Source organism: Talpa occidentalis, unplaced genomic scaffold (genome assembly GCF_014898055.3).
Source record: "Talpa occidentalis isolate TD23 unplaced genomic scaffold, MPIMG_talOcc4v2.1 talOcc4.9, whole genome shotgun sequence".
In the NCBI taxonomy this organism is placed as follows: Eukaryota; Metazoa; Chordata; class Mammalia; order Eulipotyphla; family Talpidae; genus Talpa; species Talpa occidentalis.
This window is the reverse complement of record NW_023605305.1, coordinates 82,600,303-82,658,904: the sequence shown is the minus strand read 5'-3', so window position 1 is coordinate 82,658,904 and position 58,602 is coordinate 82,600,303. Positions and strand designations below refer to the sequence as shown.

At 43.3% G+C, this 58,602-nt stretch overlaps 2 protein-coding genes and 1 pseudogene across 3 annotated transcripts in view; all 3 read left to right on the top strand.

The window, feature by feature from the left end:
* The first annotated feature begins 891 nt into the window (after positions 1 to 891).
* HAVCR2 (hepatitis A virus cellular receptor 2) lies at positions 892 to 18,135 on the top strand. Its single transcript, XM_037499515.2, has 7 exons — positions 892 to 946; positions 1,844 to 2,179; positions 3,029 to 3,094; positions 8,402 to 8,457; positions 10,757 to 10,880; positions 13,384 to 13,420; positions 16,106 to 18,135. The coding sequence occupies exons 1-7, from the start codon at positions 892 to 894 to the stop codon at positions 16,281 to 16,283; spliced, it is 852 nt and encodes a 283-aa protein (XP_037355412.1). The 3' UTR covers positions 16,284 to 18,135.
* Positions 18,136 to 25,233: 7,098 nt separating this feature from the next.
* Positions 25,234 to 27,140, top strand: LOC119236873 (transcriptional coactivator YAP1-like; annotated as a pseudogene).
* Positions 27,141 to 34,088: 6,948 nt separating this feature from the next.
* HAVCR1 (hepatitis A virus cellular receptor 1) overlaps positions 34,089 to 58,602 on the top strand; it is a 24,630-nt gene continuing 116 nt past the window's right edge. Inside the window, exons 1-8 of one of the 2 annotated variants that reach the window (XM_037498765.2) lie at positions 34,089 to 34,216; positions 37,569 to 37,907; positions 42,673 to 42,756; positions 45,606 to 45,707; positions 48,786 to 48,841; positions 53,564 to 53,675; positions 54,679 to 54,715; positions 58,558 to 58,602. The exon at positions 58,558 to 58,602 is cut by the window's right edge and continues 116 nt beyond it. In XM_037498765.2, coding sequence (XP_037354662.1) covers positions 34,171 to 34,216; positions 37,569 to 37,907; positions 42,673 to 42,756; positions 45,606 to 45,707; positions 48,786 to 48,841; positions 53,564 to 53,675; positions 54,679 to 54,715; positions 58,558 to 58,602 — 821 coding nt within the window. In that variant the 5' untranslated portion in view covers positions 34,089 to 34,170. The remainder of the gene's footprint in view (positions 34,217 to 37,568; positions 37,908 to 42,672; positions 42,757 to 45,605; positions 45,708 to 48,785; positions 48,842 to 53,563; positions 53,676 to 54,678; positions 54,716 to 58,557) is intronic. The other variant, XM_037498766.2, reaches the window with a different exon arrangement.

Below are 58,602 nucleotides of genomic sequence, written 5' to 3'. Positions count from 1 at the left end.
CACTGTCCCAGGGCTGTGAGTCTGAGCTGTTTCATTGGTGACCAAATATGACTAGAACTCCAGACTTTCTCACAATTCATATCTGAAGCCCCTGGGGTACGAAAGCAGGGGCAACTGGTGACTGAGGTGAATCCAAATGGGGAGCCCCTGACTCCATCTCTTAGGGGAGCGAAGCCTCCCAGTATGTCTTTTCCAAGCAAATGGTGACAGTTCTGATGAGAGTCTGAATATTAGGGCAGTAAAGAACAGTGCTTATACCCCCTGGCACAGTCTCCTCACTTTGTAAATTGTGTAAGTGAGAAGCTGAGGTCCAGCCAGCTGACCCACAGACCCAACTGAGTGGAGCAAAGATCTAAGCTCATGATCGGAGAAAAGACCTACACGGAACGCTCCTGGGGCTGTGCTCCAGCCCCACAGCCAGTGCCCAGCACATAGTGGGCGCTTCATGAACACTGGTCAAGTGAAGGACCCATTGACAGACTTCACTTCAGGGATGCGTGGAGGACGCGTTCCTTCCTGCTGGCGGCTGGCCCTGCACCCTTCTCTCTGGAGCTGCCATGGGCTCTCTCTACTCTCACGAAGCAGCACCTTCTTCCTCTGAAGCGCTGCTTCCTCTTTGTCTATGCTAGCAGGAAAAATAGCAGAACTCTCACAGGATGTGTGTGGTGTAGCATGACTGAGAACTAGGATTTCCTTCATATGACTGTCAACCTGGCGGCTTAGGTGGAGGCATCACTGGTCGTCAGGCATCAGGCTGGGAACTCAGGGCGTGGGGCATTCCTTCAGGGATTGTGCAGTGGAGGCACCAGCCCAGGCAGCACCCAATTCAACTGGAGGATTAACAGGGTATCTCCTCACAGCCGGTCTTCTGACACTTCTCCCTCCTGACCCATGTGCTCACACCTCAACTGGGAGTGTGGCCCGCTGTTGCTGTTACTACTTACAAGTAAGTACAAACTTGAATCTGTGTGAGTGGAGAGTGTGAGAAAAAGACATGAGGACAGTGATGTAACAGTAAAGGTTTCCAAGCCACCTAATGTCATGGGTAAATAACTCGTGACCTGTCCAGAATGCACATGTAAACTGCAAGGAGAAGAGAAATGTACACACTCACCTGTGTGTGAGTGTGTGTGGGGGTGGTGGTGGAAGGGGTTTGGGGGGGAGGGGTGTGGGATGCCAGTGCCCTGGCGAGGGGCCTGGACCATGGGAAAGAGCCAAGATGGGGAGGAGAGCTCCATTTTGCCTTTTACCTTGCTCAGAGTTCTACCAGGCACATATCCCTTTGCAAAGGCAATTCATTCCATGCCTCAGAATGGCCTGGGAGTGATGTCAATATACCAGCTGCTTATTCAGCTGTGCCTCTGGCTTTCAAAGAGAAAGCGAGACTGTACGAGAATGGCAAGTGTCCTCGGTGGACCCACAGACAAGTAACCCGGATGGAGCAATGTTTTCTGGTTGTCGGCTCCATCAGCCACCTCTCCTGGGCTCCCAGGGCCTGCCATTCTCTCCTGGCACTGGTTTTCAAAGTGCAGTTCTGAGATCAGCCATACCCACAAATCCTGGGAACTTGTTAGCAAGAACAATTCTTAGGTTCCACCCCAGACCTGCTGAATCAGGGCCCCCAGGCCTGGAGCCCAGCCCCTGCGTCTGAAGCAGGCTACCTGTGATCCTGAGCCCTCACACCTGGGAACAATTGCCCTTGGGATTCCTCTCCCACTCCCCACCCCTCAGCGCTTGGCAGGTGTCTCCTCCTCCCTCTCAAGGCCTGGCTTGCATTTCTCAGGGATGCATCCTCCACCTAGCACCCATGACCAGGTATTGCTCTCCTTCCTTCTTCATGCAGGTGCTCTGGAAGGGCTGCAGATCATTGTGGAGGAGGGGAAGGATGCTTCCCTGCCCTGTGACTATTCTTCCTACGGGGGCCAGGTCCCTATGTGCTGGGGCAAGGGAGCTTGTCCCTTGACCCAGTGTCAAAGTCGGGTGCTCAGCACGGATGGAACAATTATAAACTATCAAACATCTAGCAGATACCAGCTGAAGGGGAATCTTCAGCGTGGAGATGTGTCCTTGACCATAGAGAAAGTGACCTGGGATGATGAAGGGACCTACTGCTGCCGGATCCAGTTCCCAGGCCCACTGAATGATAAAAAAATTAACTTGGATTTGGTCATCAAAAAAGGTGAGTGGACCTGGGCCTCCCACTTAGTTCTCGTCAGGAGCAAGAATCACCTGCATCATATTAAATATACTGAGCTGTCTCCCCTCCGACCGCCCCAATTACAGTGCTGCGGGTTGGATGGAACCAGGACCTAGAGTTAAACAGGCAGCTTCAGCAATGGCCAGCCATTTGAATCCCCTTCTTCTACTTTAAAACTCGTTGATTGGATCTATAGGGTGGGCGGGAAGGCCTTGTATTGTGCTCATAAGAATCTCCTGGGGAGCTTTTCCACCTGCAGATGCTTGGGAGAGAGCGTCTGAGCCCTGGATTTGATAAAGTCTCCTCCAGGTGATTCTCCCCGACTTGCAGGCAGGTACAGGCTTGAGAACCAGTGGACTGTGTGTGTGTGTGTGTGTGTATGTGTGTATTTGTATGTGAGTGTGTGAGCATTTGTGTGTGGGGGGGGGGTGGCGCGTGTCCTTGCATGTTTGAAGACCATAGAGCATATTCTTTGTGGCTGATGGAACTCAGTTCAAATCCAACTGTGCCTCTTACTGGTTGGTAACCTCAGGCAGGTTATTTAACTTGATGACCTCTTAAGAAAATATAATACCACCTACCACTAGGCTGCTGGAAGAACTTTCTGAGCTATCTTATGCAAAGCCCTGAAGGTGGCCCTTCATGTGGCTGTAGGTTCTAAGCCAGACATTTTCAGTGAGGGTAGCCTCTCTAGGAGGTGCCCAGGTGGGTTGGGAAGTTGAGGAAGTGTTTCTCTTCCTTGTGTTGAGTTGGTGTTTTAGCTGCTGAAGCTAGGATTGGGGGGCTCTCTGCTCTGAGACACACTCATACTCTATTGACTTCTGACTTTAGCCAAGGTCACCCCTGCCCCGACACCAACCTTGCTGGGGATGCCCACCACCCGAGGATGCCACTCAGGTAAGGACATGTGGGGGAGAGTCAGGGAGGGGGTTGCCAGGAGCCCGTTTCTGAATTCAGAGGATTTCGAGCATAGGAAAAAGGTGAGAAACACAGTTTTGGGGTGGAGGCATGACTGTTTGAATTCCTGAGATGGTGTCTGAGGTAAGGGAGGGGGTGAAGACAAACCTATACTGGGAAAAAGGGGCTTTCCCTGGGGGGCTCCTGGATGAGTCACCAATGGCCTGGGCCTGGCCTTTCACTTCTCTTCATCTCCCCTGCACTGACTTCCTCTTCTGTCCAATGGGAGGGCTTAGATATTTTTGGACTTTATGACCCAGAAAAATTCCTGATGCTCCCCCTAAAAAAATATTTTTGACAAATACATATTTTGCCAAAAAGGATAAGAAAATTCCTACCTATAATTGCCATCATTGCTTTAAAAAGACAGTCTTTGGGCCTCCCTGGTGGCGGAGCGGTTGAGCGCTGGGTTGCGAAGCTGCCCGCAACCTCTGCAACGCCGGTTTGATCCCCGGCCACTGGGCCAGGGTCCCACATGGTGCACAGACCTCTCCTGCCGCCCACTGCTCCCCTCAGCAGTGTACTTCGTCAGTCTGCCTGCTCTGCTCTCCCCTCTGGTTCTGGTGAATTCTCTCACCCTCCCGCGCTTCTGACTGTACCCAGTGCTTGTATAAATAAATAAATCTTTAAAAAAAATAAAAAGGACAGTCTTTTAAGTAGACTTAATCTTATGAAAACTTTACCCCATTGTCATTATTTTCTGATTTACTTGAAGACTGGTGATATTTTTGTTAAGAATTGTCCCTTTTGGTGTGGGCATATGTGATGTCTAGAATCCCTTTGTAGTGCCAGCAAGGCACAGAGCAGGTTCTCGATGGATCCGGGCAGACGGGTAAAGGAGAGTCCTGGAGCCCTCAGTGGCTTTTTCAGGCTTTTAATGATCTTTCTACACCATTTCTAGTGAGACCACCAGGCAGGCAGGGAGACTGGGGGCCAGGAGGCTGGCAGCCCTCCTAGTCCCTGGCTAATCTTTACTCTTCCTGGGCTCTCTGGCATTTGAATTCTCTCCTGGTCTCTACTGCTCTCTGCTGCTCTCTGCTGCACGGTCCTCTGGTGTCATGCTGGGGTCTCTCAGCTCAGCTGTGCCCACTCACACATGCCCACACCATACTCCAGGCACGTGTGTAAGACCAGGGGTGTCGATCACTGATGCTGATTGTGGGGAGGGCAGAGAAACTTGATCACTTCCATTTACCCTACACCTTCTAACTGGAATCCAGTCCCTCAGCTTTCTCAGATTCTGATATCTGAAGGAGCAGCCAAATTCTTCATGTAATTCAGCAAGGACTTTTCCATGCTGCTTGTGAAGAGAAGATAGGGTTGAAAGAGCAGACCCTGGGTCAGATTGATCAAGGAGATTAACCTTAAATATTTCCTCACAGAGTCCTGGTCTCCTTTCTCCTTTCTGAACTGTCCAGAGCTTAGTCTTTAGTTCTCTAAAATGAGTTTAGTAATAGCTAAGTCCCAGAGCCTGATATCATGAATCTCATCATTCCCACCTGATGGGATTTTATTGGGCAAGATTGCCTATGGTGTTAACTCAGTGTCTGAATATAGTAGCTACTCCAAACATGTTCACTATTGTTATTAATTTTATCAGTAAGATTTGGAGGCTGAATAAGATTGTTGTTTAGAATCTCAGAGACAAGAAGACTGGGTTCTCCGGGAAGCTTTCACATTGGCGTTGCGGTCTTAGTAAAGTTGCCCAGGGTTAGGGACATTCCATTTCTCTCCTCTTTAATGAGGTGATGCCAGAATCTACATCTTGAGCTGGTGGTAAAGAGAGAATGGGATAGTGTTTGCAATTGCCCAGCTCAGCACCTGCTCCACAGAAAGCACAAAACTGAATCATCACTGTAGTTGTGAACTGGTTGGATATTGTTGTGTGATTGGTTACCAACCAATTATGCAGTTAGTGAGGAAACTCAATATGGTGGGAAGAGATGATCACCCATCCACATTGTGGGCAAATCAAGTCATCCCAGATATCTGTTGGATGCCATAATTCCATTTAGAGAATCCTACAACCTACACCTAGGAGGGGCTCCAGGAGTGACTGAGTTCCACAAGCCTGTCTTGTGCTCCATGTCTCCTGACAACAAGGTTACCTGCGGGTGGAAATCCCTCATGCACACATTTCCCTGTCTGGGTAGCTTGCTTCCTTGTGAGCTGGGCACTGCCTTAGAGCTTTTTCTACCCAGACCAGCTGTCTCCTCCCCTTTGAATTTTACTTCTTAGTTCCTTTCCTCTAGGACAACAAGCATGGGACCATCTCTTGAATATAGGCACAGAACCTACAATCTGAGCTTTTCAAAAGCCCAAGCAAATAGGCAAGTAAGGAGATATAGTATCCAAGATAGAAAAATGAAATGAGAAATTAAAATTACTGATATTTATACTATTTCTACAATATCTAACATGTTGATCAGTTACATGTAAGTCAAGTCATAGGTAGTTATGTACATATGTATTTTATTTTTATTTTATTTTTTTAAAAGATTTATTTATTTATGCATACAAGAGCTGGGGTACAGGCCAGGCATGCAGGGGTTGAGAGGATTCACCAGAGACAGAGTGGGAGGCAGACTGATTAAAATACACTGCTGAGGGGAGCAGTGGGCAAGACAGGAGAGGTCTGCTGTGCCATGGGGGTTTCTCTCTGGCTTGTTGGGGATCGAACTCAGGCTGCAGAGGCTGCAGATTGCTTCATAGTGCGGTGCTTAACCCCTTGCGCCACCAGGGAGGCCCAACATGTGTCTTTTAAAGTGGAAGGTGGTTAGATTTAACCTGTTAGTAAAAGTACACTGGAGTCTCAACAAATTAAAGTTTAAGGATTGGGTCCCTGTGATCCCTCAGTTTTAGAGGTAGAGTTGATGCGAATCTCAGGTTTGCAAATTAAGAGCTGTGTGATCTTGGGTTAAAAGTACCTTTCTGAGACTCTGTTTCTTTTTCTGAAAAATGGGAAAATAATATTCCCTAATGATTGTAGTGAAAATTAAAAGATTGTACATGTTAAGTGCTAAATACCATGTCTGGCACATAATGTGGACTAGGTGGTAACTATTGAATTTGTACACTTTTAAGACCATCACATCTACCCCCCTGCCCAGCTAAGTCTTGGGTTTTCTAGGAAAAAACACTGCAACTTCCTCCAGCTGTCCTCACACCCTGCCCCTCTCACACACATCCTCCTGATGGCTGTCTCTGAAAATAGTAACCTTTTAGTGTTCCATTTTATTGTTCATTTTCACTGGATAATGAATTAAAAAAAGTCATCAGTCTTACCATTTACACCAAGAAAAATAACTCCTTGGAAGCAGAAACTGGACTTAACATTCAAAGATCTTGTGTGTGATTGAGCTTCATGTTCCACCATTTCCACCAATGTTTTTATACTTCAACTTCCTTTTGGGAGATGAGGAACAAAGGGAAGTGGAAGATAAGTTTTCTTTCCTAAAAAAAAAAAAATTCCAGGCTGTTTTTATAACATTAAAATCATAGTCTGTTAAACCAGTGTTAAAAAGTTCAGGCGTTGGGGGCTTCCGGAAAGTGACTTGACAGAGAAGAAACACCAGCACCTCTGACTCAGCCAGAAGAATGAGTAGGCATGTTCAGTTCCCCCAAAGCTCACAGTCTGTTGCAGTTTAGAATGTGTTGTCTCTGAGATCAGGGCCTGTACCCATCTTGCTCACTGCTTGGTCCCTTGCCTGGTATAAAGAATGTGATATGTTCATCCACTGAATTGGGCCCCTGAGAAAATAAGCAAGTGAGTGAAAAGGAAACAATTAACAGCTGGGCGGAGACGAGGCTGGCCCGAAGATTGTTGAAGGTAGCTGGTAAAGAGTCTGCTTAAAGCCACAGGACTTGGAAGGTCGTAATTGAAAGGTCATGATGCACTAAACTGTGTGACCCACGGAACGTCAATACACTTCTTAACACTCAGCCTTTTCATCTGTGTGATCAACTAAAATAACTCCTTTAGGGCAGTTATTTTGCACACTGAACTTAAAGTACTTAAAGAGTTAGCACTGTGCCTGCTCCTGATGAATTGTAGATATTGTTATCATTTTCATTTTTAGGCAGTCAAACTCCATCTCCCTCTTATTGAGTAAATGTTAAACTCATTCAAGAAAATGAACTTTTGTTATCTCTGCAAGTTTAATTACAATGGAATGCCTACCTGAGTGCTACATTGTTAGAATTCTGGAAAATCCTGTGGATGTAGCAAAACACATATATTCGGCACAAGTCTCCATTTCATAAAACAAAAGTAGTTTGGTTCATTATTTTTCATTGAAAAAAATGTGGTCATTTAATTTTTTTTTTTAAGATTTATTTACTTATGCATACAAGAGCTGGGGTGCAGGCCAGAGATGTGGTGGTTGAGAGGATTCATCAGAGAGAGAGTGGGGAGCAGAACAAGTGGATTTACTGAAATACACTGCTGAGGGGAGCAGCAGGAGAGATAGGAGAGGTCTGCTGTGCCATGTGGGTCACTCCCTGGCTGGGGTTTGAACTCGTGCTGCAGTGGCTGTGGATAGCTTCATAGTGCTGCGTCTTAACCCCTTGCACTACCAGGGAGGCCCCCCAAAATGTGGTCTTTTTAAGGTTGGCTTGTTGGGCTCATTTTGCTGGTCTCCCTGTTAATGATTGTGAAGAGATTAGAGTAGAATTAATTTCAACTAGGTTTATGGGCATCTTTCATATTTTACTTTTCAGGTATAGAATTGAATTTATGGCCATGCTAAAATTACATCTAGATCTAGACTTGTTATTTCACTGCCCAACAGATAGGAAATCAGGCATACAGTGCTCCAAATTCCATTGAAAATCTTTCTTGTAACCATATTAATCAATATTTATTTTTTAATTGTATTATTTTTATTGAGTTAACATTGGTTTATAACACTGTGCATGACTTAGGGGCACAGGCTCACACCTCTGTGCATGCTACCACACCACACCTAACACTAAGGCACCATAATCTTCCACCTTAGCCTCCTCTACCTTCTCCTCGGTGCTCCCCATCCTCCTCCTTCCACTTCTGCAGCCTCAGTTCTCCAATCAGATTTCAAGGGTTTGTTTGGGTTTTGAGGTTGTTTTTTTTTTTAAACTCAGATAAAACATATTTAACCATTCTGAATTGTATGGGGGAATATAAAAATAAAATTTAATATTTAAAAAAAAAAAAAAAAAAAAAAAAAAAACATATTTAACCATTCTGTTGGCTATTTTTCCTCTTTGTAGCAGAAACCCAGAACCAGACCCAGGCGACCCTTCATGATGAAAATCAAACAGTAACAGTAAGTTTCCAGCCAACATTGTGTTTATCTTTTTTTTATTATTTTTTAAAAGATTTATTTATTTATACAAGCACTGGGTACAGTCAGAAGCGCAGGAGGATGAGAGATTTCACCAGAGCCAGAGTGGGGAACAGAACAGGCAGACCGACGAAGTACACTGCTGAGGGGAGCAGTGGGCGGCAGGAGAGGTCTGTGCGCCATGTGGGACCCTCGCCCAGAGGCTGGGGATTGAACCGGCGCTGCAGAGGCTGCAGGCAGCTTCGCAGCCCAGCACTCAACTGCTGCGCCACTAGGGGAGGCCCCAACATTGTGTTTAGATCAGAGTGGAGCAAGGCTTTCATCTTCCTCCTTGCTCTTCCTTGGGGAAAATGCCTTCTCCTCCCATAGCTTCAGTGCCACCTAGCGTGACAGTGCCACCTTGTTGCCTGTAGTGCGCAGCCTGGTGCACCAGCCCCTGGCACATCACCAGTGCAGGAAACTGACAGGAAGCCATAAGCATTTGCCTCTCTCCTCAGAGATCACCACCTCATCCCTTGGGGAGGCCTCAACACCCCTCCACCTCCCCAGAGTATGTGTCTTCTTTCTTTTGTCACTCTGATGAGAAAGAGTGTTTTGATTAAGTTTATTGATGTGTGTGAAGATACTCACTGGGGATATTCTAAGCCATGAATTTATATATATAGATATAAATGAAGCACTAGTCCCACTAAGCATGATGTTAGTGTCCTCCACCTTCTCAGCGGAGAAGGGAAGCATCCTGGGAAGCAAGCTGACAGCTCTGCCTTCAGCCTTCTCTACGGCATCTTCAGCCATTGAACCTCCTGTCTGCATCTTCACATTTTGTGTCTGTTGCTTCGTCTTTGTGATTAGTGAGTGCCCTGGCAGTGCCCCTGTGCCCCAATACTGGCTGCACATTAGCATGCCTGTATATGGCACCTGAAGTAAATGCTGGATGAAGAAATGAAAATTTAATTTCCTTGATATTTTAGTTCTATTTTTTAAATGTTTTTTTTTTTCATTGAGGTTAACATTTGTTTACAACATTGTATAGGTTCACCCCTCCTTGGGTAGATGCACGTTGTCATACCACACCTACCACCAAAGTCTGCCCCTCCGCGCCCACCAGTCCTCCAGCATTGAGCCCCCTGCTTTGCTTCCACCTTCCCCCGCCCCCAGCCTCAATTCTAACATCACTTTTTAAGGGTTTGTTTTGGTTCAGTTTGACTGTTCCTTTCCTTTTCTTTCTCTATATTCTGTCTTAGTTTCCAAATTGTTTATTGTTTTTCAAGGGGGAACATGGATGGAAATTATAGAAGCAGAAGGATTTTCTGTGTGACTCTCAGTGATTAGAAAATCCTACTAATTAGAAGCACAGCAGTGGTAGCTGCCAGGAGCAGTTGTCATGTACCAGCCCCGGTACCAGGCACTCTCTATATTTTTGTCCTTTAGTTTTTCTGATAATTCTATAATAGGACACAGCTCTTGGGGATGGAGCTGGGATCTGAACACAGGAAGGTCTGCCAGCAGCATCCTGGCTCTGAAATCTGAAATTTTCTACGAAAATCCAGGTTTCATTGCCAGATGCTGAATTTAGACCCCTATGAAATTACCTGGACCCCCAGGGGATCTTGAATAATAAGCAAGTCTCCCCTCTAAAGTCCATTTTTGTTTGGGGGGGGGTGCTTAAGAGCAGTGTCTTCTTGACCCAGCACGGAGGGCAAATTTCCCTCTCCAGTTGACTGCAGATTTTTTTTTTTTAAAGATTTATTTATTTATGCATAAAAGAGCTGGGGAGCAGGCCAGAGATGCAGGGGTGAGAGCATTCACTAGAGATAGAGTGGGGACCAGAACAGGCAGATGTACTGAAATACACTGCTTGAGGGAGCAGCGGGCAAGACAGGAGAGGTCTGCTGCGCCATGTGGATCACCTCCCTGCCTGGGGATCAAACTTGTGCTGCAGTGGCTGAGGACGCTTCATAGTGCTGTGTCTTAACCCTTTGCGCCACCAGGGAGGCCCCTGACTGCAGAGATTAAGCTCATCCCCTTCTTTTTTAAAATTCCATCTCTATTTATTTTTAACTGAGGTAATATTGGGTACCCCTATCAGTTATTACACCACAGTGCAAGTGTACCACTACCTTTAGGTGGTTGAGGCTCTTCAAGTAGGGAGCAATGGTGTGTGGTTACAAAGTCCTACCTCCTGTGATTCTAAGGAGGATGGTCCCCAATGCCCGTGGCCAGGATGGCTGAGCCCAGAGTGGCTCTGGCCTCTTACTCAAATCTCTTTTCGTTTCCACAGCAAAATTATTCATTGGCTGCTGAGGTCGGCCCCACTGGCTCCAGGATGAGCGTCATCTATGTGGGAGCAGGGGTGTCTGCTGGGATGCTTCTGCTCCTTATCTTTGGTGTTATGATTTTCAAATGTAAGTAGGTTGATGTTGCTCTCTCTTTCCTTTCTGATAAGGAACTATTCATGTAGGAACCACATCAGATAGAACTGTTGATATCAGGCAAAAAGCTTTTGATAGCAGATAAAAATCCATTATCCCTAAGGGTAATTAGACTAAATACTTTACAATGACTTTTATTTGGTGCTTCCCAAGTGACAGGCAGGCACTGGTGATTTCTAAGGTGGGCAGGTGCATGTCTGTGGTAAGATCCCCACCGGACAGCGAGGGAGAGACAGACGCATTGTGAGAAACCACTTCCAAGGTTTCCCAATAACAAGTGGCAAAGCTGGAATTCAGATCCAGGCAAGCTGATTCCAGTTTCTGTTCTCTTCATTAAGAAAACAAAACTATTTAATTCCGGAATATGCCCAGGTCTATAAGGAAACACAAAGAAGAAACTCAGTTCCTTCTGGGCATTTTTTCTATCTGATTTGTTTCTCAGGCTAACGCCCGAGGGAGGGCCCACAAGATGAGCCGGATTGCAACCTTTGTATTGCTCTGAGACACTCACCATACACTTCTTTCCCTGTTACTTACCTTTATTTTTAAAAAAAATAATTAAAGTGTGATTAATGCTCAATAACTGGTTCTTTGAAGTGTGTTTAACTTGATAGCTAATTACACCTGGAAACCATCAGCACTATCTAGGCGAAACTCCCCATTACCCCAAAGCTCACTCTTGTCATATAGTTGTAGTTTATAGTTGTCATCTCTTCTCTTGAGGGCAGAAGCTAATTCCCAGTACCTAGCACTTTTCTCACTAATGTGCATCAGGGGACTACCCACCCCAGGTTTGCCCAGGATTGAACAGGGCTCCTAAAACATGAGCATTCCAGTGCAAAAACAGAGTGACTGTCCAGGGAAAACTGGGCTGGATGAGTCACACTAGCCATGTGGCTTGAAGCAGCCATGTGGTTTCTATGCACTAAATCTTCATAACTACTTCCACAAGGACTGCTTAACTCATTTGCCCACAGGGTTTGAAGCCAGGGCTGACTTGCCTGTCACCATAATGTTATCCTGTCATTATCAGTAAATAACCTCTTCCCAGAAAGAAAAAACCCCACCCACACTTACCTGGTTTACCAAGAGATTGCAGTGGAGGCTGAGAATTGAGCACCATAAATAAGCAGTCTTAGGGAAAAAAAAAAAAAAAAAAAGAATTGAGCATCTGAACTGGAAGTTCAGCCCTGGCTTCAGTCTTTCAGCAATACTCAACCAAGTTGATTCTCATTTATTCTAGAACTCGTTCCTTGTCTTGGCTTCTGAAGCACCACTCTCCCTCTTCATTTGGCTATTCCTTTTCTGTCACTTTTGTTATTCCTTCTTCTGCCTACTTTTAGATACTGAGGTTCCTCGGGCAGGCCCTCCCCACCTCTCTGCAACCTCTAGGTGTGACCTATATTCCCATAGACTTAAATGTCATCTCTGATTTCTCCCTAGATCTAGGACTATTGGGGCTGATTGTCGAGCTGTCTAATGGTGATATCCATGTAAACATCTCCCCATTTAACATGTTCAAGATGGAGCTCTGGGTTGAATATTCCATTCTCAGAATCTCAGTCCCCTCCATAGTCTTTACCACATCCATCTGATTACTTAATCTTTGCATCTGCTTTCTTCCCTCCACACCCAGTCCAACTTCAGTCCCTGCAAAGCCTGTCTCCAAAATATATCTAGAATCTATCAATTAATCAGCATTTCTTTCAGTAAGGTGGTAACCTTACTCTGAGATATCATCATCTCTACTCCTTAGTTTTTATACCTGCTTTGAATCGATTCTCCACATAGCTAGAGTGGTCTTAAAACTCAATCAGGTCAGCTTTCTGTCCTTCTATGACGTTTATAGATCAAACTCTTAATGATGTGACTTAGAAGTGTCTGTGGGATCCCACCCCAGCCTAAGGCTCAGACCTTGTCTTGATCACTTTATTATTCTGGCCCTTTTGTCAGTTTCAGATGCTTCCCACAATTGTTACCCAGAAGTTCTTTGAAGTGGATCCTCCCCGGCTCCTCACTTGGCTGACTCATTCTTTCCTTTCAGAACTGAGATTTTGCCTGACTAACTTCTCTGTTATCTTTTCCAGTTCATTGTTGGGTTCCTTTATATCAATCACAATTTGAAATGATTATTTTTTCCTATTTATTAGTTTATTAGTTTTTAAATACCCTCCTTACTATAACACCGCTTTCTGAAACCAGGACTCATAATTTCCCTTTGCATTCCAAGGATTAGCTCACTCCAGACACACAGGAGATGCTCTGTGTGTTTGTTAAATATGAAGAAATGTACCTTTATTACTGTCTAGTATAGTTCCTGTAAAAAACTTACATACATGTCAGTAGTTTGAATTAATTCAACCAAAGGGGATATCAGAATGCCCTAAATCATCCTTGCCTCCAGTGAGTCCATTTTATTTCTTATTTATTTTATGTAAACGGTTTTAAATTGACTTTTCTTCTACCTTTTGCCTAGGTTATTCTCATAGGAAAGAGAAGTTACAGAATTCAAGGTAAGAATAATGGGCAGGTAGGGGAACGTGGGACTCTAGGAGGTCTCTACTCTAGTGTGTCCTGGCTCTAAGGCAGCCTGCCCTGAGACTTTGGGATTTAACCTTGTGCTTCTTTTGCTTTAGGCCTAGATTTAGCAAATGAAAATTCCACTTGAAGCTCAGTTTATCTCTTTAGCATCTGTCCTCCTAAAGTGAAGGTATACAGTTTGTCTTCCCATTGATAGGAAATGCTTATTCATTTCTAGAGGAATGGATTTTTTGTTTTCAGAAAGCTGGTTCTTTCACTAATTGAGCACCTCCTATCTCTAGACTATGGCCTGGAAATGGGGTCACAGAAGTGAACAAGAAACTCAGAGCCTTATCTTTGATTGGTAGAATCATCTAGGACACTTAGATTGTTGCCAGCTCCAGAGCAAATCGGTCAGAATCTTAAGGGATGAGGCCTAAGTGAAGGCATTTTCCCCAAAGTTTTCCAGGAGATACTAATATACAAACAGGCTTGAGTACCACTGTTTTACTCTGTCTCAGTCTTTGCTTTCATTCCTAACTACACAAGCACACACGCACCTCTTCCATATAGACAAAGTTTATATAATTTTTACTAGATTTTAGTGATATTTGGCATATGGGTAAAATGCAATATGCATCAAGAAAAAATGACTCTGTGCATTGAGTATGATCTAAGCAACTAATAATTTTAGACTAAGTATAGCCAGTATAATTATGAAGACAAGCATCTGTAGTAAAAAAGTCTAATAAGGTCAAATAGAATATTGTATTAGTACATCTAGACCAGTATTCCTTTTTAGGCCTAACACTTGAAATGTGATCTTTGTCTCAATATGTGGTAGATATACATAATGGAATATTACTCAGCCATCTAAAAAGATAAATTCATGCTACTTGCAGCAACATTGATGGAGCCAGAAGGGATTATGCTAAATAGAGTAAGTCAGAAGGAGAATGATGAATATAGGATGCTGTCACTTATATGTGGACATATAGAGAAACCAAACATAAGGGTCAAAGACAAACGTTACAACCAATTCTTGAAAGCTGACCATAGAACTGAGGCATTCATAGGAGGAGGGGAAGGTGTAGAGGAGAAATTGGAGGGCGGAAGAGACAATGGACTATGGTAGAGGACTATGGGTGCTTTGATGGTAGGAAAGCTATGGTGACCATACCTTAGGGGAGAAATCCTAAACACTAACAAGATTTTTTTTTAAAGATTTATTTATTTACACAAGAACTGGGGCACAGTCAGAGGTTCAGGAGGGTGAGAGAATTCACCAGAGACAGAGTGGGGAACAGAACAGGCAGACAGACCAAAGACACTGCTGAAGGGAGCAGCGGGTGAGGCAGGAGAGGTCTGCCACACCATGTGGGAATCTCCCTGGCCAGCTAGGAATTGAACCGGCACTGCAGAGGCTGCGGACAGCTTCACAGCGCTGCACTCAACCCACTGTGCCACCGGGGAGGCCGAACACTAAGAAGATTTTGACACTAACAGTGGTACTTCAATAACAATAAATAAAGTTTAAAAAATAAGATTCAAGAGAAAATAAAGAGAAATTGTGATTGTTTTCATAGGTATGCATTTACATACATTAATACATTATTTGTGAAATTATTTGATTAATTTCATCTCTTCCTATAAAGGTAAGCTCTAGAGAAAGCTAGGAACTTGTCTACCACATTAACAACTATATGCCTGAACCCTGTGCCTGATGCTTTGCAGGCACTAAATAAATATTTGATGATTGAATAAATGTTCCTAACAGTAACCTGTGAGCTAGAGCACTTTAAATCCCATTTTACAGAGGAGAAGCTGGAGTCACAAAGTGTATTCACATGTACCCTGCATGGAGTGTTGTGTCTTGTACATGGCTGTAGCTCCTGCTGCATAGACCAGAGTGGAACACATTAATATTGCTTGAATGAATGAATGAAAAACACAAAGCTCGTCTTACCCAAGGTCATAAGCCTGGTAAGCAATGGAGACAATTCTGATTGGATCCATAACACATTCCTTCCTTTTTCTTTTGGAAATTGTTCAAACCACTTCAGTGTTGCAATAATGGTACAGGGACCACAGAGCCTTCATCTGAACAATTCATTTCACATTTTGACACATTTACCTTATGTTTCTGTATTTATAGGCCCCATATCTTGTCTGCACCATTTGTAAGCACATTTCAGACATCTGCACACATCACCTAAGCACTTTGGTTCATGCCTCCCTATAACACAATGCCATTTTTTTTCCATAAGAAAATTAAGACTGGGCCTTCCCTGGTGGTGCAAGGGTTTGAGTGTCACACTGTGAGGCTGTCCGCAACTTCTGCAGTGTGAGTTCGATCCTGGCTGGCGGGCGAGAATCCCACATGGTGAAGCAGACCTCTCCTGTCTCACCTGCTGCTCCCTCAGCAGTGTATTTCATCAGTCTGCCTGTTCTGAATCTTCTCACCTCCCCACCCCGTGCCTCTGGCCTGTACGCCAGTTCTTATATAAATAAATAAATCTTAAAAAAAAAAGAAAATTAAGATAAATTTTCCACTGTATTGTTCCCCAAATTATCATATTGCTGTTTTATGTTTTTCCCTAGTCTTCAACAAGCCTGTTCCCCTAACCCTGCCTTGTCCTGGAATTGCTTAACTCAAGGGCAATCTTCTGTTCCCACAGCCTGGTTACTTCAGTCAACATAGCCCCCTCAGGGTTAGCCAACATGGCAGCACAGGGATGTCGCTCGGAGGAGAACATCTACGTCATCGAGGAGAACTACGTCATCGAGGAGAACGCATACGAAATGGAGGATCCCTATGCATATTACTGCTCTGTCATCCCCGAGCAGCCATCCTGACCTTTCATCACCCTCGACTCCAGAGGCTTCTTTTTTGAGCTTGGTGCTGTCTCCTTTGAAAGCCATGAAGTGTCTGCTGGCTGTTCCTGGAAGATCTGTCCCATCACTACCAAGCCTGAATGGCCCATTTTCTGATGCTAGTTAGCTCACAGTGTATTGAACTGGAACCCACTGACTTAGGTACAATGGTACCTCCAGATCCCAGTGGACAGAACTATTCATCTCAGTTATTGTCAGGGTGCTCATATGGGTAGGAATTCTAATATGGGGGTCTCTGGAATGGCTGTAAAATCAGTCCTTGGTGACCCTGAAGCTCCTGAAAATAGAGGGAAATGATGTGCCAATACATGGCTATGTCTCTTTTTGGTACAGAAAGGCCAAAGAAGTCACAGATTTTCAAAGAGATCTGTGATCCATGAAGGGTCAAGCAACTACTGGAGTAGGACTAGAAGGTTCTAGAAAGTTCCCTCTGAATATCCAGGTTTACTCTTCTTTGAATGTTGGCTTCCCTGCAGTGAGTGCCCCTGCACTCCTTTGCCTCAGTTATGGGGAGACCACGTGAGAGACTACTGTGTGTAGGAGGCGCTGGAAAAAGGGAAGTATGCTCAGTTTGTGTGGCCAGGTTCTGCTTGGGGTGCTTTGAAAGGGAAATGTCTCTGACCAACTTCTCCATTCATGAGCTGGATTTTCCATAGAAGAGAAGCAGTGACTCGGATGTGGATTCTGTTTCCTTGTGGAAAGCAGCAATTCCGAGATCTGTTCCTATCAGCATCAGATCCTTGATGGGAAGACAGTAGTCAGCTGTTGCTACCTCTCCAGGGCCTGGCCCAGCTCTCAGACATAATAGAAATTCACTAAGTATCTTTGGAGTGAAAAAATTAAATCATCAGAAATGTACTTTCTTGAGGGACTTTTCTACGTTGGGTTCTGACAGATCCTGGCTGTATAGCCTTGCTTCTTGGAAAACTCACAAATCCCCCCAGCTCCCATCTGCTCTGCTCCAGGCTTTGTGTTCTCAGCATCCTCTCTCAGCACAGCCCTGGGGAGTTGTTACTCTTGTCTGTCTCCCTCTTCAGCACATAAAGAATGATACACAATATGGTCTTGTTGCTGCCTGAAACTCCAGTGCTCCCCAGGTGATGGCTGAACTCGATGCTGCAAGTAAAAGATGCTGGTCACCCAGGATGCTGGCAGTCTGCTTGTTTCTGGGTCTTTCCTGCAGTCTTGTTGTGTGAATTATGGTGTTTGGCAGCATCTAGACAGTTTGGGGAAACACTGAGGTATGTAAGGGAGATCATTTTGCAAAATTATAGGCAGTGCTCTCAGGCAAGCTGTAAAATTAATCATAAGTATTTTAAAGTTAAGAATTTCTAAAGGGAAGGGACTTCAGAACATATTTGGACCAGGTTAGTGGTTTCCCCCAATTCTCCCCTAAAAAGATATTCTACAAATCTCTTTAAACGAGGGTGTGTATACGGGTGCGGTGAAAGTAGTGATTTGGTAAGGCTTTTCCCATTGGTAGTTGGAAGAAGTGGTTACGGTGGTACATTGGCACACGAGTGCAGTTAAAAAGAGTTTGGTGCTTTCTTCCTGGAGTTGCTTTACCAGTTCAACAAATATTTATTATGCTTATTATATGCCAGGCATGCTCTGGTGTTGAGACCATAGAAAGAGACCAAACAAATACACTTCTGACCCCACAGAACTGGCACTGGATCTGACAGGAAGGAGCTTCCTTCAATGAATAGTTACTGGCATTTAATTTGAGCTCTGACACTGTCCTAGCTCCTAGAAATACATTAGACGAAGGAGAAGATCCCTAGCCTCATAGAACTTGCCTTATATGTCAGAAAAGAATAATTTATTGCTCACTCAGAAGAAAAAAATTCAGAATAGTATAATATAGTTGATGCTATTTTTTTCCCCCACTTTATACAGTCTTGGAAGAATGTTCCCAAGTGAATATGGCTACTCCATGGGGCAAATGGTCCCGGGCCAGCCTGTCACTTGTTCCTTTTATGTGATTCTCTAATTGTTTAGATTACTTTCTCTATTTTTTAATAATAAAAACATTAGCTTCTGCATTACAGTTATGTTTCCAGCCTGCCCTCCTTATCAGAGGAAGATAGGAAGACTTGGAGGGGTTAAGTTCAAGGTGAAGGCTCAAACGTACAGGTACCAAATTGGAACTGGACCCAGTTTTCACTCTGGGGCACACTCCACATTATTTAAAATGGGGACAGTGGCACAGAAAAAAAAAGCTGAAAAGTTACTGCAAAGAGTCCAGGAAATGACAAGCAGTAAGAGACCCATAGACTGAAAAAAATGGGGGGGAGTGTTTCCTGATCTTTTTAGATTGGAAAAGTAAGTTGTTACCATCTTTTATCTATCAGTCACTCTTAAATTTAGAAATTCCAAGCATTTAAACTTTTATTCATGGATATTGAGGTGTCCTCTCAGGCCCATTCCCCTTTAAATTTGGTTCTCATTTAACTTTATTTTTAAAAAAGATTTATTTATGCATACAAATCTGGGGTACAGGCCAGAGATGCGGGGGGTGATGGGATCCACCAGAGACAGAGTGGGAAACAGAACAGGCAGATCACCCAAAATACACTGTGGAGGGGAGCAGCTGGTGACACAAGAGAGGTCTGCTTCCTCATGTGGGATGCTCCCTGGGTAGCCGGGGATCGAACTCGTGCCGCAGAGGCTGGGGATTGCTTCATAGTGCAGTGCTTAATCCCTTGCGCCACCAGGGAGGCCCTCATTTAACTTTAAATTAAAAAAAAAAAAATGTTAGTGTTATATCCAGATGTCTATGGAGAAAGTCTGGATCCTTCTGGAGATAAATGGAGAGGCCCTAAAGCTGAAAATTTTAAGATTTTCTGTTATTCTTTCCTGGGACTCAAATGGGGAGAGGGGAGATTCAGGGCAGGTGGGACCATTGCTGGAAGCTTCCCCCGTTTTGGGAGGACTCTGAAATGTAAGTTTCAGGCTTGTCCAGCCTCCACAGCTTTTTCTCAGTCATGTTGGTGGCAATTTAAAGGTCATTCATTCTAAGTCACTCACTCATAGCCATGACTTTTTTTCTGTGATTTCTGTTTGAATTCCTCTGCTTAGGGTATGACACTCTTTTTCTAGAGAAAGTAATAAGATTAAAAAAATGGTTATTTAAGCTATTCCTGTGTGATGGTTGTGGTGGGACATCTGTTTAAATATGCACATTATTTTAAGATAAATTCGCTATCCTTTGTCAGGTCTACATTTTGTACTTTTTCATTCTTCTTAAACTTTGTTCCTGTGATGCAGAAATATTTTACATTCCAATGCAGTGTGTATCTTTGATCAGCTCTGAAATCTCTATATAGCTACATCTAATCTGTTTTCATTTTATCTCATATTTTAACTTGCCATTATGACTCAGTACACTGAATTTTCTTCTTGATCCAAACACATGTGTTGAACCACTGTATAAATGTAGGCGTCATACATTTGTTATGCTAATAACATAGATTGCTTGATTTCCTTTTTTTTAAAGTTTTATTTATTTATCCATACAAGAACTGGGGTACAGGCCAGAAGTGTCGGGGGATGGGGATGAGAGGATCCACAAGAGACAGAGTGGGGAACAGAATAGGCAGACTGACCGATGTACACTGCTGAGGGGAGTAGTGGGCGAGACAGGAGAGGTCTGCTGCGCCTGGCTGACCAGGGGTTAAATTTGTGCTGTAGAAGCAGCGGATTGCTTTGTAGTGCTGAAGCTTAACCCCTTGCGCTACTAGGGAAGCCATGATATATTTCTTTATCCCAAGGTTCACCACAAGATCTTAGCAAACATCTCTTGACCTTAGTATTCGCTAAATCTAAGAGCTGAAGTAAGGAATCCACGGAGATGGGGCTTTCTGATCTCCAGTTGCAAAATTCTCAGAGAATTGGTGTTTTTCCTCATTCTCACCAGCCACTTTCCCTTTTTTTTTTTTTTTAAAGATTTATTTATTTATTTATACAAGCACTGGGTACAGTCAGAAGCACGGGAGGGTGAGAGAATTCACCAGAGCCAGAACAGGGAACAGAACAGGCAGACTGACGAAATACACTGCTCAGGGGAGCAGCGGGCTTGGCAGGAGAGGTCTGTGGTGCCATGTGGGACCCTCACCTTTGTCAGGGGATGGAACCTGCGCTGCAGAGGCTGCAGGCAGCTTTGCAGCCCAGTGCTCAACTGCAGCGCCACCAGGGGAGGCCCTCACATTCCCATTTTAACAAACATTCTTAATAAACCCAGCCAGACAACTTCTTATCATCCTGGAAGGAGAGAGTGATCTGAATTGCTGGTACTTCAGGTAATAACTAAGAAAATGCACAGTGAACAATCCTAGCTGCTTGTTTCCAGCAAACGTGTTTATGGGGACTCTGAGTGGGACAAGTCAGTCTGGAGCCAGTCACCTTAGAGTGTGCTGAGATGAAGGTGTAGGGGATGTTTCTTCTTAAATTGTTTCCCTTCTTGTTGTTTTCTTTGTACTTCTGATTTTGAAGTAATTTTGAGCTTTACAGAAAAGTAACAACATTACAGAGAGGTCCTGTATTCATATTTCCTCCAATGCAAACAGCTGTCAGAACCCTAGGGCATTTGTCAAAACCAAGAAATGAACATTAGCACAATGCTAGTAAATAAACTACTGATGTTGCCTGGATTTCCTAATGTGCATTTAAAAATTAAATGCTTTTGGAAGACTATAATATAGTTTAGGTTGAAGCTCTAAGTCCCTATTCCCTGTCCCCATCACACCTTCTGCCCAGTCCGACTCTCCAGAGCAGTCAGGCTCTCTGCTTTCCCCTGCTAGCGGGGCACTGTCCAGTAGAGAGCACTGTCCAGCTGCAAAGGCCATTTTAAATTTTCTACTAGTCACATGCATAACAGTAAAAGGAAACAGGGAAAATTAACTTCAGCCATGCAATTTTAACTCGATATGAAACGTTAAAAGTATTATTGTCATGTAGCATGAATGTAAATCTCATTAATCAGTTTACTGTTTTTTTTTTTGGTCATTGTAAATATCTAAAATCCAGTGAGTATTTTACATTTAGATCAAATCTCTATTCTGAGTAAGTCCCCTTTTTAATTAGGTGGTCAATAGCCGTGGGTGGCTAGTGGCTACAATATCAACCACCAAAAAGCAGAGGCTGTGGTTTAAAGTTCTCTACTCTCTCAGAACACACACACACACACACACACACACACACACAGTAACTTGCCTTTCCCACCACCACTTACAAGTGGTCATTGGTCCATGTTAGAATATATACAACAACAGCCTATATTTTGATAGCTATGTGTACTCTGTTAGAACAAATGTGCATAATTTGTTAAGTCCCTTTCCAATACATAGATAACTTATTCTTTATACAAAAATCTATGCATTTTTTTTAGAACTCTAGGGGTGGAATTGCTATGACAGAGGACATGATTATGTTTAAAATATAATGACTAGAACAATGTTTTTAAACAAATCTGCCTGTAAACATATTATTAAGTATATATCATCTTTCTCAAGGCAGTCTTTTAGACAATTATTCTGGCACTGAAAAGAATTTGTTTTTGTCTTTTGAAATTTGACTTAACCAATTTTAACTAAAATATATCAGCCCAATGACTCTCATAGGGCTTGTTCTTTCATAGTCAGTTATTTACTCACATATTCCTTTTTTTCCTCTCACTATACCTTCCATCCATCTACCATTAACCCATCCACCCATTCCACCCACCCACCCACTTATTCCTCCCTCCATCCATTCAACTATCCATCCTTGTATCCATTTAACTATCCAAACCATCCGTCTGTCTGTCAGTCCGTCCGTCCTAACTGGCATCTCCTATTCCTCTTTTGCTCTCTGATAGTCCATTCTATTCACACAGCATCATAAGTATTTTCTTTTTGTCTTTTTAAATAATCAGTCAGATTCAAGTGCTCTGTTATTTAAGACCTTTCAACAACTTCTTACCTGAATGGATTTCTGTTGACCTCACTAACATCTCATTCTCATTTCAGCCACATTGGTTTCCTCTCTGCTTCTAGAACAAACCAAGTTCTTTCTGCATCCAGCATCTTTTCAATGGAGCAGTTTCCCTCCATTTGCAACATTTTTTTTCTCCTCCTGTCTGCAGTCTCCCCTGCGGTGTCATCTAAGGGTTCCCCCTAACCACCTCCTTGAAAGTACAAATCTGCTCATCTCAAGTTGTTAATTTCCTGTATTTCTTTCATAGTCTATTCAAATCTGAAATTCTCCCTTGTTTACACCTTGTGGCTTGCACTCACTGCCCCCCTCAATTAGCTAGTAAGCATCGTTCATCTCTCTCTCTTTTTTTTTTTTTAGATTTATTTATTTATACAAGAGCCAGGGTACAGGTCAGATGTGTGGGAGGGTGAGAGGATTCACCAGAGACAGCAGTGAACAGAACAGGCAGACTGACTGAAATACACTGCTGAGGGGAGCAGCGGGTGGGACAGGAGAGGTCTGCCCTGCCATGTGGGTATCTCTGCGGCCAGCGGAGATTGAACTGGCACTGCAGAGGCTTCGGACAGCTTTACAGTGCTGCGCTTAACCACCTGCGACACCAGGAAGACCCAGCATCATTCATCTCCTCTCCCAGGGGCCAAATGTAATGCTTAACCCTTCATGGGTACTAAACACGTATTTGTAGACTGATTGGATGGATGAATCTATGGCTACTATATCAAAAACTCAAGCCCCAGCCCAGTTCCACAGACAAAAAAATTCATGTTCTCCCTTCAAGGAAGTCAGAATCCAGCAAGGCAGCCTGATACCCAAGCATGTGATTCTAATAAGAGGCAGCATTAGCACACCTGTGTACTCAATCCTGAGTACAGGATGCATTTTTTGGTGATGTCTTTAATTTTTTTCCCCTGGTACAATATCCTTTTCTTTACTACTTGCTTTATAAATCCTAAGTGACTCTCACAGAATCCAAATAGCCTGGTACACAGCAGGCACTCAATAACTGTTAATTGGGTGAAGTCATGAATTGACCAAGGTAACAGATTCTAACAGCAGATCCCAATAAATATATAGTGCTGGATATAATTTCTACTTTGTGGGAAAACAAGTGCTTGACAGTATAAGTGCTTGTGTATTTGTGGAAGCATTGCTGCATAGACTACCCATCTCTCTAGGTGCCTGGGGATGTTTGAATCTAGTGTTAAGCAAATCAGTTGGCCTTCTCTGTCTGAGATAAAGAAAAGTGTAGTTGTGATTAGACTGAAAAATACAATATGTGAATGTAAATTCCTGCGTTTGTAAGACCCTGTCTTTTTGGGACTTGCTTTTTAAAATTTGTTTTGTATACAGTACATAGTCAGTGTGCATTGGTTCACTGTGAATTGTTCTGACAATACATAAATAGCCTTAGACTGAGAGTCTGACTTCATCCTGCTCCCCTAAATGAGAGAGTCCAGATTCTGTTGGGTGAGTATCTCTGCACCCCATTCCCTCCACATTTCTATAGCGTTGCCTGCGTGTATACAGAGGTTGCATTTTGTCTTACTGCTTTCACAAAAAGGGGCTCCTATAAAATTAATTATCTCATGATTTTTTTCTCCTAATATTTCTTAGAAACACTTTCATGTGAGTGTCCCCGTAAGAGGGGTGTCTGTGTCCTCTGTCATGTATGTCCTCACAAGCAGGTTTTTTTTTTTTTTTTTTGGTCAGGGTTTGAAGTGCCAAAGCCCACCCACCACAGTGCTTGCACAGGGCTTCAACAGAGCTCAGCATTTTTTTGTATACTTGGGCTAGCACAGGCAGTTCAGCCTGGTCCTACAATGGCCTTGATTTGGGAGATAACTGAGTTCCTGAGTAAACTGTCTCGACTTTCACTTGAAAGAGCTCAGTGCTGTTAAGTCTCTTGAACACACCCATCTTCCTTAAAGCAAACATGAAAAGTGTTTTACAACCGTGTGGTAATGCATGCTGGCTCAAAGTGAAGGTTTTAATTCAAAACCGCATCTGTGATGCTGTGGATGGTTTTAACTAGCCAGCAGTGTTTGTGGGCCTAGGGGGAAAATTCCTCCATGGCGCCCTCTGGAGGTGGGGCTGAGAGATCAGCTCACACCCTCTTCTGCCATCTTAGTCCACACCACTTCTGTACCTGATCAGTGGGTCAGTAGGCTTGTTGTCAACCTCTGAAAGAAGTTTATAGACTCTATTGAGCTCAGTGTGGCTTTCCTTCCATGTAATTCAAAGTGATGTGTTGTTTTCCTAAACTTCCAAGGGCAGAGACTGTAGGCTTATTTTCTTGGCTTAGGATGGCCCACTGCTTAGCATAAGGATAGGAAATATCTGGTGGAACCATGTTGGTTGAGGGACAACAGTGAAGTCGGAAAACCTGGCTTTCACTTCTGCATCCACCCTGAGTGTGTTCTGTGGATCTTGCATTCTTCCTCTTTTTGGTGTGCAAATTGTTCATCTAACATGGACGGGGAGAAGGGGTGGGGGGTGATGTTCTAAGCAGGTGCGGGGCCTTCAGTCTCAGAGTCTATAACTTCAGACTTAGAGTCTCATCTAAATGCAAGTTCTGTGCCAAACCTTCCACCAGCAGCCTCCCCAGAGAACAAGCAGGTTTCCAGCCCACTAGGCTCTCCCAATAATCCACTCAGTTAGTAAATGGATTAAAGCTCAGTGCAAAGATTGGCAGACAGAAGTTTGACTTTGAAAGATAGTTCCTGTGTCAAGGCGTGGCAACAAGATAAAAGAATAGAATTCTGGGAGAGTTGTCTGGCCATAAAAACTTCTGGGAGAAGAATCCTGTAGGCAGCAAGGTCCTGGAAAACTGCCTCCTAAGTCATTGGTGAGTACTGTCCTCTGGGGTCTTGCACAGAGGGGAATGCCATCCCTTTGCTCTCTGGGTTTTCTCAATATTGTATGGGGTAATAGGACAATGATTGAGCCTATAGAAGTTGGGGAAATTAACAGAGTTCTTAAGGATTTCTTAGAAGATAGATTGTCATTAAAACGGAACTATGGAGAGGAAAAAGTCAGAGGGAGAGGAGAGAGGCAGCTGGCAAAGGGCACAGGCCAGAACGTTTTCCTGAGTCTGATGGCCCGAAGTCTCAGCCATCAGACACCGGATCGGGGCTTGGGACAAGGCTGGCCACTCTGCCGGGATTGCGCGGGGCGGCTGTGGACACCAAGTGGATGCTCGGTTAGATGCGGAGCAGGATGCGATGGGATACCGCAAAGCAGACAGGACTTGAAGCAAGGGCAGGATGCGATGCTGGCTACAGCAGCAACTCACCACCTTCCTGCCACCCCTGACTGCAAGGAGAGAGCCACTCCCTCCAGACAGGAGGCCCCTGTCGCCTGCGCTGGCACTGCTCGGGTGCACTTCCGCCGGGGTGGGTGGAAACCGTGGGTGCCTGGCAGCAGCCACTGTCTTAGCCAGCCACCCAGGGCACAGGAGCCCTGCCCCTGACGCTGCCCCCAGGGCCAGGGCCCTCCTTCCGGGGTCCAGGACCACTGCACTTCGGCTCCCAGGCAGCGTTGTGGGCCACCTACCCACACTTCCCTCCAGACCCTGCATGACTAGGGCCTGAGAGGCAGGATCTGGCGTTGCCGTTCAATACTGGCCCAACCCCCAAGGTCACCAGCACGCATGCTTCAGAGGGTGCCCATGCCACTGCAGAAGCTGCTGGACTCCTTCTCAAACGTATAGACCAAGACCCTCCACGGACAAGCCAGGACTGGCTCAGACACTGCAGGAGCCCTGACTCTGCAGCAAGTCCATGCCAGTGCTTTACTCTCCAGCTTCCTGCAGGTGGGCACCTTGTCTCCCGCGACCCAGACCTCCACCAGAGTGGTCTCTGTCCCAGCAGCTGCACGTACCACTCAGCTCCTCCATCAGTCTTGTTTTGAGATATCTGATGAGGTACTTCTGCTGGTCAAGCTAGGAGGTGGCAGAGACATTTGGTCAGAGATACTTATTAAATCATACCCATCAGGTAACACGTGGCAGGACCCAGATGAATATCTCACCCCCAACCAGACCCCCAGTACAGCAGAATATAATGAACTTGGCAACAGGTCTTACTGATGTCTCTATCCTGAGGGGCATATGCCATGACTAAGGATGGAAATATTGACTATATGAACTGTAAGAACGAGACCACCTGTTTACTAGACCGAAGACTTGACCCTTGTTTTGCTATGAACCAGAGAATCAGCCAGAGCCCTCCCATGAAGCAGTTTTTCCACACACCCCACCCCACCCCCAGCCCACAGGGAGGTGTGATGGGTGGCATTAGCTCCAACAAGCAGCTGTAGGTGTGGCTGAAGCAGCTACAGATGGAGAAAGAGACTAAAACTAAAGCAACACAGACTAGCAATCCCAACACAGCAAATTCTCCAAAATGTCAGTAGTGAGCTCTTACCATCAACACTGGAGCAGGGTGGTCAGATGCAAAATCCAATATCAGTTTCTGGGTTGTCTCAGGAGCTCTTGAGAGCAACGATGATGACCAGTAGGTCCAACCTGCTTCAGAACCTACTACTCTAGTGATGAAAGCTTGGACAGTGGGCTGAGCACACACAGCTAGAGTGTCCCTTGAAGCCCAAGTGGGTTGTTAAACAGTGCGGATACAATCAACCAAGCACCCTTCCCTCAAGACAGAATTGTTTTCCAGACTACCCTGAAGCCAATCCTGAGACAGACATGGACCTTGGAACCCTGGAGGACAGGATTCGATGCCTAGTCTGTAGGAAGCTTTGAGTTTAGACATGCTTGGTGACGTGGAGCCAGTTTTGCCTGCCACCAGGGTAGATAGAGAAAGCTTTCTTCCATGGCTATAGAGCCCCAGGTAGACTGTTTTCTGATCTGTGAGGCATCTGAGGAGATGAGGCATGTAAATCTGAAGTTTCCAAATAAACCAGTTAAAATATTCTGGCTAATACAGAAAAAGATGAACAAATGTTTAGCAAGATTCTTTTCTTTTTTCAATTTTTATTTTATTTATTTATTTATTTATTTATTTTTTAAATTTTCTAGAGGCATGTCTTATTTATTTATTTGTTTGTTTGTTTGTTTGGTTTATACAAGCACTGGGTACAGTCAGAAGCGCGGGAGGGTGAGAGAATTCACCAGAGCCAGAGCGGGGAGCAGAGCAGGCAGAAGGACCCAAGTACACTGCTGAGGGCAGCAGCAGGTGGCAGGAGAGGTCTGCGCGCCATGTGGGACCCTCCTCTGGTGGCCGGGGAGCAGCCAGGGATCGAACCGGCGCCACAGAGGCCGCAGGCAGCTTCGCAAACCAGCGCTCAACCACTGTGCCACCAGGGAGGCCCTTCAATTTTTATTTTAATTTTTGGGATTACATTTTTCTCTTCCATATGTGCACATATTCCATTCACCTGTACTAATATCCCACATGCCATCCCCTCCTTTCCCCCATTCCCTCTGGTAACCATTATATTCTTTCGCTGAGTGCAAGATTTAGTTCTACTGTATTTTGCCTGTGTATTTTTTTTTTGTTATTTATAGTCCAAAGATGAAACCATCTGATATCTGTCTTTCACTTTTTTAGGTATTTCACTTAAGATAATCATCCTGAGGTCCATCCATTTTGTCTCAAATGCCACTCTCATCTTTTTTCACAGTTGTGTAATATTCCATTGAATATATATTCCACACTTTATTCCTCTGCTGAAAGGCACTTAGGTTGGTTCCATGACTTGGCAATTGTGGACAGTGCTGCTATGTACATGGGTGGGGATAAATATTTTTGTACTAACATTTTCATATTATTAGGATAAATACCTAATAGAGGCATTGCTGAAACATACAAGTTTTCATTTTTGTTTAATAAGAAATCATCATACTGTTTTTCACAGGGGCTGCACCAACTTATAGTCTCACCAAAAGTGGATGAGGGTCCTTTTTACCATAATCTCACCAACATTGTTGATTCCATTCTTTTTTTATTTGGACTATTCTCACATGGATGAGGTGTGTCTCAAAGTGTTTTTTTTTTTTTTAAAGATTTATTAATTTATGGGGTACAAGCCAGAGGTGTGGGGGGTGAGAGGACTCACCAGAGACAGAGTGGGGAACAGAGTAGGCGGGCTGACTGAAATACGCTGCTGAGGGGAGCCGCGGGCGAAGCAGGAGAGATCTGCCTCGCCATGTGGGTTTCTCCCTGGCTGGCTGGGGATTGAACTCATGCTGCAGAGGCTGCAGATTGCTTCATAATGCAGTGCTAAACCCCTTGCACTACCAGGGAGGTCCTCAAAGTGGTTTTGATTTGTATTTCTGTTATAAGTGATACTGAACAATTTTTTATGTATCTGTAGGCCATCTGAGTGTCATCTTTAGAAAAGTGTCTTCTTTTAGGCACTTTTCCCATTTTTTTTGGATTGGGTTGTTTGTTTATTTTTGTTGTTGTTGGATTGTATAAGAACTTTGTAAATTTTGGAGATGTATGATGTACAAATTTTTTTTTTCATTCTGTAGTTTGCTTTTTTGTTTTTGTGATCGTTTCTTTTGATATACAAAGCTTTCTGGTGGCAAGATTTTTTCAAACACTGTTTTGCTTTCCCTTGTCCATTGTGGCTGTTAATATATTGCTGACCTTTTTCACAGTTCGCTTTGAAGAATCAAAAAAGCCCTTTTTTCGTTTGTTTCTTTGGCTATTATAACTAGAGGCAGGAGGAGGTGGGTCTGTTTGGATAATGGATAGCCTTCCTTTTACCCAGTTAGGTGGTCACCGGTCATTGTAGCCACACGCAGTCTTGGAAGTCCAATGCCTCATGTAACAGCATTTAGTTTGTTCAAACAGTTGTTTCTTCAGCTGCTTCTGACCTTTGGTAAAACATGACTTGCTAGTCTGACAATCCAAAAATGATGTATCTGTTATTAGATTCTGACTAGAAGAGACAGGTGAAACCAAGACTGAAGACTGTTTGACTTTCAGTGTGGATTTTTTCCTTCCTGTACTCTCATTAGTGACATAGTGGCCTTGCTTTTATGTAAAGTATGAAACAATTTGCATAGAAAGATATTGTTGCTACACACTCTAGTATATTGCTTTTGGTGGATTTTATTGTGTAGGCTTGTTTTGGGATGACTAGGTTTGTTGACCCCCACTCCCAACCTAAGCAAGTTACCATTGTTGTTGCCGCGGACCAACCTGTTTGTAGTAGTAGCGGGAAGATTATTGTAGTTTCTTTGGTAAAATCTATATTCCTGACTTCTTTTTAACGATCATGCTCAGCGAAATAAGCCAGAAAGAAAAAGAAAAATACCGGATGGTCTCACTCACAGCAGGAATCTAGAAAACCTAAATAAGGGACCAGGAAAAAGAATAACTATAAGAAAGAAAAAAAACAATATCAACGAACAACTACGAACCAGAGACATGCTATGGGAGGGGGGGGGCAGGGAAAGGTGGATTGGAGTCAAATAAGGGGGCTGCAATTTTATGGGGAATATAAAAATAAAATTATAATAAAAAGATTTATTTATTTATGCATACAAGAATTGGGGTGTAAGCCAGAGGTGAAGTTGGTGAGAGGACTCACCAGAGAGAGTAGGGAACAGAACAGGCAGATGTACTGAAGTACACTGCTGAGGGGAGCAGCAGGCAAGGTAGGAGAGGTCAGCTCCCTGGCTGGGGATTGAACTCCTGCTGCAGTGGCTGGCAACAGCGCTTTATTTAACCGCTGCACCACCAGGGAGGCCCAGAATGTATCTCTTTTTGTTTCTCTCCCTTGCAATTATTTTAAAATGGTAGTTTTGAATGCATGTGTTTAGAATACAGGATCTGTGGTTTATATTTCATAGGTAGCTTAAATCTGGCTGCTTGAGATAGGTCAGTATCCTAAAAAGGGCTATTGTTATGGATAGTGCCTAGAGAAGTGCTGTGTGCCCCCTAGATTACCCCCTGAGCTGGAAAGACACAAACAAGAAATGGCATTTTCCCTTTGTTACCTTGGATTAATGTTCAGTCCTGATGGGAACTTGGTGAGTAGGTTCATGATGGAAGTAAGCTTTAGAGAGTGGGTTTACCTTTCTTTAGCTTTGGAAGTTTACCTTCACCTTAGTTTCGGAAGTAAATTCTAAAATCTTAGTTCTCATTGGTAATGAACACATGGAAGACTAGGTTGGGAAAAATTAACAGTCATGGGTTTTTATGTCTGAGTTGTTTAGCTTCTCCTGGGCAATGTCAGCAGGAAGGATACTGGGGAAGCCATAACATACCCAAATATACCTCCTTACCCCAGACCTCTCTTCTGACTCCACCAGTCTCCACCTGGTAGAGACATCACAAACTCAACTTGGGCAACATCCGGAGTGTCTCATCCCAAACCCATCTCATTGTTGGCACCTTCAGCCCTTCCGGTTGACTTAGATGGAGTCATCTTTAGTCTCCTCCTCCTCAAAAGCTTCAGGAAACCCTGTTTGCTCTTCTTTCTAAGCAGCTGAAGCTGGAGCTCTGGGTGGTGATTGAGTACCTCTACTGCTACTCCTCTGCCCTGCTCTCCTGAAATACGGCAGCTGTCTCCCTGCAGATCTGCCTGCTTGTCAACCTAGAAGCCACAGTGTCCCTTCTCAAAGGTGTGCCTTACCCTGTTACCCTTATGTATGTGCAGGGGTACAATTTTCATGGGGAGAAAGTGACTGGAAATTCACATTTGGTGCCTTTTAAGCCTTATCCTTTAACTGGAATGCATCCTTTAAGGGATAACAAAGTTGACTCTAAAAAGAAGTGGTTCATGGAGGTTGTGCAGCTCAAATTTAAAAACATCTGTGCTGTTTGGGATCTTGGAGGGCACAGTGGGGTCTCTCATGGATGATCAAGGACCGTAAGAAGAGTCCATCCAATGGAACATGCAATTAGTGGACATAGTGGTTTCTGTCCCTGCCTTGACTCTTGTTCATTACTTCATGTCTTTGCTCTCTTCCTCTAGCTGTGAACTTCCCATGTCAATTTTTTATGGATTTCCTCTTATTTCCTCCCACCCTTTTAGTCAAATAATAGTCTCTCCCATGCCTCTGTGCTCTGAGTTTATTCAATCACCACCACTGGGTCTCTGTCAATGATTCAGGGGCAGAGCAGAGAATGAAAGCATGGAGCTCAGCCTCAAAGAGGTTATGCTCTAGCCTGGTCCAAGACAGTAGCTTGTGTGACCATATAAATATTTTTTTAAAATTTATGTATTTGTGCATACAAGAACTGGGGTGCAGCCAAAGGTGCAGGGGGTGAGAGGATTCGCCAGAGACAGAGCGGGGAACAGAACAGGCAGAATGACTGAAATACACTGCTGAGGGGAGCAGTGGGCAAGACAGGAGAAGTTTGCTGTGTCATGTGGGTAGCTCCCTGCCTGGGGATTGAACTCCTGTCACAGTGGCTGGCAATAGCTTGATAGTGCTATGTCTTTAAGCCTTGCGCCACCAGGGAGGGCCCCCATTTATATTTAAGTTAAAGCAAAGTAAGTGAAAAAAATAAAATTCTTCAGTCATCCTAGCTGCATTTCAAGGATCCACATAACACACCCTTGTAGAAAAACTGCAATCACAGACCATTTTAGCAGGTAGTACTGTGCAAGAGGAAAGAGATGGACACCATGCCACAGATATATGCACACATGCACAAACACACGCAAATTTATGTATGTATACACACAAGGGTAATAAAAGCTGTGTAGGGCCTCCCCTGGTGGCGCAGTGGTTGAGCGCTGGGCTGCAAAGCTGCCCGCAGCCTCTGCAGTGCTGGTTCAATCCCCGGCTGCCAGAAAGGGTCCCATATGGCGCAACAGACCTCTCCTGCCATGCCCGCTGCTCCCCTCAGCAGTGTACTTCATCAGTCTTCCTGTTCTGCTCTCTGCTCTGACTCTGGTGAATTCTCTCTCCCTCCCGCACTTCTGACTGTACCCAGTGCTTGTATAAATAAATAAATAGATCTTAAAAAAAAAAAGCTGTGTAGAGAACTGGAATCCAATGACACAGAGTGACTGGTGGGATGGTCAGCTAGGACAGGAAGACTATCTGAGAAGATGGCCTGTCAGCATGGATCAGAATTAAAAGGAGAAATCTGAAAGTGTGGGTGTGGTGGGGACACCAATTTGAAGCATCAGGATTTGTGGGCCTTTTCTGAATGCAGAGGCAGCTGGCGTAGGGGGTTTGCATTTTGGGGTGTGTGTGCCAAGCCCTCACCATAGCATGCCCAGGACACCACCCCCCATGATGCTTGTCATGGGGCTACAAAAGGCTACAGATAGACCTTTCCCCCACCCCCACCACTGCCCAGGAGGAAGTGACTGAGTTTTGGAGAGGGTAGTTAATGAAGCACCTGACAGGCTTCCACAGTTTGTGGCTTAATGATTAAGAGAAGAAGTCAGAAGAACTGGTTTGGAGTCTAAGCTCACTTCACCCCTCAAGCTCAACTTCTTCCTCCCTGAAGGGGTACTGACAGTGCTGACCCAGGTTCTGTGAGGACTAAACCATGTGGGTTCTTGGTACCAAGTCAGCTATGTCGTCAATTCCCCCACACTGGGAGAGGATTTGTGATGCGTATTTAAGTTCCCTTTGTGAATGTCTCCACGGCCCTTTTGCTTGTTATAATGATCTGGGAGAGAGACAGTGAATATTTTTAGTGACATTTTACGAATGGGGACATCAAAGCTTAGAGGCATGTGTAAGTCCCAGGAATACCCAGCTACAAATGTAGCAGAGCTGCGACGTGAACCCATCTCCTTTTTTTTTTTTTTTTAAAGATTTATTTATTTATGCATACAAGAACTGTGGTACAGACCAGAGAAGCCAGAGGGTGAGAGAAATTCATCAGAGGCAGAGTGGGGAACAAAACAGGCGGAATGACTGAAATACACTGCTGAGGGGAGCAGCGGGCAAGATAGGAGAGGTCTGCCGTGCCATATGGGTAGCTCCCTGGCCGGCTGGAGATCGAATTCGTGTTCCAGAGGCTGCAGGTAGCTTCACAGTGCTGTGCTTAACAGCTTGCGCCACCAGCGAGGCCCTGAACACATCTTCTGATGTCACTGGGGAAGCCAGGGTCTTAGTCACTGCTTCCTGTAGCAGATCAGAAAACAATGATTCACTCACACTCACACTTTTGCTGCATTTTTGCTAATAGTAAGCTTGGCTCTATGATGGAAGTGGGGGATTGGCCATTGTGGCCACCAAGCAGGAACTAGCTGACCCCAATACAGGTCAGCTGGTTGCCATCTCAGAGGCCCAGGGTAACTCTGCCCCTGGAGGTGGGTCTCTCTCTCTCTCTCTTTTTTTTTTTAAAGATTTATTTATTTATTTGTACAAGCACTGGGTACAGTCAGAAGCACGGGAGGGTGAGAGAATTCACCAGAGCCAGAGCGGGGAACAGGACAGGCAGACTGATGAAATACACTGCTGAGGGGAACAGCGGGCGTGGCAGGAGAGGTCTGTCAAGCCATGTGGGACCCTCTCCGGTGGCCGGGCATCGAACCGGTGCTGCAGAGGCTGTGGGCAGCATCGCAGCCCAGCGCTCCACCGTTGCGCCACCAGGGGAGGCCCTGGAAGTGGGTCTTTGCTGGAGTAGCCCCCTCTGAGCCTGCCCCTGGTTTCCTGGCTGTTTGCTCCCTGCATCAGCACCAGGACTTATCTCGGGATAGGGGGCTGCCTGCCAGGATGGGCTGCCTGTGTGTGGCTGGGGCCACAGGAGTCAAAAGGGGCCCGAAGCCATGTGCACAGTCTCCTCCCCAGAGAGCAGGCCCATGTGATTCCCCTACTCAGGCTGAAAGGAGAAGTGGCAATCTGAGAACAGGGCCGGCTCCTTACCTTCTGCCGGGACCACACAGATTCATCTGCTTTCTCTTTGCTTAGGTCAGTGCCGTCATGCATCTGCAGGTAACCATTGCCAGCCTTCTACTCCTGCTGACAGGTAAGTGAATAGGTAGGCTGGGGCTAGAAGCCCCAGGGATGTGGGGGGAAGGCTGGGGGGAGGGCGGGGCTGGGGTCTGCTGGGACTTGGCTAGAAGTTCAGTGCATGAGTAAAGAAAATGAAGTCTTACCCCAAAGAATTTGCCTCAACACTGAGTCACAAAATCCAGGGCAAGTGAAGGAGGCCTGACATGGAGCCGTGTCACCTACTACCATTGTGTTTCCAAAGAAAAGGGGTGGTGGATATTGTGCAAGCAAGTCTCAGAGATAGAAACAGTTGTCAGCAGAGGGTGGGAGGGGGGATGAGAAATGGTCAGGCAAAAAGGGTTTGCTTGGATCATTTTGTGCGTTTTGATGGATTGATTTTTATTCATGTACAAGTATTTCTTTTTAAAAAAGATGTATTTTAATTCAAAACATTTTATGATATGGGTGCAGGGAAGGGAATGTAGGCATTGACTTGTTCCAAAATTTATAAAGAACTTATTCTTTATTTAAAATTTAAATTCTTTATTCTTTATTTAAAATTTCTGGACATGGGATTATGGAGGGGAATTGATTTTTTATTATATTCCACAAGTTGATTTTTATAACTAGCATAAATTATATTGGTAATCTAAAAATGGTATTAGGTGAAATGAAATAAAAGAGAGAAACCAAGCAAAGGGTGAGACAAAGACAAAGTTTGAAGCCAGCCCTTGAAGGTGACCATAGATCTGAGGCATCCAGAAGGGGGGAGGGATGGGAAGGTAGGAGGAGCACAATGGACCATATGGGAGGACTCTGGGTGCTTTATGGGGATGGTGGGTGACTACAACTAAGAGGGGGGATCCTATATGTCCAAAATGCTAACAAAGTTGTTGTAAACCAATTGTACTTCAGTTTAAAAATATAAGATTAGGAAGAAACATCATGAACAAAAGGATTTCAGTGGAAAAAATGTTTTGTTTTAATTAAAAAAAAAACTTACACTGAGCTTTCTTTTCATTAATGAACTGTAAGAATTCTTTATGCTGGCCCTTGCTAACTCTTTTTCAAATACAGACGCAAGTTCTTTGTCAGCTCTATGGTTTGCTGTCATTTCCTCTCAGTTCATAGCTTGTGGTTGTTTTTATTATATCCTTGTTGCTTAAATACCTATTTGTTGATGATTTTTCATTCTTTTTTCTTTATTAATATGTACATTTAGAACTAAAATTTAGTGTGCAAAGACTGAGTTATCTGCATTTCACAAACTTTGAAATGCAGCATTTGAATTAAGTGTCCGTTCTTAAGTATTTATCATTTCTACTACTTAATTTGATACATGAGTTGTTTAAAACTAGATTCTCCAATTGCCAAACACGGGGCATTTTTTTTTAGAAAAAGTTTATTTCTTTATTTTTTTTTAAATGATTGGTTAGATTTTTTTTTTTTAAGATTTATTTATTTTATTTATACAAGCACTGGGTACAATCAGAAGCGCGGGAGAGTGAGAATTCACCAGAGCCAGAGCAGGGAGCAGAGCAGGCAGAAGGACTGAAGTACACTGCTGAGGGGAGCAACGGGTGGCAGGAGAGGTCTGCGCGCCATGTGGGACCCTCCTCAGGTGGCCGGGGATTGAACAGGCACTGCAGAGGCTGAGGGCAGCTTTGCAACCCAGTGCTCAACCGCTGTACCACCGGGGAGGCCTGAAAAAGTTTATTTCTATTTTATGTAACAAGGCATTTTATTTCCAGAACATCTCCCAAACTTATAGCTGCATTCAAGTATGAGTAGTTTGTTAGTTAAGAGAAATCTCAGATTTCTGTTAAGTGCTATCTTTTCCACACTTGACAACATATTTTTAGAACCTTCACCCAGAGAAGAGTAGTTTTTATTTGAAAACTTTTTTGTGTTTAATTGAGGCAACATTGTTTATAACAGTGTCTGTGATTCAGAAGTATAGGATGGCGCCTCTTCATATGTCTGTTACTACACCCACCAACAAGGCACCCACACTCCTCCACCATCGTCCATTGGACCCCTCTCCCCTTCACTTGCCCTACTCCCCGTTTGCTTCAGTTCTATAGTCAGATATCTAGTCAGATATCAAGTGTTATTGTTTTGTTTTTATCTGACCCCTTGTTTTTCTAGACTCCACATATAAGTGAAATCATTGGTATTTGTCTTTCTCTTTCTGACTTATTTCACTTAGCATCATCACCTCCAGGGCAAGATTTCCCTTTTTTTTTTTTTTTTTTTTTTGTAGCTGATGCTACCATTGTGTGTATGTGCCACGTTATCTTAAATCTGCTCCTCTGTCCTTGGACACTTAAGTTGTTTCCATCCCTTGGCTATTGTGAATACTGCTGCAGTGAAAGAGGGTGCCTATATTCCTTTAAGTTAGTGCTTTTGCTTTTTGGGGGTGATACCTACAAGAGGAGCTGCTGGATCATATTCTAAGAGGCATAACTTAGTACTCGTGGATGTTCTTCCTTTCTGTTGGCTCTCCTGGGTAAGTGGACCTTGTTCAGTGTGGGCTGTCACAGGTTAGGAGAAAGGATTGTTACTTGGATTTTTTTTGAACTGACCCTAAAGCCCATGATAAACCTCAGCTACTCCAGGAGGTTTTAGAAACCCATTGTCTAAAATTTGTTTTCTGAAGTGTTTACTAGGCTTTTGCCTTCAAGCCAACAATACAACAATACCTCAAACAAGAGATTAGCTGTTTTTTTTCTTTTTTTTTTTTTTTTTGAGAGGCGTTGTGAGGTGACTTGCCTAGTAAGAGCAGTCTTTAATGTTGCAAAAAGAATTGAGAATCGAAACCTTAAATGCAACAGAAATTTTCAAACATATTTCATGGAGATGGGTGCATCATGAATATGTAGCTGCTGTAAACACGGGGTAAGGAGTGTGCTGCTGACCAGACTGTCATTTGATTCAAATCTTTTGGAAAGAAATTCAGTCCCAGTCATCGAGTCTGAAAATATTGCTTCCCTCTCACCTGTTGATTTCTGTCTTAGGAATTAGGAAGGAACCCTAATGACAGAAAAGTTTAAATTACATTTTATCTACAACTCTATCAAACAAAATGGTGCCAATAAAGACTATAACATCTTTTTGCTTTTTGCTTTTTGGGGGGCAATATAACAAAAAATGCTTATAGTAAAATTTTAAGAGTCAAGACTTAAAGTCATGTGCTCCTCAAGCATTTCAACCATGTAAGAAAATAAAGCAACAGTATATTTAAAATGAAAAGATGGAGGTCTTTTTTAATATAATTATAATTTTAAAAAATTTTCTTACATTGTCATTTATTTTTGGACAGTATTTGATTTTCCCCCTCAGGTGTAGTACCCATGTTCTCCCACCTGTTTTCTCTCTATTTGCAGGTGCTGTTGTTTCTTCTTCAACAGTGAGGGGGGTGGAGGGGCAGCCGGTCACCCTCCCCTGCACCTACTCCACCACATCTGGAGTCACCACCATGTGCTGGGGCCGAGGGGCCTGTCCCTCCTCCTGGTGCACAGAGGAGATCGTCTCCACGGATGGATCCCGTGTCATTCGTCGCAGGAACATGCGTTACGATCTGAAAGGGAATATCAGACACGGGAATGTATCTTTGACCATAGAGAAAGCAGTGCAGGCTGACAGTGGTCGTTACTGCTGCCGAGTGGAGCACCCGGGCTGGTTTAATGACATGAAGCTCACCTTGTCATTGGAGATCAAACCAGGTGAGATGTCTGCTTCTCCCTTTGGCCTTCCCCTGGGTTAGCGAACATAGAGTTTTCTGTTTGGTAGTCATTTTCTCTTCTGCGGTTAGAAAAGGAAGGTTTCTACAATCGTGTTCTCCAATAACTCTTGGGAAATAGAATTGCTTTTACTTGTGGAGCATGAAGTGTTAAGACCAACCTGGAGTCAAGACCTGAGGCTGGAGGCTCTTTCCAGGCAGCCCAAAATCTTCCCAAAGCAGAGCTTCAAAGATGCTACTGGGGCATGAAAGAGCAGCCACTATCACCTAGTGAAATATTATGAATGTTTTTTCAAATGAATTTCAAAAAGAATGTAAGAAAGAATATAGTTGAACTACAAAAACAAGACAAAAGGGCATTACGATATCAAGCTGAATTTATTCAACTTAAAGAACCACCTCCCGTCCCTCCCCTCCCCCACTGAAACTGTCTTAGAAGGATGTTAGAATGTCCTTTGTTAACATTTTAAAGCAATTTTGGAGAAGAGACTTGCAAATGGATAATATAGGTATCAGCCCATTGAGGCCCTGTGGCTAAGATGCATCTCGGCTTGAAGCTTGTGGGTGCCATCAGGTCATCAGCAATAGGAGTTCAGGTCCTCCTCTCCAACACACACACACACACATACACACACACACACATACACACACACACACACACACACACACACTGGGGGTTCCCTCATGCATATTTCACATCACATCACAGGCATTACTTGTTGAAAAATTAAGGTGATCATATTGCAACATGAAAACGTGCATGCCTATAATTGTTCCCCAATTGCTTTTAAGAACTTCATGAAACCTCCACATCTGGAAAGTTTACATTTTTCCCTGTTGATTGGACAACCTAGTTTTCCTTGCCATTGGGTAAAAGGAACAGTTCTTGAGGATTTCCTGGTCCCTGGCGCTCTTCCTGAGACTCTGATGTGGAGTATAGGACTTAATACCTGTACCTTTTTTTTAAAGATTAATTTATTTATGCATACAAACTCTGGGTTTCAGGCCAGAGATGCGGGGGGGTGAGAGGATTCACCAGAGACAGTGGGGAGCAGAACAGGCAGATTGACTGAAATACACTGCTGAGGGGAGCAGTGGGCGAGTCAGGAGAGGTCTGCTGCGCCATGTGGGTAGCTCCCTGGCTGGGGATGGAACTTGTGCTGCAGTGGCTGCAGACGGCCTCATAAGTTGCATCTTAACCCCTTGCACCACCAGGGAGGCCCAATACCTGTACTTTTAATAAGCCAAGTCTCTCCTTTTAAATTAAGGGGAACTTGACTTTGTAATTTCCTAACTTTTGGACTTGGTTTGTTTCCCTTCTGAAGAACACTTAGATAAGGTTAATTCTGGCATAGAAAACAGCTGACTGTAGGGAAACTCTGTCTGGGAGGCAGTTTAGAGAAGCCCAGAGAAACCAGCCATACTGTGCACTCTAGACAGAGGAGAAAGCGAGGAGAGATTCGTTATGACTGATTTGGAGATGAGACATTATATTGTTGGTGTGGCTGAGTCGAAGAAAATGACATAGAAAGAAACTCACAGGAGAATTTTCTAGTGCTTCGAAGCAGGTGTTTACAAAGTCCCTGAGTGGTCCTGTGCGAAGTGGGACCATCCCTCCACTCGCCCACCCTTTGCTTCTGCTTCCTCACGGCTTTTCTATGTAGTTTCCCCACTTCTTCCAGGGGACATGCTGGCCAGCAGGGAGGTCTCGCCCACTGGCAGGGAGGGCAGGTTCCTCCAGATTATTGTTTCCATCATCATTCCTGGGGCAGACTGTTTTCATGCTTGCTTTTGTCCCTCATCCTGATGCAGTTACAAATGGCTGGTCTTGCAGATAAGAATGAACAAGTTTGTCTTCTCCCCTCTCTTGCAATGTTTCCCCATTTGACAAGTTTGCCTTCTTTATGACCAGTCTCTTAGATAAGCATTAACAAGTTTGTCTTTCCCATATTTCTTGCAATTTCCCTCTTGTTTGACAGGTTTGTCTTCTTGCATTCCAAAGAAAAGGAGTTAAACAGCAGTGGTTGGAAAAAAGCAAGCTGGTGCCCACCTGTCTCCATGCTGACTCCTTCCCCCTTCCCTTTGCAGACCCTAGCCCACCTTCCCTTTTTCCCCTTTGAATAAATATCCCTGCACTCTGCCAAAGGAGAGGATGGTTGTCTTTCAGATGTGAGTCTGCTACCCTCCTCATTTGTCAACAAATTAAACCACTTTGCTTTTCCTCAAACTCTGTTTCCATTTATTGACTGAGGGAAACTGAGGCCGGCGTCAGTATCAATCCTTTGCCTGGATTTTATTTTATTTATTTATTTTTTTAAAGTTTGCAAGTTTAATTTTTGAGTTGACCATTCAGGGTACTCACAAAGCTAAAAAGCACAATAGGAACTATGTTGACTCTTGAGAGGCATAACAGAGAACTTGTCCATCATTGCTGTTTATACTCTTTTGTTTCTTCTCTCTACCTACCTGATGAAATTCCATACATTTTATAAATTCCAGAACATTCCACCTTTGCTGAAAAATCTTCCTATTATTTAACATTTGTTGCATTATTTTATCACTATTGTTGCGATTGATAACTGTTGTTACCCTCGTATCATTGGCCACCTTAAAGTAGAGCACAGTAAATTCTCACATCTTCCATAGATTCTTGGAAACTCACTTTAAGCAAACTGAGGTGTAAAATAAAATGACCCTCTAATAAAGTTTCTTTGTTCAAAAAGAAAAGAGAAAAATACACCAAAATAGATGCCTTTTTTTTCTTATTTAATTGCTCTATCTATGCCTTCTGGTATTATGGTCAATAATAGTAGAGATAGTGGACATCCTTGTTTTGCTCCAGATTTTAAAAAAGTTTTCCACTTTTCACCATGAAGTATGATGTTGGTTATGAATTTATTATATGGGGCCTTTATTATACTAAGGTATAATTCTTCTGTACTCATTTTTTCTTTTTTTTTTATAATAAATTTTATTTTTATATTCCCCATACAATTGTAACCCCTTTATTTTGACCCCAACCCTCCCCTCCTGCCCCCTACCCCCATAGAGTGTCTCTGGTTCATAGTTTTTTGTTGATTTTGATTTTCACTTTCTTATAGTTATTCATTTTCATGGTCCCTTATTTAAGTTTTCTAGATTCCTGCTATGAGTGAGACCATCCGGTATTTTTCTTTTTCTTTCTGGCTTATTTTGCTGGGCATGATCCCTTCCAGCGCCATCCATGTTGCTGCAAATTGCGTGTGTTTATCTTTTTTGAATGCTGAGTAATATTCCATGGTGTATATGTACCACATCTTCTTGATCCTTGCCTGGATTTTAAACTGGAGGGAGGGGATTGGATAGGATTCTTAAAAGCCTCTGACTACACATTAAAACAAGGTCAGCAAGGGCCTCCCCGGTGGCGCAGCGGTTGAGCACTGGGTTGCGAAGCTGCCTGCAGCCTCTGCAGTGCCGGTTCGATCCCCGGCTGCTCCCCGGCCACCTGAGGAGGGTCCCACATGGCGCGCAGACCTCTCCTGCCGCCCACTGCTCCCCTCAGCAGTGTATTTCATCAGTCTGCCTGTTCTGCTCCCCGCTCTGGCTCTGGTGAATTGTCTCACCCTCCCGCGCTTCTGACTGTACCCAGTGCTTGTATAAACAAATAAATAAATCTTTAAAAAATAAAATAAAATAAAACAAGGTCAGCAAACTGTCACCTGGGCTGTATTAGATAACAAAAGAGACTCACCAACTGTTTTATAAATAAAGTTTCATTGGTATCTATATTGTCTAAGGCTGTTTCCCACCTAGAGTTGTGTGATTACAAGAGACCACAGGACCCCAGAATCTGGAACATTTACTCTCTGTCCTTTACAGAAGCTTTGCTAACCTCTGCTTCAGACTAATGCTGTGTATGGGATAGAAACAAAATTTATTGGAAAAAAAAATTTTTCCTCTTAAAGGCAAAACTTGAGTAGATTTCAAATGAAATTGCATGCTTGGTAAGTGTCTTCAAAACAATTATCCCCTATGCTGGGACCTGAGGTCTTCTTTTATAGCTAGTAGTGTTGAGATTTAAGAAACTTTTTGCAGGGAAAAAATGTGTCTGGTGAGAAAAAAAAGTAATCTAGATTCGGTCCTTCATTGACTCTGCTTGTGTATCAGATACAGTGTTGAACTTAATTATAATTTCAGCTTTCTCTCTGGGGAGCTCTGAGAGCTTTAGTAGGTGGTTTGGGGTCCTTTGCCACTTCCGACTGACATGAGTTGAAGTTATCACCTATGGCCCCTTCTAGCCAAATGCAGGAACCTTCTGTTCCTCCCCTTGGCCAGCAGACGACTGCACCAAATACTATTATTTGGTAAATTCTTGGGCCTGAGAGCTAAGGTCTAACTCTTCGTCATTCACCACTGAGGGTAGGACAAAGACAGTTCCAGGTGGTAGCCAGTTCCCCTCCTGCACAGATGTTTATGAAGATACAGAAGTCTGATATGCATGGCTAGTTTTTGCAAAGAGCTTCAATGCAAATCCCAGGTATCATTTTCCAATTCTCAACCTCAAACATATGCATTTCAATACAGCTGTTTCCTTTTTGTGGGCCTGTCTATATACCTTCAGAGTCATGGTGTCTGATGACCTAGGAGAGGAACTCTGAGTTCCTGGGACAGAAGGGCCCAGTCCTGCCTGGGAGAGTCTCTCTGGGGTGCTCTTGGACTATTTCCTGCTATCAGACTAATCCTTACTTCATATTGATTTCTGACTCCAGCTGGAACCACCAGCCTTCCAACGTCACCTAGGGTCTCCACCTTTGCTCCTCCAACGCCAACACCCACGCAGAACCTCAAGCCAGGTAAAGCACTGTGTTTCTGTGCCCAGAGGTCTTCCAGCGAGGCAATGTAGACCACTGAGGGCATTGTGTTAAGGCAGAGGGACAATCCAGGTCAGGTTTCTTATCTGGGCTCCCATCATGGGCTTCACAGGTCTGTGAACCCCCTACCCAAAATATCTGCACTTTGTACATTTTTAGAGTGAGCGTGACCATAGCTTCTTGTCCGGTTATCAAAGGGATTCATTATTAGCCCCCTAGAAAATACAAGGTCAGGCTACTGCTCTTGGACATGTAGTGAAGATGTGGATTTGGTTCCGTGGACCCCAAATTTATTAGGAAACAATAGGGAGTGCCAGAGACCTGGGCTCAGATGAGGACCATCCTGTGCTTCCCAGGAGTTCTGAGTAGGGGTCACTTACTCCAGTGTGAAGGGGACCCTCCACTTGAAAATGAGATTTCAGTAACTCTGTTTCCTGTGTGCCAGGGACCACGCTTAGGGCTTTACCAGTATTGTCATTTAATTCTTCCGACAGCCGACAGCCCTGTGCTTGGGGGGTGTGGATCAGCCCTAAGTTGTCACCTTGGAAACCCAGGCCCTGGATCTAAGTTCAGTGTTGCAGCTCATCCGCATAACAAGTGGTCAAGTGGGCATTCAGCCTCCATTAACTTGAATTTGGGGCCTGTGCTTTAACTACTGGGTTGTGCTGTTTTCACAGACCCTGAGCTTATGTTGAGATGTTTGTCTTGATCTGCCATCCTCGCTGAAAATGCCTTTTTATCAATAGAATCACTCCATCTTTTCAGAGCAATCAATGACTTGCACAGTTTCACTCTAACCTGCTTTCACTTATTTATGTAGCCTAGAAGTTGCAAAAGGTGGTATTTATACGGATGAAAAGTAAACATCGGATTGAAGGGATTCAGGGATTTATAACATACATGTCCATTTTTTCAGTCCAGGCCACATGGCTCATACGGCCAGTTACTGACAGACAAGAATTCAGATTTAACACAAAAAACGGAGAATAATTGGATGTTTTTGTGGAGGATATAATAGTTTGTCATTCGGAGGACACATTTAGATTTAAACCTATTTCTAAGATGAAAAAAAGAGAACTTTGGGGAGTTTCTCAAAGCCTCCCAAGCCCTTTGACCCCTTGAAGTGACTGGATTCCAAGGAATAACAGAAATGTCACTACCCCTTCACCAGAACAATTGAATGGAACACATTGATTTCCCTCGGCGCCCATTCAACCGTGTGTATATTTAGCCAGCAGGGACCTGAAGCACTGGGCTCAGAGCTGAGTTCGGAGAAAGGGCTTTGGGTTAAAACTGGGGTTTTAAAGCAATAAAAGTTTGTAAGAAAAATGCTTTGTTCCAGGCAGATGAGCACACTGGAGAATCTATTGACTTTCTCCATGTTGATTCAGCTTCTTAATACATAGTTTGTGCCTGGGAAGGTGGATGGATTCGCCGGATTAGCGCAGGAGGCTGGGCGAACATGCGTAAGTGATTGACTTAGTTTAAAGCAGAGATTCAGAAGAGTCTTGCTTTATAGATGCATGTGACCTCCTGCGAGATGGAATTAATGGAGCCTTATCCTGATAGTTTTCCTAAAGCTTTTGAGGCTATTGTTGAACAGGGAGAACAATGGAGCCAATCCAGTGCAGGGGCATTTATCTTTACATCTGATCCTTCTTTATGGGGCCTCTAGTACCTACTACTTGCCACAAACATCCACATGATGTTGGATGTAAGTTTGAAGGAGCAGAGAAAACAAGATAGATGCCCACAAAGACCCAAACTTGGGAAAGAAGCTAAGCTCAAATGGTCTTTGGCACAGATCTAAGTTGAGTAAAGACCCTGGTCATATGCTTTTTTGAACTGTCCTGTTCTTTATTTTTTTCTTTAATTAATTTATTTTAATTTTTGCATAGAAGAACTGGGGTATAGGCCAGTAGTGTGGGGAGGTGAGAGGATTCACTAACGACAGAGTGGAGAGCAGAACAGGTGGATCTACTGAAATACACTGCTGAGGGGAGCAGTAGGCAAGACAGGAGCGGTCTGCTGTGCCATGTGTGGGTTAGTTCTCTGGCCAGGGTTCAAACTCAGGCATTGTGGTGAGAACTTGATAGTGCTGAGACTTTAACCCTTAGGGCACCAGGGTGGGGGCCCAGCTATCCTGTTTTTAGTTCTTAAAGAGAATCACCTCCTGGTTGGATGTTCAGGCTTAGAGAAAAACAGGGAAACAGTTCAGAAATGAGAAAAGGTGATGTTGAAATGTAAAGACCACGGCAGGGAAGGGGAATCTGAGAGACTGATGAGAAGCCAGGGAAGCTTAGGAGCACTTGTCCTTCCAGCACCTCCAACTTGCTCTACACTTCAGTCATGCTCTCAGAGGAAGGAAAACAGAGCCAGTGAAGCAGCTAGTGATCTCCTCTTCAGGGAAGGGAAGGTGAGATGCCTGAGAGCAGTTAAAGGAGTGATTTCAAGAAAGAAAGTGATTTCAAAAAGTGGGTGATTTCTCACCCACTTTTTGGTGAGAACTGGAAGATGAGTCTCTGGTCAGAAGGAGCTAGGGTGTTAAGGTCCAATCAATTGATAAACCATCCAGATCATTATCTGGATGAGATTTCTTCATGATAATGAAATACCTATAAGATGATTACAAGACACTTCAAGGCCCCCTTCCAGTAAATTTGTAATAGGGGATTTTAGCAACAGGAAGTGGGTAGATAAGAGGGTGCCTTCAAGGGAACTGGGTGGAGTCAGGATGGCAAGTTGATGATTATTTGTCACTTTGGTTTTTAAAAAAATCTTGTCCTTCTCCACAATAGAACACAATTCTTCCATTCTTTTCATTCCTCTAGCTAGTTCACCTTCTCCGATACCAACAGAAACCCAGTCAACCACGCCGCTGGAAACCAGCACCTCACAGTCTACCAGCTCCACACTGTGCTCTTGCCAGACAGGTAACTTCATCTCCTTTCCTCAACACCTGGAAGCATTCCATTTTTGATAACCATTGACATATTGTTGAGAGCCCATAATCTAGAATAAGACAGATCTGACTTGAGTGTCAATCCTGGAGTCTAGTCAGCGGTGTGACTTGAACAAATGACTTACACTCTCTGAATTTGTTTTTGTCATTTGTAAAATGGCTGGCATACCACCAATCTTGTAGAATGCTTGTGAGGATGAAATGAGGTGAAGAATTAAGACATAGTTAAAAGGCAGTAAGTGATAGATACACTTGTAGCTCTAACTCTTCGAGTATTCAGAATTCGTAAGTGTGCCTGGACTAGGTAGCCTGAGGATTTGGGAATGTCTGCATGTGTATCCCCATTTTTCTAAAACAAATAAGCTAGTTCTGAGGACAAAGTTAGTACTGGACTTGCTCCCTGGTGTTTAGGACCTTAAAATAGTTAAATCCAGCCCTCTAGTATCCAGACCAAAGTGGTCACCTATATTTATTCTTTAGCTAAGCTTCATACCATGAACACAGCCAGGAAGCTCTTTGCCTTGTGAGGCTGGTGCAAACCACTCTGAGACTGGCTGAAGCCATCCACCCCAGCACGCAGAGGTGTGTCCCAATGAGGCCCTGCTTCCCCCTCCCCAGATTCCACGTGTCCCCCTCCCCATTTTCTCCATTCTGGGCAGGTCCCATATAATCCCTACTCTTTCCTGTGGTGGAGAAAGGCAATGCTGAATTCTGTCATCTTTCCCAGAGAACTCTGCCCCATAGCCCTAAGTTTGGGGAGTGCCATGCTGAACCCCTTTGTAATGCAAAGCTCCTTTGTGGGTCCCTGTACCTCTGCTGAATCCAGACAAGGTCAGGCTGGGCAAGACTCCTCCTGTGTCTTGTCTGACTCATTGTCCTCAGGGCTGGACAGTCTGTGGGGGTCCCCTGCATGGCCCCCCTTTGGCCAAGCGTTCCTGGGAACTGGTTAATTTAAAGTGGCCCTGCTGTGAGAATCACAGAGGGCTGGGATGAGATCATGGTGACATTTGGTTTTGAACATGGAATCCTTTTTGTGGACTGTTTCTGGGCACAAAAACAAGTGAAAATAGATAAAAACACAAGGGAAAAGCAGCCAGCTCAGCTGTACCCCACACGCTGAGGGAGTGAGGAGCAAGGCAGTAGGCGTGGTGGACTCATTCTCTGAAATACCATGTCACTGAAACCTGGTCAAGGTAGAGCTTTCCAGAGTGGAACAGACACCAGAGCATCTGTGTCCCTGGTTCTGGTGACTGCCGTCTTCTTGGCGGAGTGTCTAAGATGCTGAAGCCAAATCCTCACTGTTCCCGAGTCAGTCTCTAGGGAGTAGGTGCCTCCTGGAAGCCAACAATGTGGGACTGAAAGGGACAGGGAAGACACACGGTCCTCACCCACGGACACATGCAGGGGCCGGGACATGATCACGTGGGCCATTAAATTTAATTCTTTCAATACATAAATTCAATTCTTACTTCTTGCCATTGCCACATAAGGGAGACCCCACGGTTCTGCTTTGGAGACTGACAGTCTCCAATTCAACTTCCACTCACTAGCTGTGTGCGTGTGGGGAAGTTGTTCCTTTTCCCACCAGAAGTTTGTGATGACTGAAGGAAAAGAGGTTTGCAAAGTGCATTGTACTTCCCAAGGAGGTGTTCTACCTTGGGGCTTCTCTCCTTATCATGTCATAGTAATTCATAATAGGTGGTGTTTCCCTCACATAATAAGTCCTTTATGTGCATTATCAAATTTAGCAACTTTATGAGATGGGTACTGTTAATTGTTTGGATCTCAAGGTTACCCCACCTAGAAATAAACACATATTGCATGCATTTATTTTTACATATACACACATATATGCACACACACGCACACATACATACACACACTCCAATCAAGGTCACATGGCTTAAGGGCATTGTCAGTATTGAACTCAAATTTTAGCTGACTCAAGTTCTTGCGGTTCCAGACCTGGAGGACTTACTGACGGTCATAGCACTAGCCACTCACAACCTACACTGTAGTTATTGCCTGAACCTAGGTTAATATTACCTTTGGCTGAGAAGTAGTCTCAAACTAAGTAAAAGGTAAACAGAGAAAATGTAAAGATTTGGGGAGGGGACGATGAACAGTCCACTTTCATCACCATGAGGTTCTGTAGCCTTGCCTGGTGGGATATCTTGTAGACCTACAGAGTTTTCATTTCATGGGACTGCAGCACGTGGCAGTCCTGAGCAGAGCTTCTTGTCCTGGAATGGGCACTTTGTTTTCCCATTCAGCTGTTTCCTCATTTATGAGAATGGTCTGGGAGAAGTTGCTGTGAGCTGTCAAAAGCTTAGTAGAGGGGAGAGTCTCTGTAAAAAGAGAATTCTGTATTTGACCTGTGGTTGCCTAAGAAGGTCAACTCAAATGTCCTGTGTTACACATAGGGTTTTCAAAAACACCCTTGCGATGGGAACATTCAAGATAGAAAGGCGTCATATCCTTTATGGGATTGAGGTGGTGTAATGCCTGTTGGTTTTGAGGTTGCTACAACAGATACCTACTAGAGTTCCTCTTCTAGACACACGGCATAGAAAATAGGAGTTGTAGGAACCAGTCGTTTATATTTTACTCATGTTCTGATTGTAACACCAATGAAGTGTCCATTCTGTATGAGGGGGTTCTGGTTTCTGGGTGTGTATGGCCTCTGGGCACTGATGGATACATTCACAGCTGCCATGATTCCCTACCTTTAGGTGACATTTTTAAAAGTTCCCACTCCAAGCTTGTGTGACTTCCCTGAATACTTTGTGTGCATGCACGTGTTTCCATAAAGAAGAAAAGAGGGGCTGTTTATGAAGGGTCCATGAAAAATGGTTAAGAAGCACAACGCGAAGGATAAATGAATAACTGCTGGCCACCTGATAGGGCTCTTGCTATGCCCGCAGCATTTGGTCACATTATTATTCAACTTTTCATTCATCGCCAGAAGGCAATGTGAATATATTTAGTGTCTGCAGTGGAAATTCAATATTTTTTGTAATTTTAATTAATTTTCCTTCTTGTTGAGCAGATGGGAATGGCACTGTGACACAGTCTTCAGATGGCCCTTGGCATACCAATCAAACTGTAAGCATATTCCTTCCTATTTTATTAGCCAGATTCTCTTGTATATCTCCTTGGATGCAAGTTACATTTAGAGATTACTTCTGCAAAACCAACCCACATATTGATCTAGTCTCAAAAAACAAACAAGAGAAAGAAAAGAATTTGACTGTTAAGTAGGGAGGCTTTAATTAATTAATTCATAGGCAAATCAATTTCTTTATTGAGGTAACAATATGTATATTATCCCAAGATATAGGATCACACCTTTTGGATACAAGTTACCACACCATACCAAACACGAAGGCATCCAAAGTCCTCCACTATAGTCCATTGTGCCTCCACCCCACTTTGCTCTCACTCCCTTTCCCCTCTGGTTGTCTCATTTCTACTGTCATATTTCTGGGGTTTATTACTGCTTTGGTTTTATCTGACCCTTTGTTTTACTTCCTTATATTCCACATATCAGTGGAACCCTCTGGTATTTGTCTTTCTCCTTTGGATTATTTCTCTTAGTATAATCTCCAGTTCCCTCCATGTCATTGCAAATGGCAAGATTTTATCTTTTTTTTTTAATAGCTGAGTAGTATTCCATCATATATATATATATGATGTATATTATGTATGTATGTATATGTGTGTGTATGTGTATATTTATGCACTACAACTTTCTAATCCACTCCTCTGTCCTTCGGTATGTAGGTTGTTTCCATAACTTGACTGTTGTGAATAGGGCTGCAATGAACATAGGAGGGCCTATATCCCTTTGAGTAGTGTTTTTGCATTCTTTGTGTAGATACCTAGGAGTGGACTTGCTGGATCACATGGTAGATCTGTTTTTAATATTTGAGAAATGTTCATACTGTTTTCCATAGTGGCCGGACCAGTCTATACTGCCAACAGCGTACGAGGGTTCCCTAAGTGGACCAGATTCAACTAATCAGATGCTTGATTACTTATATTTTACTTTACACACACATGCGTGCGTGCACACACACACACACACACACACACACACACATACCATACTATAGGCTTCTCCTGGCCAAACATTGCAAAAAAAAAAAAAAATGAACTAATTTAAGGAGAATGAGTTAATATAGCCCACCAAGGAAAACTTCAATTGTCTTTAAGGAAATGACATGCTTTGAATTGCTGTAAAGTGGAGGCCATTGCAACAAAAATACGTCAGTGAAAGGGTGCCTGTATGCCCCCTAATATCTTTTTAGAAGCCACATGTCATCCTATATGGAGATTTTGAGGGCACTCCCTATGCAATGACTTGTTAAGGTATCTAGCTGTTACACCACTTTGTGATTCTGTAAGATGTTCTCACATTTTCCCAGTAAGCTTGAGAAAAATCTAAGGGGCCCTCATTTCATGATGCTTCTCAAAGTTTCCTCCTGATGAATAAGTTGGGCCAATTTTTCAATAGGACATTTTCTTTTGGCTCCCTTAGGAGAAACTCCATTTTTTGTTTGTTTGTTAATGATATGTAAATAACTCTTGGAAGCAAAAGCAGTTTGAAGTTTGAGATAATCCTTCTGATCACAACCAGTGAGATGTGAGAAGGTGCCATAGTAAGGGGGCATCCGTTCAGGCCTGGTGGGATTATTGAGAGTGGGGGCAAAAGGCCTTATTGACAGTGAGAAGGCCAAGCTGGAGGAGTGGCAGCAAGCACTTGTCTAGCATGGGCACTGGTGGATCTGATGGCTGTGGGCTGGATTTGCAGTTGCCTACTGAGTATCCAGGCTGCCACAATGCAAGGGCCATGTCACTGTGTAGTGTGACTTTTACATTGCGTATGAAAATCACCAACCATTCAGAAAGTGGGGGTGTTTTTGACCTCAGTTACCTGCAGATAGGTGTTAGCAGCAAGTAGAAGCAATTTAGAAGCAAGTCCAGGACAGGCAGGGGGAAGTCATTGGCTTTTTGTGCCTTAACTGAGCACTTCAAGATGCCTCCAGGATTCTTGAAAAACACTGGCTTGTATTTCAACCTAGTAGGTCAATTTTCTGGACTCTGTCTTAAGGAGAATGTTGAAAAAAGACATGAAGTTGTATAAAAAAGAATATTCATTGCTGCCATTAGTAATTTTGAAATGTTACCAACAAGAATCAGGGAATCATTAGCCTGCAAAGCAGGCCTGTAGATTGCATAGAACGTAGTTACTGCAGTACACTTACTGACTTGGGAAGACAGTGACTGTTAACGTTATATGGAAAAAACTTTTAAAATAGTATATATTCTGTTAATCTGTTTTGAATATATTAGTATATATTTTTAAAAGATTTATTTATTTATTTTTTTGTACTTTTTTCTTTTTTTTTTTTACTTTTTTTAATTTTTGTATTCCCCATACAACTGCAACCCCGATTTTGACCCCAATCCCTCCTTTCCCCACCCTCCCAAAGAGTGTCTCTGCTTCATAGTTATTTGTTGATTTTGATTTTTTTCCTTTCTTATAGTTATTCTTTTCCTGGTCCATATTTAGGTTTGCTAGATTCCTGTTACGAATGAGACCATCTGGTATTTTTCTTTTTCTTTCTGGCTTATTTTGCTGAGCATGATCCCTTCCAGCACCATCCATGTTGCCTGTGTTTATCACTTTTGAATGCTGAGTAATATTCCATTGTGTATATGCACCACATCTTCTTGATCCAGTCATCTATTTTTGGGCATTTGGGTTGTTTCCAAAGCTTAGCTATTGTAAACAGTGCTGCTATAAACACAGGGATGCAGGTGCCCTTTGGAATTAATGTTTCTGCGTCCTTTGGGTAAATACCTAGGAGTGGAATTGCTGGATCATATGGAAGCTCTATCTTTAATAGTTTGAGGAATCTCCACAAGGCTCTCCATAGTGGTTGGACCAGTTTGCACTTCCACCAGCAGTGCAGGAGAGTTCCTTTCTCTCCACATCCTTGCCAACATTTGTTGTTGCTAGTTTTTTTTAACATGTGCCATTCTCACTGGTGTGAGAAGGCATCTCATTGTAGTTTTGATTTGCATTTACCTGATTGCAAGTGACAAGTGATGTTGAACATTTTTTCATATGCCTGGTGGCCATTTGCATTTCCTCTTCAGAGAAGTTTCTTTTTAGCTCTTCTGCCCATTTTTTGATTGGATTATTTTGTTTGTTGTTGTTGAGTCTCATCAGCTCTTTGTAGATTTTTGTGATCAGTCCTTTATAATTAGTGTTGGGTGCAAAAATTTTCTCCCAGTTGGTGGGGTTTCACTTAGTTTTGGCTATTGTCTTTTTTGCTGTGCAGAAGCTCTTTAATTTGATGTAGTCCCAGATGTTGATCTTTGCCTTCACTATCACTGCTTTGGGTGATGCGTCTGTAAAGATGTCTGAGGTGCATGTCATGTAGTGTTTCGCCTATATTTCCTTCTATATATTTTATGGTTTCAGGTCTTATGTCTAGTTCTTTAATCCATTTTGAGTTGGTTTTTGTGCATGATGTGAGGTAGTAGTCAAGCTTCTGAATATATTAATATATTAAGAAAAACAGCAGAAGGAAAACATTTTGGAAGAATGTATAAGGAAAAACAGTAATAGTGGTTATTTTTGGATGTTAGGGTCAAGATTCATTTTTGTTTTTCTATCTTTACACTGAAGTGCACGTTCCAAAATGAACATGCAGTTTTCATGTAACAGAATGTTTTAAAAAGTGAAAGCAAGGTCGGCTTCCTCAACATGTGTTCCTTCTAGCCATTTTACCCCAGTAGATAGGGGGATTGCGATAGTTTTTCCTCCCAGACCCCTGCCATTCTGCCCTTAAACTAGGATGATTCAAATGCTAAGTTAGCCTCTTCCTTTTCCTCCTAATGTTAATAGACTTGGCCTTTCCCAAGAACCTGATTTAAGCTGCAGAGGACAGGCACAGAAGCAGAGATTCAGAGAGGTTAAATAACTTGTCCAGGTCACACAGTAACTACTAAGTAGAAGAGTTGTGTTTCTAACTCCAGAGATTAATCTTCTACATGAGGACAGCCTTGACCCGCTCTCTGATCTTCCACTGTCCCTACCTTGTGGGAATGCTTGGGGGTTAGACCTAAGTCATGGAAAGTGTTCAAGCATGATGCCTGGCTTATTTCGAGCTTATTCCAGGAGGCAGTGGTGCTTTATGTACTGCCCTAGGAGATTAAATAAAAGTCTCATTTTTACTCAGTTGCACAGCATTTAAGTTAATTGTTATTCAGGGTCATGTCTGTGAGTGGCCACTTTCAGGTCCATTTATATAATCAGAGTTTAGAATCTTGTATTATAGTGAAAATAAGGTCTGTATTCAAGTCCCAAATTCAATGATTGGATGCATATTGGAAAACATCAGACAACATCACCAAGCCAACTTACAGATGAACAAAATTTTTTTTCTTTTTTAATATCATAAAAGGGTCTATTTAAGGAAGTCACTTATTGACTTCTGAAAATATGTATAATTTGTATGTAATACTGTGTGCCCACTTGAAGTGTTCAATTTGAGGTCTGACAAACCTATACATGTATGCAAACACCACCCAAGCAAGATCTGAAAGCATTCTCACCATCCCAAAGCACATCTTGTATTTTGAATTGTCTTGGGACTCTACCCTCTGGTTACATCCTTCGCCACCTACTTACCCTCAGGATCCAGGAGCAGCCAAGGGCCAGGCAAGACAAACATGTGTGGATGTGCTCTTTGGGAAGCATTTCTTCCCCATAACTAACAAGATGCTTTTTTTGATCCTCTGATCTTTCCTCAGCGTGTGTTGCCAGCAAAGAATTCCTGGACCATCACCTCTAAGTTGATCACCATCATTGTCAGTATAATCATCGCGGTATTGCTCATCCTTTTGTTTGTCAAGATTGCCAAAAGTAAGTCATTTCAGGACTGTGCCCCTGGGGACAGGCAAGGGTCAGGACCAGCTGCCTGCATTCAAGTAGCTCATATGGCTTGTGAATTGGGTTTTGTGTAACTTCCCTGGCTCTTAACTTTATTCTTTTTCCCTTAAAATCATTGACTTGTCACAATACAAATGAAATTTAAACTCTCCATAGGAGAAACTGAATCCTAAGTAATAGTTTATCAGGTAGAGTTTGGATTTGGAAGACAACAAATTGTTGTAATGAGGAAGACTTTTCTTGTCCCCTTTCCAGTCCCATGAGGGGTTATGTGAGATTAACACCCCCTTAACAGAAGAGGCAAAGGGCTAGGACTGAACAAAGTGCTTTGAAAGTGTGTGTGTGTAGTATGGTGAGCATGCGTGGTGTGGGTGTACTGTGTGTGTTGTGTGGTATGGTGCATTTGGTATGTATAGTGTGTGTGCATGGGTTTAGTGTGGTGTATATGGTATGGTGTGGGTGTAGTGTGTGTGTTTTTGTGTGGATAATGTGGTGTCTTTGGTGTGTATGCTGTGTGGGTATGTGTGGGTGTAGTGTGGTGTGTCTGGCATTGTGTGGGGTGTGTATGTGGTGTGATATGTGTGGTGTATGTGTAAGCTGCCACCTATGAAAGAACCACAGCCTCCTATTTTAAAATTAAACAGAATGGGTTAGCAGTTCATTAAAGCAAGCCAGGGTGCTTGGGTGGACATCCTAAACCATGAATGAACAGGAGACACTTAACTGCAAGGGGCATGCATAGGTCCTACAGATTCCAAAGGACTTAACCAGGCATGGGTCCAGTCTGTGTTTTTCTTTTCCCCTTACTTTTTCTTTTTTTTTAATGTCTTTCTTAATTTATTTTTCAGCCTCTGACCTCTGTATAGGTTTTGTTCATGTTACAATAATAGCAGAAATAACATTCTTGTTTGGACAAAAATCTCATGAACTCTTTGGCTGACATGTTTATTTTCTCTTCACCTCCTCCCCACTTTAGAGTATTTATGCCTGAGGAATAAGCTGCAGCAACTCAGGTAGGTCAGAAGGCTTGTGTCAATGCCTTTGGATGCTTCTACTCTAGTAAAAAAAAAAAATTCGCTGTCCTTTTTTTTTTTTCCTCCTGAACTTTCCATCTTTAACTCTGAATCCTGAAAAATCTAGAATATATCTATACAAATTTTTAAATTAAAACAAAATTTTTGATTGAGGTAATATTGGTTTACATCACTTTTTAAGTTTTAGGAGTTCAAGTTCACAGATCTTCAAATATCAATAACCCTCCTTGATTTTCTTCCTCTTTGCTCAACTCTACCCCTTGACCTCAGCTCTGCAGTCAATTCCTAGATTTTGTTTTGTTTTGGTTTTGTCTGGTCATTTTTTTGTTTCCTCTGTAGTCCACATATGAATGAACTCATCAGGTATTTATCTTTCTCCTTTGACTTATTTCTAATTCCATCCATGTTGTCAAAAGTGGTAAGATTTCATCTTTTTTATAGCTATGTATTATTCCATTATGTAATAAAGACTGTATCTTCTTTGTCAGCTTATCGGTTTTTGGGCACTTAGGTTGTTTCTAAATCTTGGCTGTTGTAAATAGTGCTGTGCTGAACATAGGAGTGCATATATCTTTTCAACTTAGTGTTTTTTGTGTTCTCTAGATAGATACCTAAGAGTGGTATTGCTGGATCATATGGTAGATCCATTTTTAATATTTTGAGAAACCTCCCTGTTTTCCCCAGGGCCTGAACCAGTCTACTTCCTCCCTACAGTGTGGGAGGGTTCCTTTTTCCTCACATCCTCACCAACATTTGTTGTTTCTATTCTTTCTGACATGGTGAGATGTTACCTTTTTGTGGTTTTCATTTATATTTTCCTGATGATAAGTGGCGACAGGCATTTTTCATGAGCCTGTTGGCCATTTGGGTGTCTTCTTTGGAGAATTATCTCTTCAGATCTGCTTGAAATCCCTCATATAAAGAGCACATCTCTTGCTGACCTCGCCTTCTAGTGAAATCCTTAGTTATTTGTAATTCCCAGATATTATACCATAGCCACTACTGAGGGACCAGTTCAATCCTAGTGGAGGAGAACTAAATCAGCTTCTTGTTTGTTGGAACCTTTGAATGAGATGCTTGGTTTTTCTTTGATTTCATTCAGTGCTTTGTATATTGAATGTTTATTGAATGCCTAATATAGTCCAAAGAGATAAAACAATACAGACAGATTTTTTTTTTAATATTTATTTGTTTGTGCATGCAAGACCTGGGGTAAAGGCCAGTGGTGTGGGAGTGGAGGGGGTAACAGGATTCACCAGAGACAGACTGGGGAGCAGAACAGGCGGACTGACTAAAATACACTGCTGATGGGAGCAGTGGGCAAGACAAGAGAGGTCTGCAGTACCATGTGGGTCACCACCCTGGTGGGCAGAGGATTGAACTTGTGCTGCAGTGGCTGCAGATAGCTTCATAGTGCTGCTCCTTACTTAAACCCTTGTGCCACCAGGGAGGCCCCAGACCAAACATTCATAAGCAAATCAGCAAGTTTCTTTTAGTGTTTCCAGATAAATACCAGGGGGAAATATAGACCAGAGTAACAGGATGTTTGAGCCAGAAGGAGTTGAAGGAGCTCTGCAATGTTTCATGAAGACAACTCCAGGTTGAAGACAGCCTGAAGTAAGACAAGTGCCTCCAGTTCTCCAACAGCCTCCATTATCCCCTATTCCAATACCAGCCCATTCTGCTCTTTACTTTAGTCATTTGGCCTCATAGGCATTTGAATTTATGGTTTTTATTTTATTTTATTTTTTATTTATATATATTTAAAGATTAATTATTCATGCATAAAGAACTGGGGTACAGGTCATATATGCGGGAGGGTGAGAGGATTCACCAGAGGCAGAGTGGGGAGCAGAACAGGCAGACTGACTGCTGAAGGGAGCAGTGGTGGAGACAGGAGAGGTCTGCTGCGCCATGTGGGTATCTCCCCGGCCATCCAGGATTGAATTTGTGCTGCAGAGGCTGTGGACAGCTTCACAGCGTGGCACTCAACCGCCTATGCCACCAGGGGAGGCCCCCAAATTTATAGTTTTTATAAATCCACCCTACTACCCAACTTAAACCTAAATTCCCTTTACTTGTGTCCTGGCACTGTGGTCTCCGCTTACACACATGATAGGAGACCACTCCTTCCTTCCAAATCCCAGTAGCCTTCTCCATTAGGAATGGATGGGGCATTAAGCAAGGTCTTTCTGATTCAAGATCCATCCTGCCATCCATGATTCTAGTTCTCTGCCATTTGTTGTTTGCACACACATAGTCTTCCTTGTGTCTGATCAGGTCCATGAGCCAACCACAGCATGTGCAGAGAACAATAGCCAAGCATGGGTTTCTGTGATCGCAGTCACTCCCTTCACAGCATTAATCCCACAGATGGGCACTATTGTTAGTCTCAGCTACAGGTCAGAAAACAGGCTTGGAAATGTTAAGTGACATCCAAGTTTATACCACTCCACAGGTAAAAGTCTCAATCTTAGGACTTTCAGATTCCCAAACCCATGTTTATACAAGTTTTTGATGATGTGGTTCCCAGAATGGGAGAAAAAATTACTCCTCATGGCAGAAAGACATGAAATATAGTCATTCTCCTTTTAGTTGCTTTCTGTCCTTTCACTGCTAGCTTTCTAAAAGATCTACTTCTTATCACCCAATTATACAGGAAAATACTTATTGTAGAAAATGTTATAAAAGAATAAAAGAGCAGAAGAAGACATAATACAAACGAGCATTCCATCTGACATCACTTTGCGGGCAGCTTTATGAAACCTGACACATTTTGAGTTATTTGACATTTAAACTATTTTCACACATGTATGATTGGTTCATTTCAAGACCAGAGATGAATAATGACTCAGTATGACCTACGTCATTTCTTGGCAGACTTAGGTAATCTAAACAGTCACCATATACAAATGATAAAACAGTAGCTGTATCAAAACCCTCATGACCTTTCTGCACACTTTACGTGAGTGTGCAGGTTAGAAAAATCACCTAAATCCTGGCTTTTGCATTTGGACATTAAGACACAGTAAGATTTCTAACACCATTATCCAATACATACTTATGTGAAACACTACTATTTTACTATGTCCAGTATGCTTTAATTATTTTGCATTCTATGCTTATCTTAAACACAGGATGTGGACCACTAAATAGATTTAATAACCTTCCCTGACAGTTGGGAAAACATAGCCAAGTACCTCTCTTAGCCACCTTTGAGGATATGCATGTTGATTTAGTTATAGAAACAAAACTTGTTTTAGTTCCTTTGTTGGATGCTTAACATCTGCCTTAGATTTTCACCTTTTGTCTTCTATGACATGAGTCTTTTGCAGGAGACTAGTCTGAGTTTTTTGAATACAGCTTGGAATTTCTGCTTTTTTTTTTAAGATTTATGTATTTATGCATACAATAACTGGGGTACAGACCAGAGGCGTGGGAGGTGAGAGGATTCACCAGAGACAGAGTGGGGAACAGAACAGGAGGATTGACTGAAATACATTGTTGAGGGGAGCAGCGGGCAAGACAGGAAAGGTCTGCTGTGCCATGTGGGTAGCTCCCTGGGCAGGAATCGAACTTGTGCTGCAGTGGCTGTGGATAGCTTCATAGGTTGCTTCTTAATCCCTTGTACCACCAGGGAGGCCCAGTTTTCTGCTTATTAAACAGCTTTCCTACAACATATTTGCCACTCTGGAAGCTTCAATTCATTTCATAAATTGAGTGACTCTAGGTGTTATAAATTCTCTGTCCTACCTGAGAACAAATGCTCTGCTAAAACTGGATGTGGTCTGTTTCCCTAACTTGAGTCATTCTCTCTGCAGCATGGTTTTTGTGAATCGCCCTCCAATTGGAGCTTTGCAAAATGC

Coding starts and splice junctions, on each gene's coding strand:
- HAVCR2 (XM_037499515.2), top strand. CDS start 892: ATGTGCTCACACCTCAACTGGGAGTGTGGCCCGCTGTTGCTGTTACTA. Junction 3,095..8,401: donor CACCCGAGGATGCCACTCAG/GTAAGGACATGT, acceptor TCCTCTTTGTAG/CAGAAACCCAGAACCAGACC. Junction 10,881..13,383: donor TGGTGTTATGATTTTCAAAT/GTAAGTAGGTTG, acceptor CCTTTTGCCTAG/GTTATTCTCATAGGAAAGAG.